The sequence below is a fragment of the Dysidea avara genome, chromosome 4, assembly GCF_963678975.1.
Source record: "Dysidea avara chromosome 4, odDysAvar1.4, whole genome shotgun sequence".
Lineage (NCBI taxonomy): Eukaryota > Metazoa > Porifera > Demospongiae > Dictyoceratida > Dysideidae > Dysidea > Dysidea avara.
This window is the reverse complement of record NC_089275.1, coordinates 21,836,181-21,890,498: the sequence shown is the minus strand read 5'-3', so window position 1 is coordinate 21,890,498 and position 54,318 is coordinate 21,836,181. Positions and strand designations below refer to the sequence as shown.

Genomic DNA, 54,318 nt, shown 5'->3' with positions numbered 1-54,318 from the left:
GTGATCGAGATTGCCGACATCAAAGGGGAAGTTTCATTTTTATTTTTTTTATTATTTTTTTTATCGCATGCGGTTAGACGCAACCGCATGTGTATGCCTTGCGTTCCTTTGTGCATTCCGAACATTGATTGCCCTGCTATCGCTTCAGTATTCACTCAATCGCCTCAAGATTCACATCATCGATTTCACCATACATGATTACCCTACAGTCTTAACTTCAGCACCAAACGAAGTTTCAGTCGTCCTCAGTCGACCTAGAGGCCAAATACAAATCCCAGATTGTTGTTTTCCGCAATACTCGCTTGGCATGTAGGGCAATGTATCTTTAAACTGTTCTAAAAGTTTCGTTCAGATTGAAACCTATGTTTTCGAGAATGGCTAGTTTGAAATTTGAATTTAGTCGCCCCCACGTAATTTGCTCTCTAAGAATTTTACTCGGAATTTAAAGAATGACGCAAAGCACAACTGCGGTCACTGGGTATTGATGAACTGGCGCTCTATGTAGTTAATCAGTGCATGTAGCCACAAAGAAGTGTGCTGCCATAGATTATAGTCCACAGATATGATCTATGGTGCTACAACACAGATATGATCTATGGTGCTACATACCATCGTTCGTTTTTAAATTTGAATTTAGTCGCCCCCACCGTGACGTAATTTGTCCTCTAAGGGCGCGGCTTAAAGAATGACACAGAGTACAACTGTGGTTACCAGTTGTTGACACAAGCTGTGAGTAATTAGCACATGTAGCTAGCCAATTGTCACCATGCATTATTGCATTTTACAGCACCCCCACACAAAAATTACACATGTAATTACAACATACAGAGGACACATGAATACCAAACACTTTTCACAACAATAATGTAAGAATTGTACAATAATGACTGTAATATAACTGCTATGAAAATGTTTTCCAGTGGCCCGCCATGGTAGCAAGTCTCACATGACGGCATGTATATTCATCCAAACACAATGGGAGTAACAAGTAAGTATGATAACAAGTTGATATGACTCCATTTGTAGAATCCAGATGAGTGGGTGTTGCTCCAGTATGTCTAAACAGTTAACAAACATTCCTGTTATAAATACGTGCTAGAATTGCAATATAATAGTATAGTATTTAAATGCAACAATACATAGTCTCCATTGCATCACTATCAAACGACACTAAGTGGAGGATAATGTTGCATCTCTAGTATGTACACTCTATCAGTACAACCTGTCTTAATGGCCACCAATATAGAAAGACAACCTCTCTTGAAAAGCCAATTCCAATTGAGAATTTATACACTGTTACCTGTTTAATGAGTGAAGGTGGCAATAAACAAGTTCCACCGTAACTTATACACGTGATGTGATCCTGTATATTCTGTCAGTGGATGAGATCCACTTGGCCAGGACAAAATGTGACTCAAATGTCCTGGATGATCCATACTCAACCCACTTATGACCCAGTGGCACAATGGAACTGAGTATAGAGAATACAATTATATTTATTTCTAAGATGTGTGGATGTGTGGACACATTACAACACATTACATGTACATACAAGACATGCTACGTACTGTTTTAGCAATTCAAGTCACCAAATTATGTACGGACCAGTCAACAATGCTTTATAGTGCCCATCAGTAAACCTGAAGAAAAGTTATGAAAAATAAAAATTCACATAAGTACAATGAAGCCTCATTAATATGGCCAGCTGTGGAACCAAAAAAATTGGCCTGAATAACAAGGTGGCCTTATTAATGAGGTCATAAAGTACTGCTTAGCTATATTTGGGATCTACTAGAGGTAGCCAATATAATGAGGTGGTCTTATTAAAGAGGTGGCCACTAAGTGAGGTTTCAATTAAAGAGGTGGCCACTAAGTGAGGTTTCACTGTACATACAGTTCACAATCATAATGGTGAACAATATTAATGGTTAACAATATACACTGAAACCTGCAGGTCACTTCTTGTGGAAGATTGCTCTCTACACTAAATGACACATTCAGAGATTGTATTTAGATGGATGATACAGTAACACATTGTGACTTCAATACTCGTGATGTGTCAATGCTAGGCAGCAACCATATACACGGCACTGCCAATGCACAACATCACACTTGCTCGCACACACAATTTCGCTCAAGATTTTACAAATTGATAATTAAGAGGTGTGGAAACTAGCTGTTCGCTCGAAAGACTGTGTGGCAGCTGTTTTCCTTCTGTACAAGTGGCCACCAAGACAGGTCCACTGTGGATGAAAGCCATGCAGGCATTAGATATTTGGTATTTTATGTGTTGAAGGCATTCCAGGGCCTCCGGTAGTCTCAAATCTCACCACAGTTTACCTCAGGCAGTGTTGTGGTTACCACTAAACCACCGGAATGCTGTGCTATGTTCATCTTATGCTTGGCTACTGTATTGTAGAACTGAAATGGATACTCTGAAAAATATATCCTATGGATAATGACTTCATCACTTTCTTCATCAGGAGCTTATAAGGACCAATAGTGAAACTTTTACACTTTGGGCTGACAGCCAACTGCCTAAGTCTTAAGCAGTGCCTTTGGTGCTCTAACAGATTGGCTGCCCCCTTGCTGCCAGCACTCACTGTCTCATACGCTGTCACACACTAAATCCATCTCTATAGCCAGTTAGAACAGCATGCTTCTTACCTTTTTTAAGGCCACAAAATGCAGCCACCTCTTTAAAAAGCTAGGTCAGAAATTTTTGTCCCTACGGCCTGAATAATGACCAGTTTTCACTGTACTATTAGTGATTAGTGAACATGGAGGATTATTTATTAAGATACTAAGATATACAAACGCTACAACCTCTAAATATAGCAGTAAATTTTTTTACCCTGGTCCAATGTCTCGTAATAATTGTGAGAGACTCTACTGTGACAAATACATGTTTATCATGATATGTACTAATCGCCTTTTTACAATTAAGTTTTACAACAGAAATACATGTATAGTTAAACTCACCAATTGTGACTAAATCCCTTCAACACGAAAAGACAAGTAATGAGACAACCTTGGAGACAACAGCCTCACAAGCCTATTCTTGTGCGCTTATTTAGTAGTAATAAAAATTTTAAAGGCGTTTATTTACAACAGGACATAATTACGCGCCCTTCTATTGTCTCTGTACATACTTGCTTTTCTTTACTATTCTCATTTCATTTCACAAGATCTCTTGGCAGGGGCGTAGCTTCTTCACTTGAATTAGTCAATGCTTGAAGTAGATCGAGATACTCTAATAGAACAGTCACATTTCTACAAGTGCCATATTTTTATATTGTAAAGTCTGTAAGTAGCTGGTAATTTAAACTATACAATCCGATGCTAAGCAGAAGTTGTAACTATGCTAAATATTGATTGCTGTGTTACAGCTGTTTTGTGACTGCTCTAATAGAGTATCTTGATCGTTTTAATGCAGTACAAGATGAAAGGCAAAGTGTTATTAAGGGTTTACTAGTTAAAATGGGTGGTAGTTGACTGCAGTTGCATGCCACTAACAGGGCCATCCAGAGAAATTAGAGAGCCCAGGGAAAAGAGTTAAAGAGGAGCCCAGGGGCAAGGAAGAGTCTAGATCCTGATTGCTCTATTAGAGTATATCGATCTTTCTTTAAACAGGTATTCAAGGGGCCCCTTTCGGGCTGGGGCAGGGGGAAAAATACCCCAGTTACCCCCCCCCCCCCTCCCATGTGGGCGGCCCTGGCCACTAAAATTACAGTTATATTTTAATATTCTGTCTTTGTAATCTGGGGTTTCTGTCAAAACCATGGAAACTCACTTACTGTTATCAACAGTGCATTGCTTATTCTAACAAAAAGTATTGAAATCCCATCCAAAAACAGCTTATAGCTGTAAAAAAAGTGCGCGTCCAAGTAAAGCAGAGTTAACTGCGACAAAAAGTAATGATATCATAATGCGGCCATGTGCGAGGTGTGCAAGTTGTAAAATTAATATTAGCTAATCAGATAATACAATGTTATTGTTAAAGTGTTAATGAGAACTATGTGATGCTGCTATTTTTAAGTGTGTGAGCATCTTCATAAATGCCACACAAATTTAATTCTCAATAAAACAATGTGTATAGATTCTCTGATAGCAATAAATAGTTTGAGTTTGGCCGTCTTTCCTGTATACTGCAATGCTACGAACAAAGGAAAGGTGGCCAAACTCAAACTATTTATTGCTATCAGAGAATCTATACACATTGCTTTATTGAGAATTAAATTTGTGTGGCATTTATGAAGATGCTCACACACTTAAAAATAGCAGCATCACATAGTTCTCATTAACACTTTAACAATAACATTGTATTATCTGATTAGCTAATATTAATTTTACAACTTGCACACCTCGCACATGGCCGCATTATGATATCATTACTTTTTGTCGCAGTTAACTCTGCTTTACTTGGACGCGCACTTTTTTTACAGCTATAAGCTGTTTTTGGATGGGATTTCTCTTTACTTTCCTTTATCATCAACTTCTTTCCCTCTCTCCACTCTTCACCCACCACTCTTCACCCACCACTCCTATTGGAGCCCACAATCAACCTCAAGTTAGAAACTATGAGAAAGTTGCTGTAGCTGTTGGCTGCTTGTACAGTGGATGCTCTGGAAGGTAAGGAATTGGTATAAAACTTGTGACAATTTGGTACACATAGCTTCAACCATTGACAAGCTGCAACACTCCAAATACTTTCAACTAACATTTCAAATAGGTGATAAGACCAGTTTTCCCATGGTAGTCACATATTATATCATCACAGATTGTCTAATTGTTGTACCTGCATGTATTGTACTAATGTTTTTTTGTTGCCAAAATTTGCAATAAGTATATTTATGTGTACATATATGTGTCATAACATGTGTGCTGTTATTTATTTGTGACTATACTGGCTAATTTGCATACTTAAGTGTGAAGATGGCATCCAACGATGTTTCATATGTAAGTATATGTAGTGTAACTGAACGTTTATGATGCACACAACAGAAGGTTTAGCATGTATATGTACCAAATGCATATGTGACTTCCTGAGTGAAAACCTGACTTGTTTGCATTTTTTTCGAACTTCATTTTTATTGTTTAGAAAAAACAAATCACAATGGGCGGTTAAAGTTTCAGTCTTATCTGGTAAATGCGTACTTTAGAGTTATAGCGATAGACAGCAAGAAGAGCAAAACAATCTAATTGATCATAAGTCATGATCATGGAGTTGGGACTATGTTCACCATGAACTGGGGCATTCATCAAGATACAAGCAAAAGGGCTGTTCAAGCTTAGAAACGGCAACTATAAACTTACATTTTACTGCAACTTAATTGAAAACAAACACATGTAACTCACATTTGCTTTGTCATACAGAAATGAAACAGAAAGGTGAATCTAGTGATGTATTAGGTATGTCCATTCGTGTCTTCTTTCACTGATTACCAAAGCGATTAAAACATACATAAAATTATTTTTGTATAGTACTACTTTTGCATGCGATTGGATGCAACCAACAGGCGCATGCTTTGCGGTTCCTTTGTGCATTCCGAAAATTCATTTCCCTGGCATCGCTTCAGTATTTGCTCAATTGCTTCAAGATTCACATCATTAATTTTTTGCCATACATTATTACCCTACATGCAGTCTTAATTTCAGCACCAAGCAAAGTTCAGTCATCTTCAGTTGACCTAGAGGCCAAATACAAAACTCATATTGTTGTTTTCCGCAATACTCGCTTGGAATGTAGGAAAATGTATCTATAAAATATTCTTAAAATTTGTCACTCATCTGTCTTGTTTCACTACTTTTTATCGCTTGGGTCCCTAGTTCATTTTTATTTTTTATATACTAGTAATACTTATAGCAGGGATTCTTATGGCACATAAAACTATTATTAACATAACAGTACCAAAAAGTATGTAAGGTGTTGCTAAATTGGCTTACCAGCTTTGCACATGATAGCTATTACAGCATAGCTCAGTAGGAAATCCCTACTTTGGCATTGAACACAAACATATACCATGCCAAAGTAGGGATTTCCCACTGAGCTATGCTGTAATACCATCATTTATCCATCTTGTTTCACTACTTTTTATCATTTGGACTACTTCATTTTTAAATTTATAATTTTTATTAACTAGTTTGTTTAGTTTTTGTTAGGCCACGAAAAGTTAATTATGTGTTTCTGGTTCCCTTCCTGGTCATTTTTTTGCTGAATGAATTATGCAATCACCATACAATAATTTATAATATTTCATATCTGTTGAAAAGTTTTCATTTCTTGTAAACATTTTTTTTCTTATAAAGATGCACTAATTTTATGCATCAACTTTGTTTTCCCCTATAGCCTGCTAATTCCATGTACTGTTACATAAATTATGTCAAATGTAGTGTACCACATCTAAAAAAAAAAAAAGCCTGGTCATCTGATCAATTTTAGGGAATTGGTAGGACCAGAAACATATAATTAACTTTGCATGACCTTAAAGCATACAACTAGCTATAGACATGTGACTGTTCTATTAGGGTGACAGCTGTATTAGTCCACCTGCAAGGGTATATTCTGTTATAAATATAGCTTGCCCTAAAAGAGGTGTGGTCATCATGGTCTCGATCAATATCGATAGATCTATATAATGAGTGTAGACTAAAGAATGGGTGTGACCTATCATTTAGGTACAGGTATCTATCGGGGAAGGGGGGGTAGGATAAACCCACGTGAACTGACGTACATTATGCATGCAATACATTTAAGTGGTGCTTGAAATATTTCATATGAGCAAATGGTTACTGTACAAAATATCGATGGAGAGGTTTGACAAAGTTTGATAGATATTTGAGTTCTACCATGTCAATACTTTACGAAGGTATGATTTTGTTAAGAAATACAAAACCGTTACGAAGAAATCGGTGTTCTGAAATGACGACACATGGCAATCACCAATTCACCACTAACGGTCTCTGCATTTATCAAACAACCGCAAACAATCGTCTGTGTTGGATATATCCCTATAGAAAGGTAGAAGAATCCATTTCTTTTGAATATATTTTAGTAGCACTAAGGGCCTTGCATAATGCTATTATGAATTGAGATGGCTACCCCCTGGGTATCTACTATCTAGTACCTCCATACAGTACTGTAGTCTAAGTGCCTTAAATAATTTTTTGATGTCTATTTATGCAGCTCAAAGAAAGTGTCAACATGGAAAATTGCCTCGAAACGGTTTCGTTGCATGAAGAAGACGGTGAATATAAAAGGAAAGACAAGGTGCATAGGGCACGCACTTGTTGGAGCCCCAAAAGGCACATCCCTTGCGGTGAGTTTGTTATTGTGGTGTAAAATTGTGGCCATGCACTGCTTCATTTCGCTTCTAGGCTTGCAACTGTGGTCAGTGAGTGAGGCAGATGAAATTTCGAGTTTTGACGATTTTTTAAAATTCTATATCCGGCTGCCTGTGTTGTCTGTTTTCTTTTTGTTTTTTTTAATGCTACATTTGATTTTAGTGGACTAATATTATTCCATAAAGGTGATTTTGTCACTTAAGATGTTTCTAAGCTGAGTCAGCATTTTTGGTGGTGCGCATCATTTCGGTGATCCCTACTTAAACAGTACTACCACACTGTTTGATATTATGTGATCAGTACTCTCAAAATAAATAAATTTTATTTAAGATCCAAAGTCATACCTCCGCGCGTACTCCTAATCACACATCCCTTAAAGTTACATTAAAGGAAACTCCACCATCCTCTATAAACGTGAGTGTTATGATGTGTTTTACATGACTGTACATATGTGTGTATAATCTATTATATATGTAAAATAATTGTATAACTATAAATATATATGTGACCGGATCTGCAAGAACCCCATATGTTAGTGCACTTTTTGAATTCCTATTTTATTACATTTTCTATATCTAGATAGCCAAAGGAATGGTCAACCAAAGTTTCAGCTCTAGAAGCCTTGAACTTTCGAAGATACAGTCCTACAAAGTGGTAACAGCAGAAGAATCGATTTGTACAGTGACAACATGGAAAATAAACTACAGGTGCTTAATTAAACGGTTATAACTTATGAATGCAGTCTTCTATTGAGATGCACCTTACACCATCAGAATCTCCGTGAACAGGCAAATCCATTGCTGGGTATGTTTTGTCTTCCAGGCTCTTCCTATACAACCAGGGTGAAGGCGAAATATAAGAACAAAATGATAATGAATGGTTTGTCCAATGGAAGGCAGACTAGCACTCATATCTTCGGTAACCTCGGGAGTACTGAACCAAAACAATGATTTTCAAACTCCTATTGCTTTGGGAATCACAATGCTACCAACGTTTGTGCTGTTATCACCTTCCTTCACTGTGAAACAAGCACTCAAAAAATTGACATAATTTTTTTCGATTTTGTAAATATTTCATCCATTGCATTTATTGCATTCTACTGTAAAATTAGGCTTGCGCTAACATGTGGGATTCTTGCAGATCTGGTCGCATATAAAGAAACTTGCATGGGAGGATCAAAGTAAACAAATTAATGTTATGATTCTACTAAAAATTAGGTACCCATGCAGTTAATTCATAACTAAATGGGAATCCACTATTTATAAATACCATACAATTACGTAACTACTTTAGTAATAACAGCTGAAGTTACTGTTACAGTAATAGAATGTATTGTGTGATTCACTAACTGTTTAGTAATTTGTTTCTATGCACTGCCAAGGAAGCATAACTCAAACAATCCACTTTAATTACATTATGTGCAGAAGTGTCTTCTCAACTGTTTTGTATTCTGTCTATAGTGTGTTATCTCACATTTCTTCTTTTGAGAAAGCCTCAAGGCTAGTGCTTGGTGGCATTAATAGAGATGGTATCTGGTATCAAAAATATATCACGGTATGGTGGTATATAGTAGTGAACACAGTAATCATTGCAAACTTGAAGCCAGTAAGCTTTTTAAATCATTCCGAGATAAAATTCAAGTTGGACATATACCACAAGTAAAATGTGCTCAAGGCTAACAGGTTACAAATACATTTTACTAATGAGGCTGGCACTACACAGCCCTCATAGTTTACTTGGGGCATGGCTTCATCAACATATAACTTAATTAAATTAGTACGTATTTTTAAAATTATTAATTTAAAATGAAGCTGGGATCCAAGCGATGAAAAGTAGTGAATTAAGCGATGAATGATGGAATTACTGCATATAGCTTGGTGGGACATGTTATAAAAATGATTTTGTTCAATGCCAAGTGGGGATTTAGTATTGCTGTAATACCATCATTCATCGCTTGTTTCACTACTTTTTATCGCTTGGATCCCTACTTCATTTTTACATTAATAATTTTTTGCTAGTTTGTTTAGTTTTTTCGTTATAGCATACAGCTACATGTGTGTGACTGTTCTATTAGGGTGACTGCTGTATTAGAGTATCTCGAGTCAGTCTTCCACCCACCGGGGGTGTGTCGCTATTTCATATTTTCATTGTGCTACACAGCTGCTATTTCATATTTTCATTGTGCTACACAGCTAGACTAATAATAAGGGGATGTGTTATCATGATGAAGTAAATATATTGTAAAGAGGCGTGGTCTTAGTGCTCGATCATTAATCAACCAAGATCACATTAGTAGATGTGGTTTTGAAAGTTGCAGGTATCTACCGAGTGTAAGGACTTAAGTAAGTTTACGGCATCTAAATATTCTGCTCAAGGAAAGTGTTTATAGGCAAAATTAATGCTTCAATGTGGTTTCATTGTGTGAAGAAGAACGAGATCATCCTGATTGAAGACAAAAGGAAAGACAAGGCGCAGAGGCACACACTTGTCGAAATCCAAAAAGGCATGGTAAGTTTGTTATTGTGACATAAAATGGTGGCAGTGCGCTGCTGTGTTTGGCTTCCAGCCTTGTGACTGTGGTCAGGCAGGTTGGTGGGCAGGTAGGCAGGTGGGTGGGTGGGTGGGCAGGCAGGCAGGCAGGCAGGCAGGCACATATCTCAAAGACAGCTGGACTGATTAAATCTTTGGTATTATGGGAGATTTCCCGGATGTTTCATAGAAAATGGGCTACTTCTGTTTAGCCTCTACTGAGGTGCAAATGTGTAAAATTCTCATTTTCTTGGTTCTTGTATAATACACACTTGTTTGTTGTGCACCTGGATGGATTGGCTTTCCTTGGCTATACCTGATGTTCAATTTATATTGTTGTTATATATCTTTAGTCATGCTCTTCTCCTCAGCCAAAACCAAAGTCATCAAGGTTAGCTAGTGTCAGTATCATCAGATTGTTACTGTACAATTTCAAATTTCTATTGTCTCAAATTTTATTACTATTTCCACAACTGAACAAAATTATGTTTTCATGATAAGTTGTTTGAATAAGATTTTTAATCCATTGCCTGCAGTCATATAGTGATGGAATAGCAAGTCACAGTGCATGCATTATCAAACTTATGATAGACAGCCGTACGAGACTGCTGCATGTTACACTTAGCTCCGTTTCATAAATGTTATTCAAATTCTTATGATGCATACAAGGTACTGTAATTGACAGAATTTGTGTATTTGGCTGCTTCAACTGAGGGATGAGAATTGTCGTTGCTACAGTATGTACTGTATACATATGTGTACTAGTGTATTTAATTTTAGGAATCCAAGTGATAAAAACTACTGAGACAAGAGATGAATGATGGTATTACAACACATAGCCCTGTGGGAAAATCCCTACATTGGCATGTCATTACAATTGTGCCCTTCTCAGCAAAAAAATCATGTAGTCACGCAACTTTTGAATTTTTTATTGTCTCACTATTACCTCTAGTGTCCAAGGCATGGATCACCAAATTTTCAGCCTATTTTGGTAAGCAGTTGGAATTATAGCACTAGACAATAGGAAATCAATTTATATAGCAACTATATTGAAACCAAGCAACAGGTACATACATTCACAATCTTACCTTCCGTTTGCATCAGTCTACAACATTGGCTTAAAATGTTCACCATGATTGGTAAATCAATCAAGGTATAGTTTTAGAATTCTAGTCACTTGCACATATACGTATGAATAGCTTTATTGAAGAAATGATAATGATTTTGCTTATGTCTATCGCATTGTAAACAAAATTCACTTGACATATGTACCATTGGGGCTACAGAAATGAAACAAAGATTTTCAAGCTGGCGAATAAGATGTTATATAGTTATAATCTTTTTTCTCTGGTTGATAAAAATTTGTCTTTGTAGTATGTGTAATTTTATGATTTTGTTTATGCTTCATCTTTTGCGAACCAGGCAGGCTTTTGCTGAGATGGTCAGAATTATTTTGTTTGATGCTAAATTAGATGTTTTCCCACAGGGCTATGTTGCAATAGCATCATTCTGTTTCAATATTTTTTTTTTATCTCTTGGATTCCTACTACAGCACTTGTTGTATTAGGGTGACTGCTTTGTTAGAGTGCAATATTTTCAGGGGATGTGGTCTTTCCATACCCTCTTTTCACCATGCCACAGATAATATACAAGGTGCTATCTGTGCACTACTATTTATAGCCATGATATCAATATGAGGGGTGGTTGATATGATTGATCACAGTATTAAGTATGGCTAGATCATTAAGGGGCACGTTATGGTACTTAATCAGCTGCTAGATCATAAAAGGGCATGGTCAATCTTAACATGCATAGCTAAAGATATATACAAGGCATACCATATATTTATGCAAGAACACTTTGTCTCTATACAGCAGTCTGGGTACTTTAAATAATAGTTTTGTGGCATCTAAAATATGGAAAGTGCCAATACGGAAAGATAATGTTTTATTGAAGGCACTCGTACCCCCAAGAGCCATGCGTTTGACATTGTGGTATAATGTGGTGGTCATACAATGCATTGTTTAGCCTCTAGCCTTGTGACTGTTGTCAGGCAGGCAGGTAGTAAGGCAGGCAGAGTAATTTAGGGTTTGGGTGTTTTTTTTCTTTCCATTTTGTTCTTCTGTGGGGGTTATTGCTTTTAACATTATATCTGGCATTAGTAACACTAAGACTCTTCTCTATAGACTCATTTCATCACATAAGATATTTCTAGGATGATTTTTTATGGGCTGCAATTGGGGGGGGGGGGGGGGGGGGGGTGTCACTTTGGGGGATCCCTACTATACAATGCGGTATAATATATACATATAAAAGATATCATACATATGGACGTGCATATACACTTGGGACGGAGAGAGTAGTACCAAGCTTTGACAGCAGTTTGTCCAGAACAAGGTAAAAACTCAAGTAGAAAGTAGAAAGGAAAGCTAGGTTTGAAATATGTATTGCAAAAAATATCACTGCCTTCACCTATGAAATAAGGAATGTATAGAGAAAGAGTATACTAAACCAAGACAGGGGTGGATCCAGGATTTTGCTAAGGGGGGCACACAAGTAGAAGTCACTCCATGGTGTGCAAAGCACACTAGTGATGTGCAATGATAAGTTTGCAACTAGATCGATTAATCACGATAATTGCATCATGATATTATGATGGTTATCACAATAGTAAATCCAAATGATAAGATACATAATGTAGCACTAATTTTACTTATTTTCTATGAATACGGGTAAAGGCACATCCTAAATACCCAAATGCATATATGTCATGCCAAAATACAGCAAAGTTCAATCTCAGAAAACAATTAGAATACATAATTGAATAAACAAATGAATGCTTAAATTGTTCAACTAATTCTGGTGAGCTAAGGATGTCTAATATTGGTGCTCACGATAATCACAAGCTATTATCATATCACGATAATGAACCACTGCGATACGATTATCACACTATTGATATTATTGCACATCACTAAAGCACACTCCGCAAAATGTGAAGCATGAGCTTTCTAGGGGTTTGGGGGCATATAAGGTCCCCTGCACAAGAATCACAAAATATTTAAACATATAGATAATCCTGGTATGTGATGTGCAATTGCATGGTTTTTCATCTCCAGAGAATTTCTATAGTCACTAGGGTGTGGATAGAGTCACTAACTCAATTTAGAATAGGTGTTTTAGTTGTTTAAAATGACAAACAGTGTTTTATAATTATGTTACTTTGACTGTTTTATTAGAGTAAATGTCTGTTCTATTAGTAAGAGTATCTCGATTTCTAAATGTAGAAGGTACTCTGACCCACCTAGTTCCCCTTGTGCTATGCTATGGGTAACAATTTGCTAGACATACTGTATGTTCATTACATTATAAATAGTCACAAACTGCATCAAAAAATGTTTGAATTGTGTCTAAGGTGCCTAGCTATGTTCAATGAGCAACACTACGAAAAATTTCTAATTTATGAAGGGAGTAAGGTACTCCCCCCCCCAATCCACCCCTGCAAGAGTACCGAATGGTGCATTACCTCATGATTGGTAATTGCATAGAGTAACACAAAGATATTTTAGTAATTGTTCATTTATGCGAAATGGTAATTTGAAACGCATATGTAGCAATGGCGCTTAGCAATTATGACCGGATTTGTGAAAACCCAACACAATCGTGTGAGCCTAAATTTACAGTATAAAGCATTGAACAAAAAATTCTGTTAATTTTTTAAATGCTTTGTTCTTGGTGAAGATAGACCCTAACAATAAAAACCTGGATATCATCTTATTTGCTTGCTCAAGAGGAGTGAGAAAATGTTTGTTTAGTTGCAGTAGACACAAGGATCCGAAAATTATGGGCATTTATTTACGTCATATCCAAACAAAATAGTATGTGATTGATCTTTCTTCACTAATTTTGCTTTGTATGCAGATAAGAAAGGTGATACAAAAATAATAAATGTAGCCAGTAACTGATTCCCCTACTCATGGCAAACAGGATGATGCAAATTGCAACTTTGTGTATCATTCTGGTTGTAAGTTACAACAGTTTTAGTAAGTGCCTGTAATTTATTTTCCTTATACTTGTTGTACAAATCGATCTTTCTGTTGTTGCTAATTTGTAGGGCTGTAACTCCCTAAGTTAATGGTATACGAGGCTGAAACTTTGCCAGAGCATGCATTTAGCTAAGTAGATTATATATTAAGCAGGAATTCAAAAATGCGCGATTGTGTCTGGTTTTTGCAGGTTCGGTTTCAAATTTTCACCACCTTTGTGTTATTTAACCAAGTATTCAATAGTTGTTGTGCAAGGAAAGTGTAGTAAGAACCTAAGATAAGTCCAGCTTACTCTTGAAAGCAGTGACATAAAATAGCATGTTGTCACACCGTCAGGGATATGCTTGCCAATGCCATAACTATAACATTAGCTGTTTCACTTTAACATACGGTACAGCTCAGCTCCAAGATAACATTCACCCACATCTAAAACACAAGTGAAGCATGTGCAAGACAAGGGCAAGTTACGTACTCTCGCAATGTGTATTGTCAGTAAACTTGTATTGCAACATGTACTTAGACTCTACATGGCGGCAGCATATTAATTTTATATGTGACATGTGCAATGAGATGGGGAAAATGTGTCTAAGACACGGGCAAACGTTATCTAGGAGCTGAGCTTGTTTTAACTTGGTTTAGTTACTGAATTGGACTAAAGACAGTATAACCATTGATGGCAACATACTGTACATAAATGAACAATTACTGAAATATCCATGTTATTCCATGGAATCATTAATCATGGGGTAATACGTTGTTTGATACATTTAGTTACTGTTTTTATACTCTTGATAACAATCAAGAGATTTGTTAACACTGAAACAACAAAATTACTGTCATTTAAAACTTGCACAGACCTGGGTGGCCCTGTTCTATGTAGGTCTGACATGTAGAGAGCAATAGCCGTAATATTATGTACAAAAAGCATTGGAGTGTGTAGTAAGTAGATGCAGTCATATAATCCAATGATTATCCTATGTTTAGAGGACCATCCGGCCAGCCATTACCACCAACACTTGAGGTAAATATTCAGCATTGCTGTTCTACTGTGTAAAAAATGTTTGAATTTGTACATTTATAAGGATGAGTACCTACTCTAATGCATAGTATATACAGCAATGTAGAAATACATGACCCAGTTTGTGAAACCTAATTACGTACTCAAAGAATCACCTTGAAAAACATTTTTAGACAAATTGCTTTCAAATGAAATTATAGTTATCTAAACTCAAATCGGAAAGCTGCATGATTAAGACCTACCTAGGTGTGAAGAAATGAATTGCTATAAAATGTGATGCAATTCATCCATATATGCATGTACATTATAGGCATACAGTATATCAGGCAAATCCCTTGTGGCCATAGTATAACTATAACATAACTGCACTTGAATATGATTGTGTGTTACTACACATATGCTGTAACTTACTGCATTGTTACGTATTATTGTGTTCTTAGCCACAGCCACCTAGTACACTAACTGAAACACCCTTATTTGAAAAGGTATGGAATCTATTGTGTATGCATACGCACATGTCTATCCATTTTTAGAAATGTGACCTGCTGAGCAACAGCCGGCTGTTTTCGCAAATTCCTTGGATTCCATTTTATTGCTTCTCTGTTGTCTGTAGTGGCAGCCAAAGTTTCGGCCTTTTGTGATGAATAGTCTTGGAGTTATAATGCTTGACAGTTGGAACAGGAATAAACCTGATTTGTACAGTAACAATACAGCAAATAAATTACAGACGCTTATTTAAATAATAGTTATACGGGCACAATGTGGAGTCTATGAAATTTATAAACCCGAAGGCCCAGGCTGTAGCGCATGAGTGAAGCGAGGGCACTACTAAGGGCCTGAGGGTTTATAAATTTCATAGACTCCACATTGTGCCCGTATAACTGCTTTAGTCTCTATTTTACGTTACACTCAGATTACTTACCTCATCCATGGCTGTTTCTGCTGTAGGCTCGGCAAAATCGGCTGGTTTTCTTGCGATAATACGAACGCCATAGCAACTATGCATGCTCACACGACAAAATTAAGCGCCCACGTTACATCACTGCATGTGAAAAATGCATGCTGATTGGATAAACCTAGTTTTGAGCATATGTCAATTGTGCCTGAAGGCGTGGAGTATATTAGAAAACAAGGTGGAGTATATGAGATTTATTACACACCCAAAACAGCCTAAATAGAGTCTAATCAATCATAACTTCATGACTGAAACAAGTTATGATGACAGAGTTGACTCAGTCTGTTCACCGTGAATTGGCACACCGAATAAGGCATAGTGCATGTTTTCCCTGGCCATCTCTGTGTGGATAAAGAAGAAAGCCATTTTAGCAATTAAATGATGATGGTAACTTTATTTCTACTGAAGCACCCATAATGGATGTACTGTACGTTGTGTAAACACGAAACAAATATTTTTATACTCCCAATGAACAGGAGAATCTGGTGGTGTATAGGATTTATTGATTTGAGCTTTGTCTCAGTCCTTACCGAAATGGTTGAAACATGCATAAAATTTTTATGTAGCACACGTATTTTACCCAGTTTATTTCAATAGAATTTTGCGAAAACAGCTGGTTTTTGCTCAGCAGGCCACAAATACAGTATATATGTTTCTAGAAGTATAACCATTAAAGTTGTAATGTTGTGACTGTATTTTAGTTATCTCTTGTTCAGTCAGATATAGCAGGGGCGGATCTAGAAATTTTCAGAGGGGGTTTCAGGTTCTCTGGAATTGCAACTTCAGCCTAGCTGCAAGTTGAAGACCAAAAATAAAACATTACTACGTGGTTTTGAACGCTGTGAAGGTGATTTCAAAGGCAGATGAAGTTTTGCCAATAGAAAAGCCATAATATAATACAATATACATAACTCTTCATAATTTTTATCACCCAGATAAAATTGTAGGTGGCGCACTATTTCAGAGGGGGGTTTCTGGAAACACAGAAACCCCCCTAAAACTGCCCCTGAATAGTTGTAGGCACTTTGTAAAGGCTTTAATTATATAAGCAGTTGTTGGGCTAGAGCTATACACATATGAAAATCTTCATTACAATATATTTTGCCCATTAAGTATAAATTTAGGAGCGTAATAGTATACAGAGCTTTCTTATTTGGTTAAAGAGAACAGCTGTAATAGAAGTTGCTTTTTAACCAGTAAATATGGCTCCAAATTGCTCAAGGTCATAAGTCAGTGTTTTAATTAACAACTAAACTTTACATTTTCTGTATACATACATATCTTCATTTTTCTCAACCATATAATAAATATGTTTTTGTTGCTATCCTTTAGATGTGTTTTGGCAGGCAGTTCAGGTATATAGCATGCAGAATACTACACATCTTTTGATACATGAGCTTTTAACCCTTAAACCTGTACATAATTTTAAGGAATATGTGACTATATATATACACAAAACCATTTAAAATGGCCTGTCTAGCCAGAATAGCCTAACTCTATTAGCCTAAAGCTATATACAGACAGAAATTTTATTCATTGGGCTATTAGAAGAAGTCTAAATAACCACCGTAACAACAGAGGCTTACTTGTTATGAAGAGATGGAAAACGGTGGCTCGATTTTCCATTATTTCTCAATACTCATGATGGCAGCCATATCAACAATTAATTAAATCACATGAGCTATATATGGCATGACTCACCATTGAATAGGGAATCGCCTGGTGTTTATTTCACATAAATCTGATACAGTAGGAAGGAGATATTAATTTTCTAAAGGCATGTAAGGGGTTTGCATACTAATTTTGCGTAATGATAGTTTCATGGTGAGTTTTGGCCCTGTGCTTTCGTGCTAGGGTAAATCCTTAGGTATAATGTTAATCCTTGTTTAATTACAATAAAATGGTATTGATTATGTAGCCATAGGAAGAATGGTTAGCAAGTTACAATGCTTTGTTTACAGATGCCGATTTATTGGTGCGTGTGGGTTTAAGGGTTAAGCCATTTGCTAGACATCTACTAGTTTTGAGCAAGAGAAAAAGCGCAACCTCTAGAAATAAGCCATCGAATTAAATCTGTGGTTGCAAAATTTGCAATGATTTGCCTACTCTTAGTTTGTAAAGCAAATCTGTGAAAACATGAATTTGATGAATGTTCACTTTAATGAATGTCTGCCTAAACTATAAGAAACTATGTAGTATAATTATTAAAAGGCTAAAAATGAAGTAGAGATCTAAGTTGTTGTGTTACTTCTAAAAGCCAGGCGGTAGTTATAAAGCTGTAAATACTCAACAATGTAATATTACATTATTTACTTTAACTGAAAGGTTCCTGTTTTGTAATAATGCAACTATGCATACAAAATTATCAGTTTAATAATTATTGTAATTTTTTAATTTTGTAATTGGTGAATTATTCAGTAATTCTCTAATTACGTTACTATAAGTTTCTCACAAAGTATATTTCTCAATTGTTTTATAGTTTGACTATAGTATTTTTCTGCAAATTCTCTCCAATAACGCTCAAGGCTGCCATTCATTTTTGTTCATGTATGAAGGGGGCACGCTCCATTTTTAGTTGAATAGATGTGCGTTTCCTAGTAGCCTAAGAGGCCTGCTATGGTGTTTTTGGTAGTTAAATACCTGAAGAGCCCAATGGGAAGGCAGTTCACAAAGTTTATAGAGAGTTGCCACACCCGTATTTCTGCTGATAAACTGCTGAAACCACTCTCAGAATCAAATTTAGAGGGTCAGGGAGTTATATGCTAGTGTGGTTCTCACATTAAGATGTTTCTTCGGAATCCTTCCTTTCTATGTACATTTGCAATTTAGCTGTAATGCATCCTGTCATCACAAAAAGTCTGGGTTTGAAACCAGTTATCATAATCCTGGAGCTGCCTATGACCATTTAGAGTCAAATTTACAGCCAACTTTCAACTATTACTGCAAAGAAACACTAACATATAAACTAGCATTACAATTTTAAATGTATGCTCTCTAAAGTGACCACTACAAGTTGTTACAATTCTTACTTTTTTGATTACATTTTCTAATAAATGTATAAACTGAATGTGACTGGATTTTGGAAAAACAATCCAAATCGCACATTAGAAGTTTCCAAATAAACGGTTTTAAAGAACTCAAGTCACCATAACTTGCCAAGGACAGCAAACATGCGTATAAAATTTACACAAAAGATGCATCAATCTATTACATTTCAGACCACTTCCAGTACTTGTAGTTGTTCATAGAGTTTCCTGCCAAATAAAATAGAAAATCTGAGTGGTTGGACGGGTGAAGTAGTATCACCAGTGCTCACAAAGCAGTGGAGGGTTGGGGGTAGCGAGGTGGACAAGGGATAGACTTCAAAATGGAGGCAGACCTCGATTAGAATCCAGACACGAGGTTACAGGGCTGTACTGGCTCCTTAGTGGCTGATATGTAGCAAAATCAACAGAAAAAAACATCTGGCCAACATTATCAGGCTGTCCACCAGTAAACCACTGATTCTTGCCAAGTCAGACCCTTCACAAGGCCAGAAACTGTCATTCGAGCTCTCCACACCACCCAGAAAAGATGTCTGTTGAAACCAGCCTTGAGTAGTTTGAGTAGCACTGAGGGACAAAACTAGTAGTACAATAGTGTAGCTATCCACTGGAGGTGTTAGTTTGATTTTGCCTGATGTGCGATTTGGATTGGTTTTGTGAAATCTGGTCACAAATGCTGCCATCTACAGTGTAAGTAAACATGCCAATGTTTTTTATGCTTGAAAGTTATTGTTTGGTATGTTGGCAATTATGTGTATATTTATTAATAATAGCTGGATGGCAGGCAAGAATATCAGAGCAATTGCAAAATTGTGATTTTTGGAGCAGCTAAAGTTGGAAAAACTTCAATTGTGAGATATTTTGTGGGTGAACCTCAACAACAAGAGATGAATCAAGGCTTTGCTACACATGTATCCTTAACCATCACATCATAGATGTAGCTACTGTATAAAGCTAGGATTTAAAGTTAATGACTTCAGCAAGTTTGATACTGAAATTTGAATGAGTATTAGAATTAGAATGAGGTGTAATGCCTTTGTTTATACTAAACAACTCTATGTTCTAGGTTAACAAGCAGCTGTCAAGATACAACAATAAGTTACAATCTAAATTATGTAGTTAGACTGTGAAATGCAGGGTTCTACAAAATTAATTTAGTAACCTCAGGAGCACTCTCACTGCATGGTACCACAACATAGGGCCTTCAGGTTACTAAATTCTGTAATTCAAAGATATAGTGTATATTTGTATGTAAAATGTAGATCCACACATACTGTATCATACAGTATGGCAGTATCATACAGTATGGTAGTATATTGTAAAAGATGATGAAGATTTGGATTTTCTGCCCATAAATATCGCCCAATAACCTACTTCACTTTTCCTTCAATCCATCTTGGTGGTATTAGTTGAGTATAATACGTAGTATAATCAACCTTAACTGCTTTCAGAGGCTTCCAATAAGTTTCTATAAAATTGGAATTTTCTGCTACTGATGCCTTCAGCCAAGTGCAATTCAACTACAGTTTATGGTATGGATTTCATTTCTTCACTGTTTGATGTTCTTCAGCCCATGACATGCCTTTTAGCCAATTACAGCATTACAGCAGCCACAAAATTTTTCAAGTGTTGTAAGCAATGAAATAGTGAAGAAATGAAGTCTGTAGTGTTAACTATAGTTGGTTGAAGGCAGCAGTTAGTTAGTTATTCAGTAGAAAATTCACTTGAATAATTTTAAATTTCATAGAAACTTGTTGGAAGTGTTTGTGAAGCCGCTTTAAAGGTACAATTGGGTTTGATTATATCTAACCAATACTATTTGTCATGAAGTGAGGACAGTTTTTGGGGTGATATTTTTGAGCAAAAATCCCTTCTATGCAGTACCACTATACTGTATGATAATATAGTTTGTATATGGTACAGTGCCTTAACTGATGTAACTATTAAGGGACCCAGCCAAAGAAATCTCTTTGTGAAGAATAAAGAGAGTGGTCAAACTTTGAAAGTAGATATCTGGGATACGGGCAGTGGCAACGAAGAAGATTTGGAATCAAGTGTAAGTGTATACAGTATGTAATAAAATGTGGTAGCAGTCCTATGTATTATGTAAAAATAAAGTTTAAAGACTGCTTCTTAGAAGTGTCAATTGTTATACATACCTTTCATGGAAATGGTTTTTAAATGATATAATTATGATATTGCTTTTGGGGCTTGCATATAAACTGTGTGTGTTTAGGCTATTATTAGTTATTCCAATGATGCTTAATCAAGACACACGGTAGTGTGTCGTGTGGCCAAGAAGCCGGCACGCAACACCGTGAGTATATTGATAGGAAAAAAAGAAAATGTGAATTTTGCACTTTCCGTAGCTCTGTGCTGCCTTTACGAAACAAGATGATTTTTGCTGTGGACATGCCTGCCAACGTCAGTACTCCACCTACCAAATTTGAGCAAAGTTGCGCGTTCCCGAGATTTGCAACTTCAAAATTTGACTAAGTTTTTTAGTTTTTTCTTCTTATTTTTCTTCCTCTTTTTGCACACTTACAAAAACTGCCATAAAATGTGAATGCCATATCCGATTGTCTTAAAATGTGGCACACAGAGGAGGCTATAAAGGTGCATTTTGGTACCAGGTTTGGCTGGAATATAATAAACAGTCAAGGAGTTATTAGCGATTATTCACGAAAAATAACACCAATATGTTGTCATGCCTACAGGGTAAACCGCTTATTGGAAGAAGCTGAAAATCAGTACTTGAATACGTTAACTATTGAACTTCAAACCTTTTGTGGTTTGAAAGAAATTGAGCTAAAACCATGAAGATACAATAAAAAGATCAACAGTGTGTAACAATTATGCAATCGAGATTAGCTACTAAAAAACGACTACTCTCCACACCTACCAGAAAAACTGCTTTGTGTAATGCTTTAAAAATCGCTGTACAGATGGAGTAATCATCTTAGAAAGGTTCTTCAGTGGTGTAGAAGAATCAGACTTAAAGCCACAGAGTTATAACACGAAATCCAACTTGGTGTAGCAAGTGCGAGATCAAGATACTCTAATAAAACAGTCATCCTAATAGAGCAGTCACCCTGAAGAAAAATCAGCTAGAAACAAATCACCCAGTAGAAATATGTGCTGGAAACAAATCACCATGTAGAGAGATCAGTTAGGAACAAGTCACCCAGTAGAGAGTTCAGCTAGAAACAAGTCACCCTGAAAAGAGTTCAACTACAAATAATGAGAGTTTCAGCTACAGTTCAGTTATCTAAGAAGTCACCTTATTACCTATATGATAATCATTCAGTGTTAAATATACAGTTATTTAATCAGACAAAAATGTATACACATGATTGCATCTTTTTTTCCACAATTCCTGCAATAAAGAAAAAAAAGTTAAAAGGAACCAGTGTATGGCTGGCTTTGTGGCTTGCAATACAAAAAGAAGTGATATCTAAACAAAAACAGCCAAGCTGTAAAAATGAGTGCGGCCCCCAAAAGGCCAGGATGACAAAAGATGTGAAATCAAAGGTGGTGGCTGTGATGGTAGGTTAATGGCAAAAAATTTTAATAACAACAATTCAGGTGAATTTAGTGCTGAGCAAATTCAGCTGAATTATCATTATTAAAATTTTTGTCATTAACCTACCATCACAGCTATTTCTTGGTTGCCGCCTTTGATTTCACATTTTTTTTCCACCATGGCCTTTTTGGGGGCCGCACAGCTTGGCTGTTTTGGTTTAGATAATGTTTACCTTGTAGTTTGTGTTACAGTACAACAAAGCCTTTGCACCTGAATCCAAATCTTAACAAGGTTTAAATTGTCATTGTAATTTGTTAGAGTACCAGTTTCATTTAACTTTATACGTAAGCAAATCTGGACTGTGAATACTTACATGGACAGTGCTATATAAAAGTGTTCACCTTATTCTATTCATATGTTTACTTGGCTAATCTGATACTATAGCTATTGAAAAACGTCAGTCTATTTTCAGATTAATCACTGGATTAGCTAAATAATTTTCATTTAATATATCACGACACACGGTAGTATGTTGTGCAGTCCAAGAAGCCATCGCACAACACCAGTGTGTTATTAACAGAAAGACAATGTTCACGCATATGGAGCTCTGTGATGACTATACAGAACAGGATGGGTTTTTGCTATGGCAATCCTTCCACCTTCAGTAGTCCACTTGCCAAATTTGAGCGTAATCACTCCAAGCTTTCCCAAGATATTTGCTTTCAAAAATTGTCTTAAGGTGGCGGTCAAGTGTCCGCCCACTCAATTAATTAAATTTCAAAATATCCTGTGATTTCCAAGTTATTATCGAATTTAGTTTCGCTACCGAAATAAGCACTAAGAAAATGGGCTGTTCTGCACTGTTGTTGTAGCACATCACAAATGGCGAAGGTTCAAGAACGATTTTATAGTAGAATGAATGGCACAATTTTATTCCATCACGCCAACCATTATGGGGCCCATATCCTAGTACTGACTTTCTTTTCATGGTGTGTATGTTTCTGCGTATTTAGAGTTTGATTGTGAATCAGCTAAAGGTGGAAGTGAAAGGAGAGCTTGGAAACTTGGACCGAAAAACACTGCACTCACAAGTTCGGATCACTACGACGATACGCGTGCACATTCACATACCTTCGATCTTCTACAATAAAACTTTATAACTGATTCTGACAATTACTTTGGCAACAAAGTTGATTGGAAAATCGAAGAAGTTTCAAGAATGCATTGCGCAGAATTACGTAGTATACTGCGTCACCAACACACGTTTCTATTAAATTCGCAACCTCGTGTTCAGTGATTAACGATGGTGTTTACGACTTGAAAATGGTGGACCATTTATGGTCTGATTTACTTGACGAGCAACTCTTACCTTTGATCATGAGATAAAGCGTGGTTAATGCCGGCTCTTCTATTTGTTGTCTCTGTCACTTTAGTTTTGGAAGCTGGACAATGTCGGTGTACTACAACTTCACTGTTATTATTACAGGTGATACACCACTGAAACGTGTTAGTTGTGTCTCGCTGCAACTGGAAGTATACATGCTAATAGGTCTTTAGCTAGCATTAATAAGAAAATTTGTCTGACAATGCATCTCATGTCAACGCATCTGGAAATTATTCTCAAGGTTTATGTGATGTTTGCCAATAAATCAGGTATGAGTTACAGTATATATAAGTATGATTTTATACAGTAATAACATAATAAATATTCGCCGTTAAGGTTGTGTACAAAAATATAATTTATGTATTATACTGTTCAAGGTGATTCAAGGTGCCGAATTGGTTGGAAACTACTAAACACTCGATCAGCTATCTCTGGAAGTAGATATTCTCTGTAGAAGGATCTTAGCTTGGGATACACCGTTGTCCAGAGTTTTTCATCGCGTTCAATTCGCTGTAAAGATGTTCCTTGTGGTGTCCAGATAAGAAAGTCACACCAGGGTAACTGTGTAATTTCTAATTGGCCTTGCACTTGGTAATAGTGGTTGTGTGTTTTCTTTAGCATGACTTGACCATCTGTTAAAGAACTACAAAACTGGTTAACTTCCTGGCATGCGACTTCAGGCGTCATTGTTCTCCCAGAATATGGACATTTTATTTCTAATAGACCGAATTGTCTTCCTTCAACCTGGGTAGGATCTTCAACAACAACATCAGGAGAAGCAGCCAACCACGGATGCGTTGTACTTATATGGATACCAGTTCTACTGACTTGGTATGATGGACCAAACTGATTGGTCATGTGAGTCACATACCACTGCCTTGCGGTGTCTTCATGTGATCGTCCCCATTCTAGTGCTGGAATTGTACCTTTAGAAGATGGTTTCTACTAGTTTTTCAAAGTTTTTACGACGTTTTATTACAGTGCCAAATGCAGATGCAGTCAGGCGTGGTCTTCTGAGCTGCTGCCATAGACTGTTGAGGGATGGATCTTGGTCCACAGTTTCTCTTGTGAGTTCAGCAGCCTGTTCCACTGTGATTTGTAAAGATGTTAGGTATTCGTTGCAGATAAGCCGCAGCTCATTTTGACTGGAGTTGGTTGGAGTGATTGCTTCTGGCCCATGATCTTTATCAGTAATAGCTGGTGTGAGATGGTATCGCTTTTCAATTCTGGCTTTCTTGTATACATCTGAAGACTTTCTCTGGGTGTCACGCTCATGTTTACGTTTACGACGGTTTGAAAATGTCTCAGTGATAGTTGAGCAGAATCCAAACAGGTGCTTCCAAGTAGTCTCAATCCATCCTGGACCTAAAGTCATGGACAATCCTGCTGTCATGCAACGATGCTGGAATGATCCTGACTGAATCTTGCTTTCCACCATCCATCTTTGCTCTAATCGACATGTAGCATTCACTCAAGTTGGTTATGCTGTTGCTGATGAGCTGAGCTGCTTTGTTTACCAGACGGTCACCAGCTCGATCTATCTCAAAGAGAAGGTTAGGTGGCAAGTCATGCAGATTAACACTGACTGGTGTTTCTTTTGCAGCTTCTGAACACCAAGATGGATCACAATCTTTGTGGTATCCTAAATAGTGCTTTGGACCTGCTCGAAGATCATTTCGTAGCTTTGTGATGTTGTTGGTTTTAGAGTGGTTCCGAATAGCACACCTTGCACCATGTGTGAGTTTCATAATGACAGATTTGGTTAGACGACCTCGTCCATGGAAAGATGGAAAGTCCTTTGCTAACTGCTCTAGTCGGCCCCGAAAACACTTAACAGCGTGATTTGCACACTCCACCTTCTCAACATCTCTGCCATATGACTTAACTGTTGTTTGTATGGTGTGAAGAACAGAACTGTCTCCATCTCCAATTACTTCTGTATATCGAAGACCGTGCATACTCTCAGATTGTCTAAATCCTGTGGCAATAATATCTGATTCCATAGATGTATATGATCCCGACCAGTTTTTAAAGCATTTGTGATCAGGTGGTTTGGTATGTTTTTTGTGTGCTATAGAGCATACTGCACAATACTTGTTTTTTACACCTATGTACAGAAGCTTTTTGGTAGCAGCACCAAATATGACTCCTACTCCAGAATTCGCATTATAGGAATGCCTGTGGGACCTTTTGGACCATCCTCCATCAACTATTACAGTAATAGCTGGTATGTCATGATGATATTGATTGTTTTGTATTGCTAATTCTCTCTCTTCTCTTCCAGCTTCCAACATGAGTTCATTCAAGTAGTCCTCAAAAGCTGATCCCAAGAGCCTCTCAATGTCGATGAATGTTGGCTTGGATATTGAAGGAACTCCAATGGTACACATAACCTCCTCAAGGTTACTATGACCACCACCTACTGACATCTGTCCCATCACAGCAGCTGCATTAGCTTCGTAAGTAGATCTGATAGTCCCTTCTGGTGTTTTGTAACTCTACTTTGTTGCAGGTCTTGAACGCAATTTCCTTATTACACTTGTTGCACCTGGCAAGCAATTTACTACCAAGTCCTCTCCTATATACTTCTCTGATGAGTTCGACTGGAGATTGACAGGAGAGGGTGTGTTGTGTGATGGTATGAATGGCATCATGTAACTTTTTCAGGTTGATAATTCTACTACCAGCCAGGTGTGATGTACTTGAAGTTGGTGGTTTACCTACAAGCACCTCTGAAATTGTGCTTTTGGTAAGGTGTTCAGAGCTAGTTGGTGGATACTGGCTGTGTAAACTGTGGTCTTCGGTAGGAGTGGCACTTGTTACTACAAGAATGAATATTTTGAAATATATTTAAAGTGTATGTAAAAAATTGAATTATAATTATTTTAAAATACATTCCTTATTTAAAAGAAATTCTAGCATGACTGTGTGATACACAACGGAAGAGTCTCACCTGGAGCTTCGCTTGTGCAACACTTCGTTTTGCTCCACCTCACATTTATAGCATTCCTGCTAGCTGTAATAACTCGTCGCTTTGTTCGCTTTTGCCTTCGAGACGTACTACCCATTATAGAAGTATTATTTAAATAAGCCGCCATAACTAACTGTGTTTCTTAGTGCACAAGACAACCGCTTTTTCGTTCACTTACCTTTCAAACCGAGTTGTTGAGTTACGCGCGAAGAATCGTTTTCATTCATTATTATATTGGAGGGCGTGCGCTTTACCTGAGGCACTTTAGCCGCTTGACCGCCACCTTAATTTTATTCATTTTCCTCCTTATTTTTCATCAAAAATGTTGTCACGCCTACAGGGTAAACCAGGAAAGAAGCTGTGTTGATAGGTTAACTATGGAATCTCAAACCTTTCGTGATTCAGTAGAAATTCAGGGGGAAAAGGGCATGTGCCTCCTCCCTTAGAAAATCCATTCTAATAAAGCAGTCAGTCAAGACTATACAGTGTGAAAACCAACAGTAGGTGACAATTACGTGATTGAGTTTTGCCAATAACAAAGAAAGCTGCCATACTTACCAGGCAAATTTTATTTAAAAGAAATGAGCCAAAAACCAGTATATTAGTGGATTAATCAGCTTTCCAGTGGTTTAGACAAATCAAATTTACACTTGTTGAGTTACGTATAGTGTAAAATATATCTATGTGTAGCAAGTGCGCGATCAAGCTAGTACAGTCACCCCATTAAGTCACCCTATTAGACAGCCAGCTATGTGGTAATAAATCACTCTATTTGAGTGTTCAGCTAAATGTGATGCAACAAATCACCATGTAGAGAGTTCAGCTACTTTAGAAGTCACTCTGTAGAGAGTTCAGCTGCAACAAGTCACCCTATAGAGTCCTTATCTAAATGGTTATTGTCATATCCTTATAACTATGTAATATGTACTAGTAATAGCATGGGTAGCAGTGCAATTTGGGATAAATACCACGAGTGTTGTATTGGAAATTTACCATTTCCAATACAACAAGAGTGGTATTTATCCCAAATTTCATTGCTACCCATGCTATTCCCAGTTAATACCATACTCGCTGCATATACGCATGCTGCGCATTAGCGTTGCTATGTACGCAATTTGTCACTATGTACTAAACATGTGTCAACACTAATTGTTAACATAAATTCTAGCCAATGAAATTGCAATTACAACTTTTTCACTGCTACCAGTGAAATACGGGATAAATTTCACTGCTACTATTGAGACTTTTGTATGGACAGTGAAACAGGTATGGTATTAATATATATATATATATACCACACTTGTGGTGGAGATCAAAAGTGCCGTGCTGTAGTATAAGACTGATATACCATGCTTTGTGACTATGCTTACCTTATATGGTGTAACATTGAATATTCTGTGAAATCCTTACCTAAACAATAAACAAGTCTCTAGTAATAAGTACTCAGATAGTGGATGTAGACAAAATAATTGTCAACAAGGATGTGGTATTTATAACCAAAGAATATAAGTGAAATTATACGTCTTCTATTGTACCATTGCTCAGTTCCAATCCACTACTTTAATTTATTATTCCACTGAATCCAGGAATACTTCTACAACAGACAAAAAATTTTCTGGTTAACTTAACTCTTGTCTTCTTTGTGAATAACTCATTAATCATGAGCAAATTGGCGAGAAAGGGACTTTGAAACATCTGATCCATCAATGATTTCTATTCATTTTGATCTCTAACAGGTACCGTTTCGTAATAAATTGCTATCTATAATTGTTTCATCTACTGGGGTGTAGAATATGTAAGATACGGCGTGGTTGATCACACGACACACTTTATTCTAATTCACGCACAACATACATATATGTACATACACGCATACACAACTACAATAATATGTAAGTATGTTCACGGTTAATGTCCATATGTCACATCTCCCCTCTTTAAGCATTTACTTAATATTGAAGATGATCTGAGGGTCGGATAGATGTCTCTGTTTGCAAATGGGTGACAGGACTTGAATAGTTTGTTGTGGTAGGGGTATAAGTGGTTTGTAACCAGTTTTTAATTGGACAAGTTTGCCGAGGGTATACTCAGAAAATTTTTCTAAGGCCCATGTCAATGCTAAAGCCTCTTTCTCAATTTGAGCATATCGAAGTTCTGTTTCAGTAAGCGATTGGGAACTAAAAGCAATGGGGCGCCATTGGTCCTTCTGCTGTTGCAGGAGAACAGCTCCCAAGCCATATGCAGAAGCATTTGCACTGACTTAGGTTTTTGCGCTGGGTCATAAAGTGCTATAGCACCCTGGGAGAGGAGATTTTCTCTTTTGAATTTATTGAAGGGCTCTGTTTGAATGGCTTCCCATGTCCAGTTCTTTGTGCCAAAAAGATCTCTTAAAGGCTTGGAAATGTGGGCAATGTTAGGTGAAAACTTCGTCTTTTGATTCACCATCCCCATAAATCTCCGTAATTCTGTAACCGAGGATGGTGGGCTCATTGCTAAAATAGCTGCTGTCTTTTGAGGGTCTGGTGAGATGCCATCTTGATCAAGAACATGGCCAAGAAAGATGATACGTGTTTGGGAGAATTGGCACTTCTCTGCATTTAGAGTGATTCCAGCTGCTTTGATTCGATCCAACACAGTTTGATGTCTATGATTGTGTTCTGCTGGGGTAGCTCCAACCACCAAAATGTCATCTATATGGCATAGCACTCCTGGGAGACCAGAGAGGATATCATTCATCTGGCGTTGAAATACTTCTGGAGCACTTGATATTCCAAAAGGTAATTTGTTGAAACAAAACCGTCCATACGGTGTGACAAATGTGGTCAATAGTTTTGAATCTTTGGTTAGAGGTATCTGCCAAAATCTGCTATTAGCATCCAGTTTACTGAACACCATTGCACCTGTGAGTTGTGCAAGGGTAGTGTCAACTTTTGGCATAGGGTGCACCTCACGTAAAACGTTTTCATTTAAAGGTTTCATGTCTACACAGATTCGAACTGCCCCTGAAGCTTTAGGTACCACCACCATTGTAGCACACCATGGTGTGGGTTCAGTGACCTGGAGATTACTCCATGCACTTTAACTCTGCCTGAACTTTTGGTCTAAGAGCAAGTGGAACATTCCTGGGAGTACATAAAGCAAAGGTTGGGCATCAGGCTTCAGTTGTATCTTATATTCATGTGCAAATGTGCCCAGACCTGAAAATAGTGATGGGTACTTTGAAACAATAGTTTTATCAATAGACTTAACATGTGACAATAAGTTCAGTGCTTTTATAGCTGGAAACCCTAAAAGATTGTTCTTCAAGTTCTGTACAACATACACAGGTCAGCGTTGAAACCGGGTCGGGTCATCCGGGTCACATTTTCTCCGGGTCATCCGGGTCTGACCCGGTTTACAATTTATTCGGGTCTGACCCGGATTGGATCACGTGAGAAACGAAATTGTTCGTTTGACGACGTGGAACTTATAAATGCTATCGCGTAGCTCTTTCGTGAGCCACGCCCACTTATCACATTACCAACATATGCTCAGCCACGCCCATTTGTTAGTAAGTGCAGTATGTAGCACGAAACTGAGGGTATCTATGGTGAGGGGTAGCTATTGTCAGTAGGTGAAGACCTTTTTTTTTTGGTCTTCAACCTACAGCTAGGCTGAAGTTGCAATATTTACTCAACACGAATCGAACGCTCAAAATGTAGACTCGTTCGCTCGCTCGAGACTAGCCGAAACACGTCTTGGCTTTAATTAATCCGGGTCACATCCGGGTCAATCCTGGTCACATCCGGGTCAAATCCGGGTCTGACCCGGATTGCTATCGGGGTCAGTGGGTCATCCGGGTCAGCAGTAGTGACCCGGTTTCAACGTTGACACAGGTTGGGTACAACTAGCTCCGTTGTATGTGAGATCAAGGGGTATCTTACGCAAAACTTTCAATTGGGTGCAGTCAGGGCCGCAGAGAGATACATCAGGCTGCTGTAAAGGCTTGGCCGAATCTAGACTGTTCTATGTTGCTTCTGCGATCACTGTAACTTCAGCACCAGTATCCACTTTGAATTTAACTGTTTTGTCACCAATGCTTAATTGCACTTCCCAGAAATTATGTTGTCCATTCTCCACTGTGTCAAGAAATTTAATTTCTTGCTCCAGTTGTGGTTGGCTTACTAGAGGCTGTTCAGGTTGGATCGTTATCATTGCTACGGTGTTGGATAGGCACTGTGAGCTAAAATGCCCTCGTCTATTGCATCTGAACCAGGTGGCATCCCTGGTTGGACATGATTGTCTGGGGTGTGCTCCTGAGCCACATCTACGGCAATTACTGGATGATGGTCTGGCTGAAGTTTGTGGTAGAGTTGGCAGTTTTCTTTTAACGGGCTTCTGTCTTACTGTGTCCAGTGGGATTTCTTCTTTCATCTTAGGCTTTTGTAGGAATTCTTGCTGGACTTTAACTGCTTCTCGCTGGCGAATTAATTTTTTCGCTTTGTCAAGAGTAAGGTCCGATTCCAACTGCAGGCGCTCTGATAATGCGAGATCCCGGATTCCAACAACCAAGTGGTCACGGATTAGTTTCTCTTTCATAGATCCGAACTCACAATTATCAACCAGCTTGTGTACCTCTGTGATGAAGTGATCTGCAGGTTCGTCTGGGAGTTGGTTATGCTGGTTAAATTGGGAACACTTGTATATCACGTTCTCTTTCACTTTGATATATTTATCAAATTCCTTGACAACCTTCTTGTATTTCATTCTGTCATCCTCGGAGATACGAGTGGTGTCCAGAACTTCTTCGGCCTCTTCTCCCAGGCAGTACAAAAGCGTGCTGACTTGGCGCTATTAGTCCTTTTCCACTAAACCTGATGCTTGGCGATATTGTTCAAACTGCTGTTTCCACTTTGGCCATTCTTCACTTTTTGAGAACGAAAACGAAGTTGGAGGCTGCAAGTTCATCACTCTGACACCATGTAAGATATGGCGTGGTTGATCACGAGACACACTTTATTCCAATTCGCGCACAACATACATATATGTACATACACGCATACACAACTACAATAATATGTAAGTATGTTCACGGCTAATGTCCATATGTCACAGAATATACATGATTACTCGGGATATAACAAAATATACACACTGTTCCTCAAGCATTAGCGCACTCTCAGGAGTCATACATATATTTTTTGTCATATCTCTCATAACTGTGCTATATCTATATATTATAGAACTTTGCGTGGGCGAGATCAAAGGAAAAAGTGTACTTTAAATTTCATAAAGTACACTCTCAGCCGGCCAACTGTTTCATCGACCACAAAGAGTGCTTTTTTGCACCGCAAAGAGTGCTTTATTCACAATAAAGCACTCTTTGCGGTGCAATAAAGCACTCTTTGTGGGCAATAAAGCACAGTTGCCCACGTGCCTTAGTGTAGGCTAATAGCCTACGGGGCTCGCGCCAGTACGACTAATCACCCAAGCCGGTGAAGGCTAATAGCCTCGCCGCGCTGAGTGATCAATCACCCCAGCCAATACGAGTTCTACCACTGGATTACTTTTATAGACATACCTAAATGCTTCGATGATGGGTGGGAGAAGGTAACATTGCTGTTACGTTTGTTAATGTAAACGGACAACTCCTGGAGATATCACGGAAATACTTCACCATGTGACTCACAATAGAATCGATTGTGGGTTGCGAGCAAAACCTGCCAAAGACGCGATGAACGTCTACTATGCCAAACTATGGTGAAATACGCGTGAGTTACTTTGTTAAACTAGTTTGTGTGCGTTCAGGCTGCTAATAGTTCGTGCAACGCTTGTTAATTACGAGTCCTAGTGTATGGTGAAGCTACACGACTAGAAAGTTCCATAAATCATTTAAAGCATAGCCTTGCTCGTGCTATATGAAAAATAAAGTACTCGGCCACGCGCCTCGTACTTTATTTTTCATATAGCACTCGCGGCTATGCTTTAACATATACATATACCACACCTGTGGTTGAGATCAAAAGTGCCGCGCTGTGGTATGTAACTGATATACCATGGCAAACTGTGGTACATAACTGATATACCACACTTTGTGGCTACGCTTACCATATATGGTGCAACTTCACACATTCCACGAAATACTTATCTAAACGGTAAACAAGTCTCTAATAACAAGGGCCTAAATCAACCAACAATTATTCACCTGAGCAATTTTCGATGAACTCTTGTCTCCTTAGCTAACTCTTGTCTCCTTCACTAACTCCTATCTCCTTCACTAACTCCTGTCTCCTTCAATAATCGCGAATAGATGGGCGTGGCACCGCTATAAAGTCTAAAACATCTGATCCATCAAGGATTTCAAGTCTCTATTACTGACAAGCACCTGGAATCATTCACCTGAGCAAGGAGGATTTTTGATGAACTCTTGTCTCCTTCACTAATCATGAGTAGATGGGCGTGGCACCGCTAAAGAATCTAAAACATCTGATGATCCATCAAAGATGTCTACTCTACAGGTGCCGTTTCACTATAACTTGCTGTCTATAATCGTTTCATCTACTGGGGTGTAGAATATAACAGTTATAACACAATTACTCGGGATATGACAAAAATATATGCATGAGCACCCTGTGGGTGTTCGTGCATATATTTTTGTCATATCTCTTGTAAGCGTGTTATAACTCTAAAATATATAAGTTTGAAAAGCTAAAATAAGCAACTTGATCATGAGCCTTGACCTTAATTGTATTGTAATGTTTTCTTTCCATTGCATAGCATGTGTATGAGAATTGTGGAGCTGCTGTACTAGTGTTCGACGTTAATGATTATGAAACAGCCAAAAAAGCTCGTACTTTGGGAAACAACATAAAAGGCAAAACAGGAAATTTCCCAACCAAATTTCTTGTTGTAGGAAACAAGGTACTATATGATATTAATTTTGTATCTGTATGTACTGTTGGTTTTAGTAACTATGACACTCATTGTTGAATGAGTGTCTATGTGTGCCAGCTTTGATATACATATATATCATGTTAACCTTTAGAAGGATGAGGAAAACTGCAATAGTGCAATTCGTACTAAAGCAGAGGCATATGCAAAGAGAAACGGTTATCCATATTTTGCAACTTCAACTAAAGCTATGGATGATGAAATAGACTATTTATTTGAAGCTGCGGTAAGTAGTATATTTATTTCCTAATTTCTGCATACATGCACCCTTTTATCCAAAGTATGTAGAGTTTTATATAGCAATGATATATGATAATAGGTACTGGTCACTGATGTGTTTAAAATTTTTAACTAGATATTTTTGAGGAGGCAGTATTAACAGAATGTCTGCAAGACCTCAGAAATGTGCAATTATTTGCACATTTATAGGGCACAAAACTATGTAACTTCTATGGTTACAGTATAGTCACAGTCAGTCATTCAAAATTTTGAATGCCTATCAAGAAAGGCATAAAACAGTCTTAGTAGTGTAAGAAGTTTAAATAAACATGAAGCCCTTTATATTCAAAGGATTGTAGCTACAGTGCTACAGCACAGTTAAACATTCTAACATGTTTTAAACACAGGCCATACATCACTCATGCTGTCACTACCACATTTTCATCTGTACTTTGCAACAAAACATACATACTCTATGGCCAACACTGGAACGTAGTGATACATTTCTTAGTGCACATGAAAGTATAATGGCTTGTTTTTTCTCAGTGATAGAGATACTGTCCTTGACAGAGCCTGTTTCACTCAAAGACTTAAACTTTGATTAATCTTCTCCTCAAACAGTACTTAACTTGAAAATATCCTTCCACACAATCTAGGTCATACTTAGTGTTGCAAACCTGCCATCAAAAAAGAAGACAAACAAATTGTCGAATCCTTAAACTTTGACACAAAAGCATTTAGGATGTGGACCACAGCCCCAAGAACAGCTCTTCTACAGTAAAAATTAAAAAGTACAAAATTATTAGTATAGTAATTCTATATTGAAATTATAGGCATCTCTGTTTGTTTTATAGGGTGTTTTGTATGTAGTTCCTCCCATTATTATGTAACCTTAACAGTTTGGTGGGAAAGCAGTTAAACCCTAAGATATATTTGTTATTAACACCTTGGCCTCATTTAGCCTTGGGCTAAGTATAGTTACTTTCTTTATATGTGACCAGATTTTACAGAACTGATCCAAATCGCACATCAGGCGAAATCAAACTAACACCACCAGTGGATAGCTACACTATCGTACTACAAGTTTTGACCCTCAGCACTACTCAAACTACACGAGGCTGGTTTTTACACACGTCTTTTCTGGGTGATGTGGAGTGCTCAAATGGCGGTTTCAGGCCTTGTGAAGGACCTGGCTTGGCAAGAATCAGTGGTTTACTGGTGGACAGCCTTATAATGTTGGCCAGACGTGTTCTCTGTTCATTTTGCTACATTCAGCCACTAAGGAGCCAGCACAGCCCTGTAATCTCGTGTCTGGACTCCAATCGTGGTCTACCTCCATTTTGAGGTCTATCTCTTGCCCTCCCCGCCACCCCCCAGCCTCCACCCCTTTGTGAGCACTCGTGATACTACTTCGCTAATCCAACTGCTCAGATTTTTTATCTTATTTGGCGGGAAACTGTACAAGCAGCTACAAGTACTGGAAGTGGCTTGAAAGGTAACAGATTGATGCATCTTTTGTGTAAATTTCATATGCGTGCTTGCTATCCTTGGAGAGTTATGCTGGCTTCAATTCTTTAAAACCGTTCATCTCGAAACTTCTAATGTGCGATTTGGATCGTTTTTCCAAAATCCAGTCACATATGCTATTTAGAGACCAAGGATTGTGTGGGCAAGGCTACTCATTAACTCAATTACCAAGGGCACAGGCCAATTGCAAGGTAATTAACTGTGGGTCGCCCAGCCCACATCGTCTGAGGAGCTCTAAAACAGATGTTGACTTATTTAAATGCTTTAGAAAATCCTTTAGTTGAAAGAGCAAACGAATGTGGCAAACTGTGGCTGCTAGTATTTAAATTCACCCTATGAGTTGATAGTGTTAACACCACAACAGTATGCCTTACTAATGGAAGAAGTACTATACATGCACTTCCTCAAATATAAGTTACTTAAAAGCAAATTTTAAGTGGCCATTTTAGTGCATCCACAGTTTGCTACTTGTTAGCAGCCTATTTTCACAAAATGAACGTCATTGGTATTTATCTGGGTGTAGTAACTACTTTATACACCAATGTCACGGACCTGAGTGGAATGACATATAGTAACTGGTTGTTTTTTTTTTTGAAGTAACTACCCCAACTCTGCATGTCAATGCCACACTATGACATTGATGTACCAGTACCTAGGTCAATGCTAATGATGTCTGTCTCGTCCAGAAAGTAAGCCGGCGGTGAAGGCATTTTATTTTGGCTATGCCTATTTTCATTTGAAAATATAGTAAACAACCATAGACTTGACCGCAAGTTACTTAGTAACCTTCACACCGTTTTCTAGATTTAGTAACCTCTGATATCTAAGGAAATAATGTATTCAATTTGCATAAAATTTTCTAATGCATATTTAATATAAGATTTCATTCTGGTGGGATTTAATTACCTATGTACAACAAAATAAGATTTTTTACACCTACTGAAGAAAATTTTAATTTGTAAATTGTGCCCAACTGCAAAACCCCAGCATAATGGTGCAAGCCTAAATTTGCAGTATAGACCATTGATTACAATGAGTAAAATACTTGCATATTTCATTTTAAAAATCTATGAATTTTAAAAATGCCTTTCTTTGTGAAGAAAGGGTCAAGGTAGAGAAAAACACAATAAGGTTATATAGCTATCAAACGTTTTGCCTTAAACTATGTGAAGGCACACACGGCTAACTGTATGCAGTTTGGCTGAGATCAATGGAATGTACGTATTCATTATAATGGCATGTATACTGAGTACCGTCTTGCTATAATACAACAACAGGTATTACACACATTGGATTGAATGGTACACTCTGGCAATTTTTCTTTAAGGTAGTGGTCAAGCGGGCAAGCAGGCGCCGTTACCGTTAAGAAGCCTTGCAACATATAAAACCACATTACACAATCTGTTACATAATAATAAACCCACAAGTATGAATAGTTACTATGTGGGTGCAACGAAAGCTCTCTGTCACGAAGAAAACTAAAGCGAATAGACAGTCAAAGGTAAGGGGAGGTCTTAGATGGGCGTTGAATGCAAAGTTTTGGCGGTAATTTTTATTCCTGACATGGGCAGTGAGTCTAGTACTATCTAGAAGACAAAAATGAACGAAGAGCTGTTGCAGGTCGACACTTGCAGCCACGAGAAAAGCTATATATGAATGGTGGAACAGCCACACGAGCCCTCAGTGTGACGAATTGACACCTGATCATGAAGGTAAGTCTTGTTAAAATGTAATATAAATATATCACAGAAAATAATTCACAACTATAGATAGTAGCAGTAGTACCCCCTCCTCCAGCACTGAAACCACCTTCTCCAGTAATGACACTACTCCAGTTGGTATCACCTCCTCCAGTACTTACACTACTCCAGTTGGTATCACCTCCTCCAGTACTTACACTACTCCAGTTAGTACCACCTCCTTCATACTGACACCACTCCAGTTGGTAACACCTCCTCTAGTACCGACATCACTCCAGGTTGCACCACTTCCAACATTAGCACTACTAGTACCTCAAGTGATGTTCTTCGTGCCAAGTTACATCTGGAAGGTAGTTGAGTCATTAGCCTCAAAAGTTTACAGGAGGCAATTCACAAAATTACCAATCACAGTACTGCATGTCAAGCTCCTGTAGAGTTGATCAGAGAAGTAAAGCAGGATGGCCTTAGCACACTTTTTAAAGCTAAATGTGAAAAATGTCATGAAGAAACAAATCCACTTCAAGTGATAAAATAATGATTACAAGCAAAGATGGCACATTTATGAAAGTAACATCACTGCTGTGATGGGTCAAATGGCCACAGGTGGTGGATTCAGCAACCTAGAGCAGTCTCTCAGCATTATTGGTATTCCTCCACTGTCAAAGCCTGTGTTCATTGACACTGAACAATGCTTAGGTAACTTATTTGAGCGGTACCTCACTGAATTGATGTTAGAAGCTGGTAGGGAAGAAAAGCAAATGCAATTGACAACAAACGAGACCATCAAGGCATATCTGCTATCACAGTAACCGTTGATGCTAGTTGGAGCAAGAGATCACACCAGCATTCTTACAATGTAAATTCAAGTGTAGGTATGATTTTTGGGGCTGCTACAAACAAGCTCCTGTACATGGGAGTCAGAAATAAATACTGTGCAGTTTACTCTATTGCATCATAAAAACAAGGTTGACCCATCTCAACACATGTGCTTTAAGAACTGGACAGGATCATTAACTTCAGTGGAAGCTGACATCATTGCTACTGGATTCAGAATATCAGAGGAAATGCATGGTGTCAGATACACTGATAGTTCAGTCCTCCACAACATTCGCACCACAGTACTATCCTACGGCAGATATGTTGATAAAGTTGAATGTGCGAATCACGCTGTGAAAGGGTACAGGTCAAAATTATAAAAATTAGTAAAAGACTTTTTCCCTGCATTCTGTGGATGTGGTAGTCTTGCCAAATCAGTTATTGTAAAAATAACACATGGTGCACGCTGTGCAATCCGGAAGCACTCTGAGACAAATAATGTGATGCAGTTTCAATGGGACTTAAGAGCAGGTCCAAAACATTATTCGGCTACCATGAGTCCTGTAACTCTGAGTGGTGTTTTGAAGTAGCAAGTGGCCACCCAAGAAACATAAATCTTGATGATCTGCCTCCAAACCTCTTCTTTGAAGTGGAACGGGCTGGAGATAGACTAGTAAACAAGGCCCATTAGTTGATTGGCAACAAAACAACAAATTTGACTAAGTGTTTTATGTTGGTCTGCGCAAAATGGATGGAGGTAAACAGATAAATAGAATCCAGTCTGGCTCCTTTGAGCATAGATGCATGACTGCAGGCTTGTCCATTACTCTTGGTCCAACATGGTGTGCGGATATATGGAGACACCTTTTTGGTATGCCATCACTTGTAGCTCAATCATATGCTTACAAACATAAAATAAAGCATAACAGTGACAAAACCAGGAAAATTCTGAGTCATACAAGCGTGCATGTCTGGAGAAAAAGTATCATATAACACTAGCAATGTTCACTCTAGTTGTGTTCCTTAAAACCTGCATGGAGACAAAGATACAGTAGTTTTTAAAAAAATCATTACAATTGTAGGCGCCCACTCGTGACCACTTGACCGCCACCTTAAGAGAAGAAATTTTGATGATTATTCTTTAGGCTTATGCATTTCTTAACATTAGGCCTGTGCGATAATGAAAAAACCTATATCTCGATAAATTCCGATAATAAAAGCCTATTTATCTCGATAAACGATATTATCTCGATAATGATCATACAATATAACACTGAACACTAAAGAACTTTCAAGTAAGTGATGGTTGTTAAAACAAAAGATTTAGTCTCACAATAAACAATATTGTTATACCGTTAGTCATACTGTTACTTTTAAATTTATCTTTTCTTCTTGTTAACTTCTAGGTTTGCACCAAGGAAGACCAACATGTTAACATTCTCCGGTAGTAGACAGGCTCTTTTTTCATTTACTACATGTCCAGCCACACTAAATGGACGTTCTGATGGCACTGAGGTTGCTGGAATACATAAAAATTTCCTGGCTAACCGTGCTAACCATGGATAGTGTTTCTGATTGTCTCTCCACCATACTAGAGGGTTACCCACTGTACTAGGATCAATTTCAATGGCAATGTAATTGCTCATTTCCCTTTCTACTTCAGCTTTGATTCTTTCACTGTCTGATAGTGGTGCTCCTTCATCTTGAGATTTGGAATTAACAACATCATCCAACAAAGACATCAAGCCTTTCTTGGCCTTTTTAGATGGTGGAGGAGCATCATCATCATCAGTCAGATTAATAGTGCTTGTACTAGTATCAAGGCTGTTGCTATCATCATCATTCAACTCTTGTGCTTCTTCTTCCACAGAAGCAATTGTAAAGCTCTTGTCACTGTCAGTCATGAAAGCAAGGACTTTAAATCTAGGGTCAAGGAAGCATGCCTTGTTAATCAAGCTCATGACATCATCGTAACGATCTTTGAGATCACCCATCACAATCTTTTTCATTGTTTTAGCCAGTGAGGAATCTGAAGAATTTTCAACCAAATGTATTGACAAAAGCTTGTATAATAGTGGTCTTACGGCTGAAATGGTTACTAGTTTTTCACCACCCAGTGTCTCAGTGATCTCCACAATGGGTTGTAAAACTTCCAAAAATGTTTCCATTATTGAAATCTCAGCATCATTAGGCATAAAATCTGTTTTTTTAATTTCAATTAAGGTAGCATACAGTGGCTGACGCTGTTGAAGCAAACGTTTCAGCATGTAATACGATGAGTTCCACCGTGTAGTGACATCTTGAACCAAACTTAGTTCCTTAACATGCAAGTCTGTTTGTTTCTGCTTTAATACATATGAAGACTTAGAAGAGTGATGAAAATGGGTCACTACACGGCGGGCACGAGCAAGAGCTCTTGATATTTGTGGAATTTCCATAGCTTTCTTAACTCCAATTTGAAGAGTGTGGGCTAGACAACCAAAGCGAGGCCATGATAGTATTTCAGTTGCACAAACAATGTTTCGTGCATTATCAGTGGTTATAGACACAAGATCATCATCTTTAAGATCCCACCTTGCAAGGCTATCCTTTAACTCATCAGCTAAATTGACACCTGTGTGTTCCAATGGCATTTCAGCAGTGTCCAAAAGGTGAGCTTGTAGATTCCATAATTCATCAATATAATGCACAGTATGTGTAATATAACTATGGTTAGCACGGGAGGTCCAACCATCGGTGGTAAGTGAAAAATTCTTTAGACCACGGGCCATAGCAGCAGCAATCCTTGCTTTCTCACTCTGATAAATTTCTGGAATGTAATTCTGTGAGAAGGTCTTCCTATCAGGAACCAAGTATCTTGGCTCAAAAGTACGCAACATAGCCCGAAATCCCACATTGTTGACTATACTAATGGGCAACATATCCTTCGCTGTACAATGGCTTACTGATTGGTTAAGAGTTTTCCACCTTTTCGAGTTTGTTGACAGTGGCTCTAACTGACGGAAAGCTCCACTAATGGGTGGTTGGTTGGCAGACACGGCACTACACTTTTGACCAGTTGCCGTTTTGGCTTTTACTTTCAAATATTCCGAGCGGTGGTTGTATTCCAAATGAGAGATCATATTGGTGGTGTTTCCAAGATAGTTCATCTTCTTTGGGCAGAGCGTACAGTAGACTTCAGTCCACTTCTTTTTATCTTTCTCCAAGTACTGCCCATTTTCCGCTGGGAAGCCAAAGTATTCCCAAACAGGACTCTTTGCTTTTTCAAGCTTTAACAGTTCACGAGGACTATCGCGACACTCACTGCTTGAGTCACTGCTAGAATCACTACTCGCACCACTATAAGTGCTCATTTCACCATCAAGACTCACGGTAGTGAGTCGCGCGGCCAAGAAACTACAAAGCGCACGCCCAATTAAAAGACGCGCGGCTACTACTGTGAGTTATTTACGTGTAGGGCCGGTTTTGCAATATTAGTCCTAGATTACGCAACATCTCTCAATAGATTTGTATTGCGTTACGTGATAAAAAAATCTTTAGGAGTCGTCATCATCATAGTTTTCTTGCGACCTCGCTAAAATAAAAAAGTAACCATCGCAAAATAAAAAATAGGCGTATTTCACTTTATTTCTCTACCTTATGTTACAACTACTGTCACGTTATACCAGTCAACATAGTCGTGTTTGTATAGTCCATCTAGCACTGACATTATCCAATCCTGGTTTGCCTATACGCGTATTTTCTTCAATCAAACCTCTAATCCCTACAATAACTTTTAAAGGCACGACGTGGACACAAACTCTAATGCCTGATAAACAAGTTGTGACAACGTGCTGAACCGTAAGTTCCCTAGGGATGGCGTTTTAAGCAGAAATCTTTTAAATTCCATTTAGTGCCACACCCCATGCGAGCGTTTATAAATCGCCAGTTGTCTTATGGTGTGAAGAACAAAATCACTAGCGAAGGTGCTTTAAGCATACTCTTCAATTCTCTATTTACATGTAATTTTTAATAGATTAACCACAAAGGCCGATAAGGTGAATACAAAAGGTAACAAGCCTTTAGGGGTTACCACCTCTATGTAGTGTTTACCATGTAGCTTGTGTTGTGGCTTTCATTAAGTATTATGCACACGCAAATGGTGCAACAAAATTTTGTAATGGATTGCTCGAATGTGGTTGGTGGTGTTGTGGCTCGAATGTGGTTCGTAGTTTGCCAGTGACCATGTATGAGTTGGGGTTGTTCCACACAACTTACACAATATTCAAATTTCATGATGGCCATGAAAATTTCTTGCCATATGGTAAACATACAACAATGTGTAACACGTTAATCAACATCACATCAAGACTTGACTAAAAATAGTTCCAACAATAGTGATAATTTCTTGTATGTCAGCATGACGATACTGAGACCTGTAAAAGAATAAGCAGGCACTGAAGTTAACCTTAAATTAAACACTCATGCAACTGACCTGGAACATTGGTCGCAACACCAAAAACACTTGTTTCGATATCTGATGACACAATCCAGCAGGCACTGAATTAAAAGAGAATGTATAAAAAATCAATATGCCGGGCTGTATCAATAATAGCATGGATAATCAAAATGAACAAAAATTATATCCCAGGCTAAGTGAATGAATTAACATAACTGTTGGGTAAGCATGTCAAACCTGAACATTAGGACATTAGTCAAACAAAAGTACGCTATCACAACTTAGTCATAATACAATGTTTGTACCACTGGACTTCACACTGGTTGCCCAAAAATTGTGTCATTCCAGGACAACAGCATAATTATGAAACAAATAGTTACTACAACACAGAAGGCTTACTGTTGTACCGTCTACACTGATATACCATAATTTAAAAACATAACAGGTAGCTAGGCATTAAATACAATACACTTAACATCTGGGTACTAGGAAAAAATCACTAACATCACAACATGTAAACTGACCTAGAAATTAACACCCTTGATGCCACTACAGTCTACACTGGATATTTGTTTGAACCCATCAACACTATACCCGATACATCTGAGTAGACTGACCTGCAAATTCACATCACTAGTATACAGTGATAATTGATAACTACAAAAACAACAATTGCAATAATACAATTCTTCTGTACGTCAACTGACTTGAAATTCATGACACTCGATACCGAGACCTGTAAAAGAATAAGCAGGCACTGAAATCAACCTTAAATTAAACACACATGCAAACTGACCTGGAACATCGGTCGCAACACCAAAGATACCTGTTTCGATATCTGACGAAGCAATCCAGCAGGCACTGAATTAAAAAGAGAATGTGCAAAAAATCAATATGCCAGGCTGTACCAATAAAGGATGGATAATCAAAATGAACTAAAAATATGCCAGGCTGTACCAATAAAGGATGGATAATCAAAATGAACTAAAAAAATATATATCCCATATGCAGGTTAAGTGAGTAACATAACTGTTGAGTAAGCATGTAAACCAGAACATTAGGTCATTAGTCAAACAAAAGTACGCTATCACAAACTGGTCACTGATAATTGATAACTACAAAAAGAACAATTGCAATAATACAATTCCTCTGAACGTTAACTGACCTGAAATTCATGACACCTGTATCTTTGTTCTTGCATGGTCTCAACTTACATATGTACCATGATCACATTCAACTGCTAGTGGATAAACCAGTATGACCAGATGGCCTGCAAAAACCAACAAGCAGGTGTTAAATACAATACACCTAAAGCCTGGAATATGAAAAATATTATATAAGCATTATTCCACACTGATATAGTAATAGATTATAGGACGTTGTGGAACTTGCCTAAACGTGTAAACTTGAACAAGAGGACAACTGCATAATCTGGACACTTGGAATTGTCCAATACCTGATGAACAAGTTAGTACTAATGACATTCACTTCAACATTTTATCCCAGCTGGGTGAATCTCTTGTAACTGAGTAAAAAGGTGTTTATTTTCCACCTGCAACCAAAGTTCTACATTTCGATCTGTGGTTGAGTGTACATAAACTGACCAGGAAAATCAGTATGCCATAGCCGGGGTATGGAAATGGTTCCTTTCCTTCTGTTGTGACATTACTTACAGCTGACTGGTAAATGATCATCGATGTCCCTGTGGACCCCAACAATGAGTATATCAATAACTTCACAAGTTGGAACATGTGGTGGAATGAATTTCCTTTCAGCATCTGGTGGACAGGTCCATAAACCCTATCGCACAAATACGGTGAATCAGTGTGTGGCGATGTGACACGTTACACAAACTTCACTCCTCGTTTCGTTAGCATTCAAGACCGGCATATATCATAGAGCACCTCGATCAGTATTCTTGACTCTTACTTCTTCAAGCGTTGCTCAAGCGATGTAGTTTCTCACGAGGGGCTCGAGCTCATTAAAGTTGAGCCGATTAAAGTACGCCTCGCCATCTAGTTACATTCTTAAACCATTCAATTTAAAACCACGTATCACGAGTGTCCGCTTAAGGTAATTAGGGACTTTCCACGAGATTTCCCCTAAATAGATCACGTGTTAGTTGTCAATCCGGTGGATTCTGGTGGTATACATGGTTCAACAATGCGGTAAGTGTACATATGCTGTCAATAATTGTTTGTGCACTGCTAAACTAAGTTATTTTTGTGTGGTAAGTATGCTTGAGGAAGGGCCTGGGGGACGACACTAACGTTTTGACAGTAGTTGATGATGGCCAGGCAAAGAACTGCGAGAAGAACTACTGTGATAGTAGGGAAAAATTCCCACCCCTATAGCTCTGCCTAGGGGCATTATCTACAGCTACTGTATTATGTTGCCGATATGTACATTCAGGCCAAGAATAAAGGTGAAAGTGGTAGTAAGGCTCAATCCTATTATTCTGCTGAACAGGCAAGGGAGTCTGGGACTCTGGGGGCATGCTCCCTCAGGAAAGTATAAGTACTACAACTTTTTTGTTTTAATTGCTTCATCAAGTATAAAAATTTCAGTCAAAAGGTGATGATTGAGGCTCTGGTCTTATGCACTGGTTGGAGTGGTTGTATCGATACTGCACTGTGGCAACCTTGAGGGGTTAGTGCTGGCATCATCCTTGGCAATACTATTCTATCTCCCCGAGTCTTGATGATTGAGTCCTTCATTCCTTTCTCTGCTGCTCCAATCCTGAAGTTGTGACCACAGTCAAAAGGTGACGATCGAGGCTCTGGTCTTGCATCTATGCTGTACTGCAACACCCTTGAGGGGTTAGTACCGGCATTGTCCATCGCAATACTGTTCCATCTCCCATATACAAGTCTTGATGGTTGAGTCCTCTATTCCTTTCTCTGCTGCTCTAATCCTGAAGTTGTGACCAAAATAAAAAATGGTTATAACATGATAAATGATTATGGTGATAACAATTACAAATGTATTTATAGCTGTGTAGCAACTGTGAACTAATTAGTCACTTGCAAGTTTAATTAGGTGTCTGAAGCATTTAACATGCACAGATATGAGATATATTCGTCACATGCAGGCAGTAAAGATAGATTTACTCTAATAGAACAGTCATACTACACCGTAAATTCATACTTCCGAATTTACGGTGTTATGAAACAATCATTATTATGTATGGATTTTACTGACTCTCCAAGATAATATTCTGCATTAATGTTAATTGCTCATTTCCAAAAAAAAATTACCTTTTAAACCAAATGTAGAGTCTATCACTAACAAAAATGAGTGATATCCACCCCAAAAACACCTTCGCTGTAAAAAAGGTGTGCCCAAGAAACTACAAGTACCTGGAACCCAATGTAAAAAAAAACAAAAAGAAAACAGCTCAGCTGAAGTGAAAAGTAACTGGTAACTTAAAGAGCTGATATCTGAAGCGGCCAAGAATACAATTACTAAAGTTTAATCCATGCAAGAACACCTTGGCTATAAAACAGGTGTGTACATGAAAGTAACTGGCAACTGAAATGGCTGATATCTGAAGCGGCCAAGAATGAATGGTCATATACAACTAATTCAAAAATTTAACACTGAACTTTTATAATTTGGCTGTGTTCTATATTCACTCTTGCTGCATCGTAAAGTAATTTCTTTTAACTCTAATTGGCTGGTAATTTGGCCGCCTTTTTTTGCTCTATTATACTGACTATTAAAAAAGGCGGCCAAATTACCAGCCAATTAGAGTTAAAAGAAATTACTTTACGATGCAGCAAGAGTGAATATAGAACACAGCCGAATTATAAAGGTTCAGTGTTAAATTTTTGAATTAGTTGTATATGACCATTCATTCTTGGCCGCTTCAGATATCAGCCATTTCAGTTGCCAGTTACTTTCATGTACACACCTGTTTTATAGCCAAGGTGTTCTTGCATGGATTAAACTTTAGTAATTGTATTCTTGGCCGCTTCAGATATCAGCTCTTTAAGTTACCAGTTACTTTTCACTTCAGCTGAGCTGTTTTCTTTTTGTTTTTTTTACATTGGGTTCCAGGTACTTGTAGTTTCTTGGGCGCACCTTTTTTACAGCGAAGGTGTTTTTGGGGTGGTAGATAATACACGTAACAAGTTGATGTTGTGCTACTTCTAAAAACCAGGCGCCATGCAGCTAGCTAACTCATCTGGAATAACTATAGACAGTATATACTACTATGAATTAACCAACTATGTATTACTACTTTACAATATGGTAGTTTGGGTTGTGCAATAATATAATTTAGCTATTTCTCGTAATTCATGAAATATTCGTAATTCATTCAATTACGTTGCTATGCACTGCTAAGAAAGCGTTTGTTAAATAAACCACTTTTACCAACATATTACGCACAAAACTATCTTCTAAACTGTTTTATAGTGTGACTAACGTGTTTTTTCCCACAAATTCTCTCGACAAAGCCTCAAAGCTGCTCTTCATTTTCGTTCGCGTACGTAAGGGATACGCCCCCTTTCAACTCGAAGCGATAGGCTATTCCTGGCAGTGTACGAGGCCTGCACCGTTGTTTTTCAGTTGCTAAATGCCTGAAAACCTCAAGGGGATGGTAGTCTGAGGAAAGTCACCACACCCATATTTCAGTCCGCCGAAAAGAAACCACCTCAGAGCAAAATTCACCTGTGCAGAAGTTTAATACAGACTTCATTTCACTTTTACTTCTTACGTAAAAGCTGTTTTCACCGTTATTAAACGATTTTGCTCACGTGGGTGCGTACGGACAAACATAGGTAGATAGGTACAGACGATTGCGCGATCTTTGCAACAAAAACCGTCAAGCGAAAACCGAAAACGTGATCATTTGCTTTGAAAAGGTGCCGAATTACGTAACAAGCTCACGTTTCCATTGACTTCCTGTGTTGCATAGATTCCGCAATCGTCTGTACATAGGTACATAGGTAGATAGATAGGTACACACCGAGCCCGGTACACACACACACTTTTACGGAAACAATTACAGTAAACCAGGCGCACGCCCACAGCCGGCCTTCGGCCGGCTGTGGGCGTGCGCCTGGTTTAATAAAGGATTGGCAACGCGCTTATTAAACCTGTAGTGACGTCACGTACAATCCTCGTTACGGTTCGTCATCCAGTTAACGCGCCCTCTCACCCGTTGCTAAACACACTAGGCTGCTTCATTCCTTGTATCGTAGCAGGGTACTACTGAGTAGACGTAAAGCTTACTTCAAACGAACGTACAACTACTAAGGTGAGTATCTGATGTAATAAAATAGTGAAACGCACTGTCAGTTTTAACCCAGCACAAGATAAGGCCCAGGTGTACAGTGGAATCTCAGTTATCCAAATCTGTATGCCAAAATTGAATACTCTATTAGAGTAGCGAGTGTTCTATTAGAGAAGTTATTTTTCATACTTTGTAACTGAGTAACATTGTGTAAAGAGATTTTGTACAAACTTCAGTTATCAGGTATCTGAGCTGCAGGTGGTGCATAGGAGTTCAGATAACTAGTATAATATGTGTCCATTGTGTATATCAATTATTATAACAAAATGAACTAGTTAGACTTAGTTTCCAGCACTTGAAGGGAATGTCTATTTTTTGTGACAAAACACAAGGACGTCACTTGATATCCAGTGGATGGTATTTGCTGTGAGCTGCTACATTTATAGATATGCTCATCATTCCCTGTCTAAGCTTGAAGTCACAATACACTACTCTTTACCACCAACAGCTCCTTCATGTTGATAATATGCTCTGTTCCACTACACCTTTTATATCCCATTTTCACATACTTTGATGGCTAATGCCACATCTGAATTTGAGCTCATGCATATTTGCATAACACCACCATAACATTGAGCTCTCTTGTGCTGAATAGTAACTTGATGTTTCTCCTCATGGTACCACGACAAAACTCCAAAACCCAGCACAATGAAACAGCTTCAAACCATAGTTTGGGTAAGTGGTACGCCTACACAAAACAAAGCATGACACTCTACTAATGGTTACGATTAATTCTTTATACATTGTTCGGAAAAAAGCACTTTAGTTTCCTTGTTAAAACTCCAAAACTGTGAAAAGCCATGAAGCAGTGTAGAACATTTGCCAGTAGGTCCCACATCCCAATGTATAGCAGTCAAGGTAATTATGACTGTTGCAATCATTGCATTCAAGCACTAGTAGTAGTATTCATATCAGATAAAACAGCAGCAACATCACAACCCTCAGAGTCACAAATGACATGGGACTCTCACACACAATCTCAAAAGAAATCTTAAATTCTGAACTCTGGAATAACACAAAATCAGTGAGGCTTCCAGGTCCAGGATGGCTTGGAGTTAGCTAGATAAATGACTGATGGATGTTCCATTAATTGATCTGTGCAAAGAACACCTGCATCTCCATTGAGGCTGTCGGCTACTCCATTTTGTGCAATAATATAAGTGTGAAATCCAAGTAAAACCTAGATAAAGATTTATATTATTGAAATTCTAACAAACGCTTGAAATCCCTGAACATTACACAATTTAGAGATGTTGGTTGAGAGGTCTGTCACTCAGTGAAATTTTGTTGATCAAAGTTCAGAAATTTGTCATAACGATTACTTTTTTTGGATACTTTCCTCATACCTAAAACAACAGCCATTGCGAGATCTTTCATGTAAATATGGCCCCCTTGGTATGGTTTCCTACAAACAATTAGCCCCAGATATAAAAGGAAACCTCACCATTGAAATTCGCTTACTGCACTATTTAGTTGTTATGGTCATAGCACACAGTAACAGTTGTCAACAGCTCATGCATTATTAAGATAGCTGAATTTCGAGGATTTTCTGAGTGACTGACCCCTGGCATTGGTGACCCTAGTCACCCACGCAATACAACACACATGTGAACAACACGGCAAAAACAGAATGGAGTGTTCAGTGAACTCTTATCCTCCACCACACACATACACACAGCCTAAGCCGGCACCTGTACCTATTGCCACCCAAAAAACCAACACTGGGATGCCTGTGCACCACTCAGGCACTAGAGTCTTGTGCAGGGACTATATAGATCTCACAGGGAGAGGTCGCAGAACCCAAAGTTCCACAATGACCACTAAGTTGAGACAAGGACAGTGAGGCAGCATAGCCAAGTGGCTAGAGCACTAGCCTGGTAATTGAAAGGTTCCAGGTTTGGTTTCTGGTTTTGCAAATTTAGTGTTTCCTTGAGCAAGAAACTTTGTTCACATTGCTCCAGCTGTATACAGTTGGGGACCTGGTGAGCTGTCACAGCAACATCAATGGGTACCTGGCGTTTACTGGGGAAGCAAATTCCCAATATACATACAATATTCATCTCGAGCTCTCCATTAAAAAAAAACACATTGCCACTGGATACATAAGGTATTTGCTGCTGAAGCCCTAAACGAGCATACAATCGGCTTAAATCCTGGTTTACATAGTCCATCCTTATTATGGAGCGCATCGAATCCTTGATAGGATTCGATGCTCATGTGAAACGGTAAGACTCCATGACTCACCAAGCCGGTTGCTGCTGCGCCCAAAATCCGCTGGTTGATAGCTCACTACGATCGATACTGGTTACATGAGTAGTTCCTCTCTATTACTGGGTAGCGAAATAACAGCACTGGGAACGATAAAGCGGAGCATTCATGTCGGGTAGCCGTATCTATGACAATAGACGCGCATAAGTTACATAATAAGTCACGCAACCGTAACGAGGATTGTCTATTAGTTGCTATGCGCGTTGCCAATCCTTTATTATGTATATTATCTATGATTTCACTAACGCAGATAAAACAAAACAACACGAGGTGAATCACGAGATACATGATTACGTAAGCAATTGCATCATAATTAATTATCGTATAATAATCGATTACAAGGAATATAATATCGCTATCTCGATAACCCTTCATCCTATCGCGATAATCGTATTATCGCTATTATCGCACAGCCCTACTTAACATGCTTCCTAATCAGCACTGTATTTGATAAAAATCTGAATTACATGTTGGCAATGTTTAAATGTTTTAAATAATAATGTTATTGTTGAATGTTGAAAGTATATATTTTGCAATTATACAATATTTTTTTAAAAATTAGGTTAAGACTGCTTTTGAAGCTAAGGAACAGTTTGCAAGCCGAGGATGCATTATTTTGTAAAATGCAACACATGCTGTAATCAACTTTGTAATAAAATATAGAGCTGTTATGGAAATACTGTAATTTGTGTTCTATTATTTATAATGCATGTAACTAGCTATCTTTGGTATGTAAAGTCACTACTCCATATGACAATGTGCATTTGCAATGCCTTTCTTAATGTATGCTTACCATGATTTTAAATGGAACACATTTGGAGGATTCTTACAAGGGTGGTTGTTAAGTATTTGATAATGTTATCAGGAGGGTAGGGCATGCGTCCATTATGTAAGCTGGTCCATTTTTGACACAATGTGATAATTACATAGTTGTTGTATGTAGTTTATGATTGTATATGAATTCAATGTATGGAGGATGCATGCTTATGATCGTGCTTATGATGCATAAATTTAGAAGTTGAATATGCAGATTCATTTGTACTTAGGAATCCACTATAAGGAAAATCGGACATCAATCAAAGTTAACATTGAACATTCTACTTGACAATATTATGCTTGCTACAAAATGACAATAGTTCATCTGTTCTTAGTAAACATATCAGTGACAATTGTTAATGGCCCTTTACTTTTAGGGCACATAAATTTAATAGTTTGTTTGTTTCCCAAATGAGTTACCATTTTCCTTACCACACCTCAATGATTTTTTGTACTATTGGTGGGCTATTATGCAACTTATAATAAAGTTAGTAACTAGCTAGAGAAGAAAAGAAAGTAGCATTCTGGGTCATGTGAGCTATGGTATTCACGCTAGTGTATAATGTAAATAAAATTTAAATTCACCCACTCGCATTGCTATTTTGGAAGATGAGAACTTAATGATTAAGTTTATGTGGACTTATCTTGTGACATTAATTGGCATCACCTAAGTAACCATGTTAAAACTGCTTTTATTTTTACTCTATATAGATGCCATTGTCCAGTGTGTCTCATGTTCATGTCACAGATGATTGCATTATTTACAGGAAAATAAAACTAACCCACTGAGGCAATCACATTAAAGTAACTAGCTATATGGGAAGGTTTGTGGCATCTGAAATTCAGTATTAAACAAGGGTATGGTACTGTCAATAACTTTAAAAAGGAACCCACTACTGTTTGAATACTATACTTACATGATAACAAACTCTCTGTCACTCTGGCTTGCATTATATTAGCTGTTCTTCATCCACCATGTTGATGTTATTTGTAAAAATAAAAGCAAACTCTGTTTTGTTTTTAAAGAATGAGGATGCATTGTTATAGAAAAATTAAAATTACTCTTATAACTCATTTGTTAAACCAATACTCATGACAATTATGCAGCTCCAATATGAACACTCTATACAAGTTCCTATATCATACAGTACGGTAGTACTGTATATTAGGGATCATGGAGATTTGGGTTTTCCTAGCCAAAAAATCCACCCAAAAACCAGCTTCACAATTCCATCTTGGCAGTATCGGTTAGGTATAACCAAGCCCAAAAGTGTCTTCAGTACAATCCTATAGGCTTCCAATAAATTGTTACTAAAATTTATTCAATGGAATTTTCTACTGACTGACTGCCTGCCTGCCTGCCTGATGCCTTCAGGCAAGTGTAACTTGATAACGGCAAAGGCTATGGGCTTGATTTTTTCACTGTTCAACGTCACTTCATCCCGAGATGTGCCTTTTGGCATACCGCAGTACGTACAATGCACACATCATGGACTTACCTTTGTCTTCTTTTGTGTCCCATTTCTTTTTGCTGAGAGTCAAGGTGTAGATTCCACGGTAGCGCGATGCATGGCTTCCCTACAGTACGTTTGTAAACAGGAATCGTCCGATTTTTCTGTGGTGACAGGATGGATTGCAGAGACGATTTTAACACTGTTCTTCATTTGTAATGCTGTGTAACAGGCTGAAAACAGCTGAAAGTGAAGTGTAATGGTGGTTGCACTTTCGAGGCAGTAATTGATAGTTTGGGGCACGCAAATTGTCATATTTTTGTGGTGACTGGATTGTTTCAGAGACACTTCTTCCACTGTTTTTCATCTGTAGCACTTTGTAACGGGCTGAACATAGCTGAAAGCAAAGCATAATGGCCACTGCACTTTTGAAGCAGTATTTGACAGCTGGGGCACGCTCCGTTTAGACAAAAACATTTATTCTGACGCTATCCTTTCTTTTGATGCGGCATGCATGCAATAATAATGTTACAAAAATATTAAACAAACAAGTTTAAGGAAAAATTAGGAATTTTATAATTAGGGATTAAATGTTCACTAGTATATCTGCAGGCAACTTCCCTACTTTTTTCTATGATCCCTAATCGAACATAAAATTCCTAATTTTTCCTTAAACTTGTATATATATATAAATATATATATATATACACTACTTTCACACCTCACTTCAAAGGGAAGAGAAGGTGTATAAGTGGTATAATAGCACTGCTATCAGTGCTCAGGAATGCATTCCAAGCATTCTCAGAAATAATCCAATTCCTTTGATGAAACTGTGTGATCTCTGCTTTAATATAGCGACACTTCACAGAATTGATAGTGGGCTTTAGTTTTGTAAAGTGAGCCAAAGCATAGATCGTGAACTTGAGGAAGAAGATAGTTCATTGTTTTACTGAATGGAGAAGGTTGCAGGTTAGTTTATATTGCTGTTTTGATTGTATAGTCACGTGGCGATGTCCAGACACTAGGCGTAGCGCTTAATTGATTTGGCCATTAGTGCTACCATATTCACTACTTTAGTTTATTCATGGCTAGTAAAGTTAAGTACTTTGAATCAGTCTTCTTTAGATTGTTGTTTTGACACCTGGTGCAATGTCAGACGAGCGTAGTGACTGGAGGTGGCACTTAATTGAATAGGCCATTATAGCGCTGTAAACATACTTACTGCTTTAGTTTATTCATGGCTAGTATAGTAAGTACTTTATAGTGCACTTAAGCTTCATTATGAGCTGTTCAGCTCGCATTTGGGCTTCCTGTGTTTAATTGCGTACCCACAATCGAAGCGATCTGCATGCTCGTGTCGATACGCTTATGTTCGGCCTCTCAGCAGCAGTCTTGTCATTGCTTTTACGATGTTATCCACAATCAAAATTCACATGGTCCCATATAAATACACTAGAAAAGCATTCCTGCAGTTTCCCACACTTGCAGGTGAGGCACCCAAGTGCATGGGCACTTGTGATTTGCCTGAAATATACGCATGAGCATGAGGGCGCATATATATAGACGTCTATCATTAAGTTGCAGACCAATTCTGCACATTTGATTATAGAAACACATAGTATAGCAGGGGAGTTTCCAGGGGTTTCAGGAAACCCCCATTGAAATTGTCATTAGCAAGGAAAACTCAGGGCAGTGTGTTGCTATACTTGTTTTAATTTGTTGACAAACACAATATCAGCACAGGTACATCAATCTACATCATTACAGTAATGATCTGTGGGGGCACAGCCTCCCTCCCCAAGCAACTCCCCAAAACAATATTATGGCTATAAAAGATCAAGATACTCTAATAGAACAGTCAGTGAAATACTCTAATAGAACAGTCATCATATGTAACGGAAAATTTGCAGTACTGTTCCATGGGTACACTTAGCTTGCTAGGAATTTCAGAACCTCACTAGTGGCCTGATCACTACTTTGTTTTTACTGTGTTTAATTAACACTAAGACTACTGGATTTGACAATCTGCAAAACTAAATC

The 54,318-nt window shown here is 38.0% G+C and overlaps 1 protein-coding gene and 3 long non-coding RNA genes across 7 annotated transcripts; 2 read left to right on the top strand and 2 right to left on the bottom strand.

Annotated features, from left to right (window-relative positions):
- Positions 1 to 726: 726 nt before the first annotated feature.
- Positions 727 to 3,166, bottom strand: LOC136254426 (uncharacterized). 2 transcript variants are annotated; one of them, XR_010700474.1, is made up of 3 exons: positions 2,983 to 3,166; positions 1,301 to 1,640; positions 727 to 1,058 (listed from the first exon to the last, which is right to left on the bottom strand). It is a non-coding gene; the product is annotated as an uncharacterized lncRNA (long non-coding RNA). The 2 variants fall into 2 exon arrangements; XR_010700473.1 differs by having other exon boundaries at positions 730 to 1,058; positions 1,569 to 1,640; positions 2,983 to 3,160.
- A 1,716-nt stretch (positions 3,167 to 4,882) lies between these two features.
- LOC136254306 (uncharacterized) lies at positions 4,883 to 50,752 on the top strand. Of its 2 annotated transcripts, XM_066046983.1 has the most exons (10): positions 4,883 to 4,959; positions 7,675 to 7,758; positions 10,227 to 10,264; positions 14,904 to 14,940; positions 15,378 to 15,422; positions 19,710 to 19,847; positions 20,885 to 20,992; positions 33,571 to 33,714; positions 33,839 to 33,970; positions 50,574 to 50,752. In XM_066046983.1, the coding sequence occupies exons 1-10, from the start codon at positions 4,936 to 4,938 to the stop codon at positions 50,631 to 50,633; spliced, it is 810 nt and encodes a 269-aa protein (XP_065903055.1). In that variant the 5' UTR covers positions 4,883 to 4,935; the 3' UTR covers positions 50,634 to 50,752. The 2 variants fall into 2 exon arrangements, with proteins under 2 accessions (XP_065903055.1, XP_065903056.1); XM_066046984.1 differs by lacking the exon at positions 7,675 to 7,758.
- LOC136253277 (uncharacterized) lies at positions 24,229 to 26,725 on the top strand. Its single transcript, XR_010700046.1, has 9 exons — positions 24,229 to 24,400; positions 24,462 to 24,701; positions 24,756 to 24,910; positions 24,968 to 25,396; positions 25,447 to 25,898; positions 25,961 to 26,070; positions 26,128 to 26,302; positions 26,356 to 26,466; positions 26,511 to 26,725. It is a non-coding gene; the product is annotated as an uncharacterized lncRNA (long non-coding RNA).
- Positions 42,283 to 44,365, bottom strand: LOC136254291 (uncharacterized). Of its 2 annotated transcripts, XR_010700422.1 has the most exons (7): positions 44,049 to 44,201; positions 43,837 to 43,996; positions 43,610 to 43,714; positions 43,241 to 43,305; positions 42,969 to 43,180; positions 42,481 to 42,545; positions 42,283 to 42,421 (listed from the first exon to the last, which is right to left on the bottom strand). It is a non-coding gene; the product is annotated as an uncharacterized lncRNA (long non-coding RNA). The 2 variants fall into 2 exon arrangements; XR_010700423.1 differs by having other exon boundaries at positions 43,837 to 44,365.
- Positions 50,753 to 54,318: the final 3,566 nt, after the last annotated feature.

What these genes read in the sequence shown, in the direction of transcription:
- LOC136254306 (XM_066046983.1), top strand. Translation starts at nt 4,936, where the DNA reads ATGGCATCCAACGATGTTTCATAT. An exon ending in AAGAAGATTTGGAATCAAGT is followed by an intron (nt 20,993 to 33,570) that starts GTAAGTGTATAC and finishes TCCATTGCATAG; the next exon opens with CATGTGTATGAGAATTGTGG. An exon ending in ACTATTTATTTGAAGCTGCG is followed by an intron (nt 33,971 to 50,573) that starts GTAAGTAGTATA and finishes TTTAAAAATTAG; the next exon opens with GTTAAGACTGCTTTTGAAGC.